The following is a 71,175-nucleotide window of genomic DNA, read 5'->3' as shown; positions in this document are numbered from 1 at the left end:
TTAGAAGTAGATTCTCATGGAGATCCCTAAAGGAAAGTGTTAGAAGTATATTTGGGGAATGGAGAAATCCTCTGTGTGTGGAAAAAGAAGGACGAAAAACAGGAGCAATGGAAAAAGCCGTGAGAAATTCAGGTCCTGGAGGACAAATAACATTTTTCATCCTAATGGAGGAGAAGGCCACTGAAAGTTTGAAGGAAAATATTCTTCTTTCGGTATAGTGGAAAGTTCAGAAGTATGAAGAGTAAAATGAGAGTTTTCGGTGCCAAATCAATATAGCCACCTTAGAGTTTAATGGTGTCGGTGAGAGGACATTTTAGAGAACAACAAAAAAAAAATCACACTTTGAATAAGATAGTGATGTGAACTTTGCAATAAAAATACCTGCATAAACAAGGCCTACACTTACTTCAGAAATCACCTCTGAAAAATAGAAAAAAACCCCAGCTTTCTTCTTTTCCTCAACAAAATTCCCTGATATACAGAAAATAATTTCAATTTCTTGTCTTGTCGAGATCACAGTGGGTATGAAAATGACTGAATTACCCTGAAATACACTGTGGGTGGATTTCTACCCAAAAACCTATGTATCATTCAGGCCTCAATAAACTTTATTGTCCCTCAGGCTATTTCCAGCACGTACCTGGGAGGATTTATCTGCTAAGAAAAGGGAACTTTCTCCTCTGCAAACAGGAATAATAAATGTTTGGTACTTTCTCGTGCGTGATTTTATTTACTCAGCGACTAATGGCTGCTCATTTATTATAGTTACCTGGAGTCTGAAAGTTTTTTGAGAGAGATGTAGTTAATTCTGGGCTTTCATTTGTGCATTTTATTAACAAGGAGCTTTTATTTTACTGAAGGGAGGTCAATAAAGCTTAGCTTGATATATTTTCTTACTGCTCTTCCCAAAACTTTTAATGTACGAGGTGAAAATGCAGAGCTTGCAGCTGAGGAAATTATATTTGCTAAGCTATTAATATTTTGGTGTGAAATCTGAAGTAAAAATTGTTTTCTGGTAAAAAAATAGGGGGTCGTTCAAGTATTTTCAGGGCATTTTAAAATGAGCCCAATATGACTCCACAGGGCAGCTTCCCACTGACACGGGGCTGGTTCATTTGTTCTACTTGCCTTTAGAATTCCTCATTAGATGAGCTGTGGATAATTATAGAGGCCGTGGAGAGCAGGCAGAGAGATGCATGTGCAGCCTTATCACAGTATCAGCACCCCGAGGACTGGCTCAGGCTGGAGTTTTGGGTTAGATTGGCCTTAAGCTGAAGGAGAGGAGATTCAGATTGGGAAGAAATTGTTCCCTGTGAGGGTGGGGAGGCCCTGGCACAGGTTGCCCAGAGAAGCTGTGGCTGCCCCATCCCTGGAAGGGTCCAAGGCCAGGTTGGATGGGGCTTGGAGCAACCTGGGATAGAGGAATGTGTCCCTGCCCACGACAGGGAGTGGGACTGGATGAGCTTTAAGGTCCCTCCCAACCCAAACCAGTCTGTGATTCTGGGGTTCAGTTGCTGAAAGAGTTAACTCAGTGTTGTTTTCTACAGATCTGGAGCTGAATGGAATGTCAAGCTCTGACATCCCCGACGTTCCTCCCCCCCTGCCCCTCAAAGGAAGCACAGCCGACTACGGGAACCTCATGGAAAGCCAGGACTTGATCAGCCCGACGACCTCCCCCCCTGCCCACCAGCGGGTGAGTCCCCCAGAGAATCATCACCTCCTGCACTTTCCTTGGCCTCTGTGCCTTGAGCAATCCCAGGTGAGATGGGATCCTGCTCCTGGATGTGTCAGCAGATCCAGAGGGCTCTGCAGTTGCAGTGTCTGGAGTGTGAGGGAGCAGCAGCGGCCCGAGGGGAGATTGAGTTCATGCTGCTCAAGTCTGAGCCAGACGCTTTCAGGTGTGTTGGTAAGGGAGCTTTAACCACCAGGTTACGTCCTCTGCAGCAAATTAGATTTCATAACCTTTTCAGTGCTGTCTCAGGAAAGGAAATAAAACCTATTCCTGCCATCTCTCCTGTCTGGAGCCCCGTTCTGTCGATGTTCAATCGCTGCTTGTTTCCCTGAGGCAAACACACACCTGCCCTTTGAGGGAAGGAGCTCAGAAACTCCTCATCATCAACAGTGTTTTGAGCTTCCTAAAGAAAATACACCTTTTCAACTTCGTTTCCTGTAGCTTGGAAGCTTTTGAAAATAATTTGGTCTTTTCCTTTAAAGCAGCACTTTTGAGAAGGGCTATTTATTTTCTTTATGAAGAAAGAAAACAGGTTTAAAGAGGTGTGGTGGGTTGACCCTGCCTGGTACCCACCAAAAAATATAATGAAAGGCTCATGGATTGATAAAAGGTCAGGGAGAGATCACTCACCAGTTACCATCATGGGCAAAACAGGCTCATCTGGGGGAAATTAGTTTAATTTTTAGCAATCAAATCAGAGCAGGGCAACGAGACCCCACAAGGTCACAAGTCCTGCCACTTACCATCGGGAAAATTCTGGCATCCTCCACTACCACAACCTTCTCACACAAACCCAAACCAAAGGGTTTCCTTTTCTTTGACTTTGAAATCTCTAACTTTTACCAAGCTGTTATTTTGTGGAAACTGATCCTTCTTTGTTTGTTTTCCATGGTTGAACTTATACCTATTTCTAATATTCCTATTGTAGCAGGAATTCAGTATTTATAGGGTAAATAGGAAAAGGCAGATGTACAAGTACCTTCAGGAATGTCAGTACTGTTATTCAAAACACCGTGTTTTACTCTTTGTGTGCATTTACCGAAAAATTCTCTTATTCCCATCCTCTCTTCCATAGCTGTTCCCCATGGCTGGGTGGTTTTAGTAAATATTTTCACTTTTCCTCTCATTTCCATCAAAGTAGACTAAACTTTTAACCCATTTCCCTGGTGTCTCTCTCAGGGACCAGCTCTCGTTTGTCCTGAATTCAGACCTCTAAGTGGAAAATTACAGCATGTACAGCAGGGCTGCCAGGAGGGTTGTCTGAGGAGTGCATCTTCAGGAAGAAAGCTGAGAAATTCAAATTAAGATTCAAATTCCTTCAGCTCCTTCCTGCATGAGCTCCAGAGTAGTAAATTCATTTTGTATTACCTACTGTAAGGTTAAGGTCGTGGCGGCAGCTCAGGATTGCTTATGTAAGTTCAAATTTTAGCTAAAAAAACCCCACATTAAACAATGGTGAGAAATAAAATCCCAGTAGTCAGGGTTTCTTTCCCTTCCCTGTGAGGCTGCGTGAAGGGGTTTCCACTGAGATGTTGGGTAGTTATTGCACGCCTTCCAAATGCCATCTTGCTGTGGTGGTTGGAGACGACTCAAGTCCCAGCCTCAGCCTCGTTGAAGATGTGACCTTGTGCAGCTCCTGGACCTGCCACGAGCAGAGTTTCCGCATCATTAAGTGGAAGTTCATAAAAACAGTGGCAATATGCTCCCTTGTTTTATTTCCAGAGTTTTAGTCAGCTCTTAATATTTTTGCTCTTTACAGCCTTGATTTTTCAGACTCCCGTCGCTTTTTTTTTTTTTAATGTATTTTGTCATTGTAGACACAGACCCTGTTTTTTAATATGCAGTGTTGAAGGGCCTTTGGATTTAAGCACAACTAAGAAATGCAATCAAATATAGGCTCCATCTCCTTGGCTAACTGTCCAAAATTTTCTTCAGCATCTATATTTTTACAAACTTTCCAAGACAAGGGAATGTAGTTTCAAAGTCTGGAAGAAGGATCGAAAGCAGATTTGTCACAAAACCACATGTATTAGTTTTAGAATTCATTTTAGAAAAGGTTTCTAATCTTATAACAATCACTCTGTGCCTTTATTTCATCAGCCTTGCAGGAAGGAAGCTGTTAAAGAACATAAAGAAAATGAGTAGTGCTGGACATGAAAGATCAGATGAGTAAATTCTTATTGCTGCTGTGATTAAATCCCACTCCATGGTTTTAATGCCTTATGTTTCATGGGTCAAATAGCTCCATAATTCATAACTTGATCATTCTCTGCCTAGTAAACTGATCATCTTTTAAATTACCCCAGCTTTGTATCAGGGAAGAAAAATCAGTAAAACACATTAGAGATAAGATTATCTGGGTAGCTTTTAAACTGGAAATATCTCCTTGTGTGAGGAATTATTAGGTTTTTCACTCCGGTTGTCTTGCAGTGGGTTATGAAAGCCAAGTGCTGTAGTGAACTGAAAGCAGGCAGCCAGAAATGCAGCAGATGCTTCAAGTCAAACTGCAGGCAATACTGTCATTTAGTGTCTGAGGCAGCAATCTTAGATTATTTGGAGTCCACTGTTACCTTGGTGTACCTTAAGTCTTCTATCCAAAGGATCATCTCCTTTTAATTTCCTGATCGTCCCTCTGCTCACTGTTAACTGTGAGACCCTTATAAATGTATTTTCTGGCACCACGTGATTTGTTCTGCTAAAAGTGTTCTTAATAATATATGGGAACATAAAAAAAAAAAAAGAAAAAAAAAGAAGTCCATGACTCCTGCAAGGATTATTATTACATCAGGGGATTCCTTTAGGCACTTATCCTTCTTTATGGGTTCATCCTCACCCTTGCGTACAAATCAACCGCTTGCTTTGTAATTCGCCGCCAGAGGGGAGCTCAAGGAAAATAGACAAAGGAGCACTTGGGTTTATGATATTGGCTGTAACACTTACTAAGGATCAGGTAATGGTTGGGATGAGAACATCTCCATGAATCCAGGCAGAGCTTGGAAAGGAGGAACGGCGAAGGCTGGAGCAGCACGTGGGATGAGGAGAGGAACGATCTCCTGCAGTGCCTGGTTTGACTCTCTGGGATGATGTTGTATGAGGGTTATTCAGGCTGGTTATTCAGATATAATGGAATACTATATCCTAATATAATACACAGATGGAAGAATCCAGGGGGATTTTCCCTGTGTTGCAGTGCATGTGCTGCAGAGCTGAAAATGATCTCCTGTATCAGCTGCAGTGAGCAAAACGTGACTTGAAGGCTCCAGCAAAGTGTTGTCCTCATGTGGACAGAGACAAAAAAGCTGGGAAGCAGCTGAAGCTATGGAGGCAGAGGGTAATTAGGGAGCACTGTGTCAGGATTTGCAATAGCAGCCTCCAGTGGAGGGGCAGCAGCATCTCTGCTCTCAGTGACCAGGGACAGGACCCAAAGGAGCAGCTGGAGCTGAGTCAGAGGAGGTTTAGGTTGGATATTGGGAATAGGTTCTTCCCCCAGAGGTTGGTTAGGCACTGTCACTCCAGGCCCTTGTCCCAAGTCCCTCTCCAGCTCTCCTGGAGCCCCTTTAGGCCCTGGAAGGGGCTCTCAGGTCTCCCTGGAGCCTTCTCTTCTCCAGGTGAACACCCCCAGCTCTCCCAGCCTGGCTCCAGAGCAGAGGGGCTGCTATGATCTGATCTGAGACGCTGACTCGAAGCAATTCTATGTTGCCCATTTTGGGGGATCATTCACACTGCCCCAGATGGCACACAGCAGGTGGAAGAACACCAAGTGCATCTCCACAGAGGGATCCTAAAAGTTCCTTTTTTTTCACCTAAGCAGACTCCAGGAAGGGCTGTGACACAGTCAAATGAGACTCTAATAGATGATGTACGACAACAGGCCTCAAACAGTCATTTTACACCAGTTACCTGCCAGCTTTTCCACATAACTTTGCTCCCTGGGTCAAACAGCCAATTAGCTTAAACTGTCTGTAATTTGGTTCACATTAGTGGAGTTGGGTTGTTCTCTCTGCTGGTGCATTATTGCCCTTTCACAATGGGAGTGTTATTCTGCCAGGACCTCACACTATAATGTTATTTTTCATTGCAGATATTATTTTTCATCGCTGCTTGTCAGGCTGCTCAGCTCTGTGCTGAAGGAGCAACTCAGGGTCTGAAAGCATTCACAGTCCTGGGTAGCTGATAGTTTGTTTACATCCCATTTCTCCTGCTCCTGACCTAATTAGATCCATTAATCCTTCCAACTTAAAGTGCTTCTCATTGGATCTCCGGAGCTTGTTATATTGATGGCCATGGAATTTCGAAGAAAAATAGTTGCATGAGAAGAAATTTCATGCAGTGCCACAAGGACCAGTTTTAGGAATCAAATGTTGTGTGTTTGTTGGTGGTTTTGTTTTTTGTTTGGGTTTTTTTGTTTGTTTTCTGAATGAAAAACAATTTTGCTTCTTCACAGGAGGAAAAAAAAAAAGCATTTTCTCATCTTCTGTAATTGATTTTTACTACATCTTGAACGTGCCCAGTGCAGTGCAGTTCATATCTGGGAGAGAACAGAGACAAATGTTTGAACCTGATTCTTTTCTGTCTGAGAGGGGAGGAAAAAAGAAAAAAAAAAAAAAAAGGCAAACAAATGGGAGCAATTTCATGTTTGAAGCAGAAGGAACAGATTGTTTCTGTGTTGCAGATGTGCCTTTTACATAAGGTTTCTGCTTCCCCTGAGGTCCCCGTGAGTCAAGGATTCTGCCCAAAATAGGTTGGGATGTGAACCAGCCTCTGTCAATTTGTCAGAAAGGAAAAAGATGCTTCGAGATTCACAATTAACCACTGAGATATAAACACGTACTTAGCAAAGCAGCTCTTAATTAAATGTAAAAATCAAGGTAAACTCTATTTTTATTTCGAAGTTTCTAGGGGGAAACACAGCAAAAATGAACTTCATAAGCCTGGTAGTGGTTTTCTGAGTGTGGTATTAAAGGGAGAGAGGAAGCATGCTGGAATTTCGTCCTGTCCTGGAATAAAAGGGAGGATGTATCAGCCCTGGGAGCCATGGCTGGATCTGGAGTTCCATAGTGGCATGTTTTGTGGTGCTAATTCCTCAATAATGTCGCTCCAACCAGCCTCACACATCCTACTTAATATATTCATTGGTAGCTTATTATATAAATGAACATGTGCTAAATTTATCCGACTTTCTAATGGAAATTGTAAATTCAATTATAATAATTATCTACCTATCTCTGTTATTTCTTTCTGCCTAATTTGCCTGCAGAATCTGAGCTCTGGTAGGTTTTGCGCTTGTTATTTATAGCATATATATTTAGCTTATTCTCATTGTATCTCTTCTTCAGAAGCAGGTTTCCAGGGCTGATTTGATTGTTCTCTGATCAATATGAAGGGCTCATTTGGTTGAGAAATGCCTTTGATCTAATTGAATTGAGAATTATTGCCAATGTAGTGTTATTTAAATTCAAAATGGATTTTCACAAATGATGCTATCAGCAGAGTTGGGGCTTTTTTTTTTCTGGTGATAAATATGAAGTTAAGGAGCTCATGTGAGAGCAGAGCAGGGGAAAGTTTTGCATTTTGGACTGTATTTCAGAGGGATGCCTGGTTTATTGAGCTCTGGAATGAATGTCATCTTCATGAAGGGCTGTTGCATGTTGTACACTGGTGGGCTGCAGACCACCAGCCATTCCCAGAGTTTGCCCAGAGCCCTTGCTTGGATACAGGACTGTAATTGAGCAGGTTCCCAAAGATTTTGAAACCCTCAGATCACAATTGACAGTCCAGCTCTTACTCAGATGCCTTAATAGGGATTCAGGAATTAACATGCCAAGTATTTGCTCAGGTAGAGGGAATATTTAATGGTTCTGACTGTAACACTTCAGAGGCAGATCAGCAGTGGCATTTTAACTAAAAGCCAAACAAGTCTTCGGTTTTGCATTTAGTAAAATTAAATTCTTACATTATCTACTTTTCACATTAATCTGTTGACTTGGTTTTCCAACTCGGAGATCATCGTGTCCCACTGGAAGTCAGGAATAAGCAGAGCCCTCTCTGGAACCTGCTCTGGAAAACCGTGGACTCATTTAGGTTGGAAAAGACCTCTGAGATCATCGAGTCCAACCATTCCCCCATCACTCCCAAGGCCACCACTATCCCATGTCCCAGGTGCCAGGTGTTGATGCCTCTTGCCCAGGCAGGCAGGGGAACACAACATTCCAGACCAGGCATCCCGGCTCCGGTGCCTTTCCTTGGTCCAGAGTTTCTCATTCAGCAGCTGATTAAACCCAGTTCTTTCCAAGGAGCCAGGTCAGGAAGCATTTTGGATCCAAGGAGGGAGGTGAGAGCAGGCACATCCATGCAGCGGTGCTGCTGGAAAGGCTGGGAAGTGGAGAGTGGATGGAGCAGAACGGAGAGACGAGCTCAGGGCATGGCTTTCCTGGGGGTGGTTTGGCATCCCCCTTCATTTGCCCTAAAGGAGAGCCAGGAGAAAACTTGTAAATGAGTTTGGAAAGTAGTTCTGTCCAGGTAGGATACAGGAAAAGTATTCCAGCAAAAACCCAGCCTTCCTGGCTCTGCCATTTTGCAGCCTTACCTTTCTCTTTAGTCTGTGCTTAGTAAAACTATCTGGATTTGTAGCTTCATGTTGTCTTAAAACCTGCTTGAAAGAGGGTGTTTACTTACCTTAAAGGTGCTTTTTCCTCCTACTCTTACACATCTCTGAGAACTCCCAGTAAAGCTCCCAGTCACAAGGTTGCAGGAGAGGTTGAGATGTCCTGGCATCCCCCTGAACTGCTCATCTCTTTAGGACAGGATCTTTGGACAGCTTTTAAAAGGAACAGTCTTGTTTCTTATGCTCTTTCACGTGGTTTATCAGCTGTTTATATACCAGTGTCTTCCTGATACTGAGAAATCACGAGTTATTTTGTCCAAGCAGTGCCTGCAGTGGGGCACTGCAGGTGTTTGGATTGTTCCTGTGGCAGTGACCGAGGAATTTTGGCAGAGTTGGTGCTTGTTGGGCTGTTGAGTGCGTGGAGCCAGCAGTTAGTGCTGGGTGGGTGAGGCAGGACGAGACACAAACAAGTGGGAATGGAAAAGCATCATTAGGTTTGGAGGAAAACAAAAGGCAGTGGCTGAGGAGAAGGAGAATCTTAGGGAAAAACAACCCCAAAGCAGCGTTTCTGAGCTGTGATGCTGCAGCACAGCCTGGGTGCAGTGAGGGGAAACCTGCACTGCCTGCACAGCCAGAATCTGTAAAAACCTGCCTGCAAAGCCTGGGAGCAAATTGCAGTGTTCTCAAGCTCCTTCTGAAACAGGTTTTATCATATGTATGATTTAACATTTAAAAAAAAATCTTAATTTCCATAATGACTTTTTTAATTTGTCCAATTAGCTAGTGATTCTAACTGGGAGCGCTCTTCTGTTGTGTGATACATGAAGTGATTTAAAATATATGTATGTGAACAGTCTGCATTTCTATTTTGAATATTTTAATTATAGCTCTGTGTGTGATGGTAAATTGTGACTTACTTATCCCTTTAAATGGTTTTAAATCGTTTCTCTTTTCTCTCTTTTTTTTCTTTTTTTTTTTTTTTTTTTTTTTTTTTTTTTTTTTTTTTTTTTTTTTTTTTTTTTTTTTTTTTTTTTTTTTTTTTTTTTTAATGATTCCTGTTCTAAATGTGCAAAATCCAAAACATAATGGAAAAGCAATGAAGCCGTTGCTTCGGCTTGGTTTTTAAGCTCTGAGTGCCTGGAGGCTGAGGCAATCAATGCCCACCAAGGAATCAATACCCTATCATGATATAAAGTGGGGAATTATAAACTTCTCCGGCGCTTTCGAAAGATTTTTCCTGAAATATTGAGCTAATTAATCCTGACCCCCTCGAGAGGTTTCTGCGCCTTGTCAAAAATAAAAGTTATATTTAAAAACCAACGGCCGAGGGCGTTGGGAACCCAACGGCGGCGAGTTCTGCCCAGAGGTTTCTGTGAGTCAGAGGCTGCAGGCTCACCTGTTTTCTGTCACAGTTATATGTGAAACAGAAAAATGTTTCCAAACTCCGTCCTTTGCTAACGTGATCCATCCAAATTGGTTTCTTCCAGCACCTGCCACCTCCTCTCCCCAGCAAGACTCCGCCGCCTCCCCCTCCAAAGACGACTCGGAAGCAAACGTCGGTGGACTCTGGGATTGTCCAGTGAAGAAGGAAGCGGGTTCTTTTTTTCCAAAGATAAAGCTGTAACAATTCATTTCCCTAAGTATTTTATGGTATATAATGTTTACCTCATTCAGGTGTGCAGTATCTAACATTTAGTGCAATGACTCTAACTCCGTAAGAAATCCATTTCTAGCCATGGAACCGACACTACATCCCCCCCTCTTCTGGGGGTTATTCCCTCCCATAACTTGAAAGAAATCTGGATTTCTACTTGAGACCTGGAGGTATCCATCAACTGACAGTACCCTCCCTCTTCCTAAACCTTCTCCCTGCTTCTGAGTAATGCCAGGCACAGAGCTGGCCGTGGAGATTCAAGTGAGAGCTGAATATTTTGTATCTAAAGTGTTCAGGTAGCTCTGGAGTTTAAACTGAGCGGAGTTTTTGTACCTGATCTCGGTGTATATAGGAATCGATGACAATATTCACATGGAATTCAGTGCACATTGGAGGAGCTTCCCAGGGAAGTGAAGGTGCTGTAGGATTTCCCCAGGTAACAGGGATTTGAGCCCAGGGCTAAAAATCAGATACAATTTCTTTGTGAATTGTGCCTTCTCTTTCATTGGTCTGTGTTACAAATAATCTCATTTGGCCGCCTTGGCCGCAGGGATCAAGTTGAAAATCTCTGGTGACAGGAGGAAAAGTGGCAGCAAAACCTCAGCCCTGGACACGAGGAGAGCAGACTTCTGGTGCTCAGGGAATGAGGGAGTAAAGTCCTCTGGAAAAATGCTTTTGCAGGTGCTGAGGGTCCATCAGTGCTGGTCACTTTTCAAACATCACCTCCTAAGGGCACAGGGGCAGCAGTTCCCAAATATTGGGAGTCAAGCAGGTGAAGCAGAAGGCTGGCTTGGCTGAGCAGGGATCTTCTCTTGGATATAAAGTGGAAAAGGAAGGTGTGTGCCCAGTGGAAGCAAGGTCAGGTGACGTGGGAAGAACACAGAGATGCTTCTCGTCACTGTAGGGAGAAAATGCGCGCGGCCAAAGCTCAGTTGGAGTTGGAGCTGCCAGAAATGGGGGGAACAGTATAAATACAATAATGGCAATAGGCAGTATAGAAATATCTTTGGCCCATTCCAGGAGGGGGATGGTCACCTCCCAAACAGGGACACAGACAAGGCAGAGGTGTTTAACACTTTCTTTGCCTCTGTCTTCAGCAGGAGGTCATGATGACGGGGAAGGGCCTTGAGGGGAAGCCGTACAAGGAGCAGCTGAGGACATTTAGTGTGTTCAGCTGGAGAAGAGGAGACTGAGGGGAGACCTCATTGTGATCTTCATTATCTTCACGATGGGCAGTGAGGGGCAGGCACTGATCTCTTGACTCTTGTGACCGCTGACAGGACCCCAGGGAATGGCTGGAGCTTTGTCAGGGAGGTTTAGGTTGGATCTCAGGAAAAGGTTCTTCCCCCCGAGGGTGGTTGGGCACTGAACAGGCTCCCCAGGGCAGTGGGCACAGCCCCAAGGCTGACAGAGCTCAAGGAGTGTTTGGACAACACTCTCTGGGACAGGGTGGGATTGTTGGGGTGTCCTGGACAGGGCCAGGGATTGGATTCCCAGCAGGTCCCTTCCAACTTAGTGTATTCCGTGATTCCACGATTAATGGGCTTTATAAAATTAGTCACTGTTGATCAGATCAGCCGTTGCCATTTTCATTCAGTTGGATCTTCTGGGTGTCCATCACAGGGTAAACCAAGGAAGCCTCGGAGCTGCCAACGGGCACGAGCGCGTGGGGAAGGAACGAGTAGGCAGGTAGGAGACTCCTGGTCATTCCGAACCCAAAGGCTGAGTGCAGGAATGGGAAGAGCTTTTTCCTTTCTTTAATGTGTAATATTTCATGTTGGATTAGGATGAACTGAATGGAATCACTTTGTCCTTGTGCCATCATTCTGTACAGTGTTTGTATATATGATGGTTTTTAGAATGTTTTCATTTTTATGGTGCCTGCTTTTCATGTAATAATGGATTAATGTGTCTGCAAAGAATGCCTTTATGTATTTTTAATTTCCTAATTACTGAAAGTGTAAAAAAAAAAAAGAAAAAAGCATTTTTTTTTTCAGATATTAAACTCTGAGAAATATTAGACAATGGTGGGATGGGGTTTTGGGAGGGAGGAAGGAAACTAACTATACTCTAGTGTTTTTTATTGTCATCACACTTTTGTTTTTTACTATCTACAATCTTTTTACTCTTACCGTAGATTGTTTTTAAATATACCACTGACTCAAAAAATAAAATATTATTTTAAAAACTCGTCTAAGAAAATGAATACATTTCCTGGGTATTTTTGATCCTTACTGCAGAATTTCAAGAGCTGTTGCACTCTGTAGAGGTCTACATATACACTTACCTCTTTACAGAGTAATTTTGGGGGGAACTCATGATAAAGCTGTGATCTTTCATTGTGCTGATGTGGTAATTCCTGCAGGAAGGAGCAAAAACACACATCAGCACCCGAAACACCCATCTCTGTATGCTGTCCATGTCCATAATGATGGCTTATGTATCTTTAAGTTATCTGTTGCTGAACATTTCAGAAAACAGATGAGTTTTAGGTAATATTTTCCACCTCAAGTACCTGCTACATGATGCAAGTTGCAAGCAGAAGTGACTTTACACAGCAGTAAAACAATACTGTTGTTACAAGGGCAGAAAAATTGCCTTTCTCATAAAAAAAGTGACTGGAATGGTCAATTAGATATTCTCATATTTTTGCCTTAAACCACCGTGTCACTTTGGATCAAACAAACACACTTTTTCTTGCTATAAAATCAGCTACCAGAGCATCTCGGTATTTACTGTTAGATACCATCCTCCAATTCCCTCTTTGTTTTGTTAATATAATCTCTGTTCAAGAGCAACACTCAGGGAAGGATTCTTGGCTGCAGTCAGTCAGATACTCATTCTGTAGACAATCAATAATGTATTACAACTTTAATTCTGTAAGTCTCTTATTTAATTGAGAATTGCTTTAGAGACTGCTCCTGGTGCTGCCTGGGAGATGTGCTGGGATGCTGGTGAGTTTTCCTCTTTTCTGTTCCATTTGCCTTCTGAAGGCTGGGAAGAGCCTTCCCATCGACCTTTAACTGGACGCCTGTAAATTGCATTTCTGATAATGTGTTTGTTCTCACTCGTCCTTTGCAAATTCCTGTGCTCATGCAAGTGGTATAATTTGGCCCTGTGAGACTCCTCAAACAAGAGCTGCGCTTTCAAATGGGTCTTAACAGTACAGACTCGAAATCTCATCTGTGTGTGTTTTACAAATGCACAACCTGAGCCTGGGAATTGAAAATCAGACTCTCAGATTCACTCAGGCCCAGATTGTCAATCTAACAACTTCTAGTCTGTAGCTCGTTGCCCTCCTCAAAGGGTGGTACAAACACACCTCAGCAAATTCAGGAACTTGCTCAGTTCCAGGCTCTAAGCAGTGAACAGTCCTGGGAAGGCTGTAATTCCTCAGGGTTTGCTCTCTTCCTTTGCATTCCACTTGGGTGTCAGAGCATCCCATTGCCATGGGAATTCCTTGTCACACTGTTTGCGTTTCAGATGAGCTAATGCAGAAGGGCTTGATGGGAAACAAGACAGAACAAGGTTGTTTGATTTTAACCAACCTGGTGGGATCTCGTGTGTCTTTTATCTGCCCTGTTCCTGTGGGAATTCACCCCTTGATGGCTTCAGTGAGTTTTTGGCTTTCCCCACCTCAGTGCCTTGAGTGGGCATGGTGGGATTGGGATGACCTGGTGTACTTATCACTGCTTTGTCCTCCTGCCAGCTCTCCTGGTACCTCCACATCCACAGGTCCCCATTCAGACTTCATTCAAATCAATATTTCTGCTTGGAAAGGTGACCCCTCCATCTCCTCCGTAGCAAAGCTTTTCCATGGCTTTGGCAGGGGGCAGGTTTTCACCATTTCAGTCAGGAATTAACTTCCCCTCAGTGGTGTCTCTTTGCTCAGGCTTGTGAGCAGCACCCCAAGGCTTTCCAACACAGATTTACCTGAACGAAGAAGCTCTGAGGTGTCAGGTTTCTGCATAATAGGAGGAAACAGATTTCAACGACCAGGAATTTTCACTTCTTGAACAGTAGCTTTCACTTACCTAGTGAAAGTTAACTCACAGTGCCAATAAGAAAAAGAGAAGCCCCTAAATATCGTTGTCCTGAGTGGTAATGTGGGAGTGAGAGGGTGATTTTTTTACAGGTGCATAGATCAGTTCCCATCAGTCCCACACAAAACCACAAAAGATTTGTTTGGTTTTTAATCAAATTTCTTTTCAGTGGGAAGCTCAGCACAAAGGTCACTTCTTAAGCAGGTTTTCCATAACTGACATTTATGATTGCTGAAATGTCTCTGGCGGTATCACAAATCCTGAAGCTAAAAATGTTTTTAAATTCAGTTTTGGCTTAACGAAGGCATTTTTCTTTACCTTAGATGTTTGTTGTATGTGCCTTTAGAGAGGAAAATGATAAGACATTTGCAGTGTATGTGGTTAATGCTTATGGTACCTGAATGAGAGATTCGTGGCAGTACACGTACATATGTGCATTCACACATCAAAATACACATTTTTAATGTAAAATATCTAATTTTATTTTATCACTGAGGTGTCCACCTTCTAGCTTCGCATTAGACATCTTCCCTATTGATTCATGTGGCCTTTTTGGGAGTCATTCCATGCCAGAAGCTTCATGTCGTGTTGTTGATGCCAGTGGGCCCGTGATGGATGTTCGTAATTACCCAATTTTGCTAAAGGTTATTTGTCCAAACAAGTCATTTCTTGTGTATGTATTGACAAAATCAGGTGAAATAAGCAGAAAAATTTCTTACAAAGGTTGCAGCTGGTTTGATGTTTAAATATATGTGGACCAGACTATGACAGTACGTGGTGTTACAGGAGCCACTCTCTTCTGATCTGGGAATTACCATCCTGGATTGGGCTTGGAATACTTTTGTATGCTTTTGGAATAAAACAGGAGTGCTGGCACAGCTGCTCAGGGCAGGGGTGGAGTCCCCATCCTGGGGATGTGTGGGTGGCACTTGGGGACATGGTTTAGTGGTGGCCTTGGCAGTGTGGGTTAATCATTGGGCTCAATGACCTTGGAGGGCTTTTCCCACCTAAACCATTCTGTGTCTCTAAACCTGAAGTGTTTTATTCCCAAGCTGAAGGCAAATGAAAGGATGGCAGAAGCATATTTAAATTCAGTGCAAGACAGGGTGCAAGCATGGACAAGACTTTCCCAAGCTGGAGCAGGTCTCCCAGGAGGATGGGTGGTGAAGCCAACCTTCCTGCCCCTCAGCGTCGAGCTGTGGCTCCTGCATCCCTCTGCACACTCCAGGTAAGGCAGTTTTCAATCTGCATCTCCACTTTGCCTTCTGACAAAGCAACAAATTACAGAAAATGCCCACGAAAAACAGACTGGGCACTTGAGTGATGGTGAGCACTGAAATTCAGGGTTTTCCTCTCATTTCCTCAGTTTTTAGTGGTAATGGGAAGCGTGAGGTCCAGCAGCGCTGACATTTCAATTTCCTCCCATTCTCCCTTTGTACTTTTCATGGGTCTAAACTGAATTTTAGGCTTGCAATTGCCATCTTCTTGGGGATGCAGAAACATGTGGATCAGTCTAAATACTTGGTTATTGTATAGGATCTATCCAGCTGTTCTCCAGTGAGGCTATTTATAGGATTTTTAATTTCCCTCGGGGGTGGGGGGGGAGTTTCTATGTGTATTCTGCAGACATGAATAATTACTGTAAATTATGTTTCTCTGTCAAATGACAGCCTTATTTTTTTTTCATTTCAAGTGTGTGTGTCATTGTATTCAAACACTTCAGTGAGAAGTTGCTGAATTGAGTAACTCATTTATTTAACTGGCTGTGGCCTGGTGTACTGGGGCCATGTACTGACCCTGATGAGTCTGGGCTGGGATGGTGACTCCATTCCTGTTGGGTGTAGCCAAGAGTGGTTTCCATACCCTAACACCACCTTTTCACAGCTACACGTGATCTGTGGTTCTCCAAATCCAATCTGACCACCCCTCATTACTACCCAAGCTCCCTGTCAGCCATCCCAAACCTGCCATGATTTTATGGGTGGTGATACATCGCTGTTTTGGGTTGAATCCACCTTGGTTTGGCCATTCTCTCAGCTTTTCATCTCAGCACACTTTGGCTCTGATGCTGTTGAACTTCTGTGTTTGCAGCACAAACTCTTGCACAGCTGGGCAGCTAAACAGAGGAACGTGGGCCATGTTAATGCTACAGATTCGTGATGGAGCTTCTTGTTTTGTCTGATGATTCCTAATAAACACCTCTGAAAAGGCTTTTTGGGGCGGTATCTGCTTGGTCCTCAAAGGTGCTGCCTTGTGTTTTGCCTGTCACTCGCTCACTGCGAGTCCAGCTGCCTTCTCCCATGTTCTTTGGGTGACTCCTCACATCCCACTAAAAAGCTTGGAGCCTCTAATTGTCCCCCTTATAACCAAGAACAAGAGTTGGCAGAGCTTTGGGAACACCAGCGCTGTGTTCAAAAAGCTCGTGGACGTGGCACTTGAGAACAGGATTCTCAGTAGTGCTGGGTGATGGTGGGACTTGAGGATCTTAAAAGGTCTTTTCCGACTTCAGCGATTCTGTGGTTCTGTGATTGTCCTTTCTCACACATTTCCAGACCAGGAGCTTTGGCTGCTCAACAGATTCTTGAAAAGATGCTGGTTCTGCTGTTCCTGGAAGCCGTGGCCTCCTGCCAGTGGCGTTAGAGGGGAATGTGTGGTGTCATCAACACTGAGGGAGTCCTTCACAAAGAGAAAGTGCAGACAAAACCAAATGTGACCCTGTTTTCCTGTCAATAAGGCTTTTTTTTGGTGTGTTGTCCTGTTGTTGGCTGCTCTTCCAAGTTTTGTTTTATTCTCCCGTGGCTGTGCTTCCATTTCCCCAGCACTGCACTCCCAATTTAAACTGAGTTTTCTTTCTCCATCGTTCCTGTGAGCAGTGACAGATCACTGCACCAACAGCTGAAAACTGAGAAAATTAGCTACAAAAACTATATCTGGACTGGAAAAAAAAAAACAAAAACAAACAAAAAAAACCAGGATATTAAGGAACCTGTGGGAATGAATTCACAGGCACCATTTTGGAGCAGCAACACATGTGCTGTGTTGAATCACAGGCGACTCATGTAGACATGTAACAGTTTGACAGGTGAAACAATCCCACCAGCTCTGGTCTAGGCAAAACATTCCTTAGATTAGCATGAATTATGCAGTTTAAACCACTTATTAACATCCAGTTTAACATTCCAAGCGTTGTGTTGGGATGTGTGTTCTTGCAGCAGGAGAAGAAGGCACTGCAGAGGGCAGGATGTTCAATGGAGCTGTAATTATTGTTTTTCCAAAGATCAGATGTGTTTTCCTGCATTTTAGTCTCATGTGCTCAAAATCTCATGGAGAAAAATCCAAATAAATCAACCACAAATTCAAAAATTTCCAAAAAAGAAAATGCCTTCTTTCGAAAGATGAAGCCATTGCTGGTATTACAGAGGCCTGTCCACAGAGATTTTTTTTAAATCATATCGATATCTGGTTGTCAATAATGTCTCAGTCTACTGGTTATAAACTTGCTTTCTTCAGTTTATTACTGTGTACAGTTGGTAAATGTATTTGTTGTCGCTTTTTTTTTTTTCCAAGCAGCACATTATTGTTAACTTTCTCCTTAGAGGGAAATAATAGGAAAAAATAGAAATAGAAGATTTTTTTAAAAAGTTTCTGGTTTTACTGGCCTCGTGGTCCCCGTGGAGGTGGGCAGAGGTCTGTGGGAGGTTACAGGTCGCTGCTGTGCAGGGCTGTGTCTGAGCAGGCACTGGGGAACATGAGTATGTGTCCAAACAAAATAATCCTTGGGAAGAGATGGGACACTTCTGAGTCTCCCATCAGGAGCACCTGGAGAGAAATCAGTGTTTGTTCTAGGCTCAGCTACTCCAGGGGGCTCTTCAAAAGTGACTTTAGGAAAATTAATTTCCTTTCTCCAGTGTGAGGTTTTCTGGGACATGGTGTTTGTGTCAGGTCAGTAGCAGAAATCATTGTCAGGCCAGGCCTCTTTAAAACCTGCAAAATGTGAAGTTGTGGTTTGTTTGATGGGAAGCACAGGGCTGGAGCAGCTCTGCTGTGAGGAAAGGCTGGGAAAGCTGGAGGTGTTCACCTGGAGAAGAGAAGGCTTCAGGGAGACCTGAGAGCCCCTTCCAGGGCCTAAAGGGGCTCCAGGAGAGCTGGAGAGGGACTTGGGATAAGGGCCTGGAGAGACAAGACACAAGGAATGGCTTCCCACTGCCAGAGGACAGGGTTAGATGGGATATGGGGAAGAAATCCTTCCCTGTGAGGGTGGGGAGGCCCTGGCACAGGTTGCCCAGAGAAGCTGTGGCTGTCCCTGGATCCCTGGAAGTGTCCAAGGCCAGGCTGGAGGGGGCTTGGAGCAACCTGGGCTAGTGGAAGGTGTCCATGGCAGGGTTTGGAACTGGATGATCTTGAAGGTCCTTTCCAACCCAAACCACTCTGTTTTCCGTGGTTTTCTCTCCCCTGTCCTCGGTGCCTCTGAGGCTCTCCCAGAGCAGCTCCAGGACGATGCCAGCTGTGTGTCAGTGGGGACAGGCTGATCCCACAGGGGGCACCTCTCCTGTCACACCACCGTGGAGAGGGGGATACTCTTTGCTGGGATCACAGCAGAGCCAGTGTCTGGCAGTGTCATCTAAGGCAGAGTTACTCAGTGCAGCAGGGACACTTTCCTTTCCTGCAGGCCATTGGAGTACCACAAGAAAACAAACCCAAAGTCTCTGTGTGGAACTTATTTTTCTCCAGAGTTCCTTGTTTCTGGCTGACAGGGAGCATTAGCTGGTGGTAGGAGCTGATTGGAAGTGACCAGTGACCGCAGAGCCCCGTGTGCGAGCGGGAGCCTGGATCCCTCTGCTCTCAACATTCTGACGTTTGCATTTAAGATGTTCCTTTCCCATCCCCTACCCCCCCTTCTCTTTCTCCTTCCTTTCCCTCCATGATTTCTTTTGTTTAATGAGGGGGAAAAAAAAATTTAAAGGGAACAACTGGAAGGTGTGTTTTAGAAAAATGAGGGTGAGCAGTTTTTGCCCACCCCTGTTATCCTGTGGGCTGGACACGGGGATGGTTTTTGATAGGAAAAAGAGGGATGGCATCACACTGACAGGGGGCTGGGTTGGATGGGATATTGGGAAGGAATTCCTTGTGAGGGTGGTGAGGCACTGACACAGATTGCCCAGAGAAGCTGCCTAATCCCTGAAAGTGTCCAAGGTCAGACAGGGCCTGGAACAACCTGGGCTAGTGAAGGTGTCCCTGCCCATGACAGGGGGTGGGAAGAGATGATCCTCAATATCCCTTCCAACCCAAACCATCCTGTGACTCTCTGTTTGGGTTTCCAAGGGATGAGCTGTCTGTGCCTGGCACTGCTGTTGCTGCCCTGCCCTACCCAGAGATGCCATCCCCCATCCCCGTGGGTCCCTCTTGCTCCAAAGGAAGGGCTGAGCTCACATGTCCCCACGCTGGAGCCTTCATCAGATTTGGAAATGGCACCTCCCAGCTCGGACATGTCCCAGAAGCCGTGAGGACTACTCCCAGTGAAGATTTGGGGCTGTAGGAAATTATTTTCCTGTCAGAAAGTTGTTACAGTTGTGGGGCAGAGGTTCAGGGGGAGCCTCAAACTGCACAGAATGGGGCTTGTCATTCAGCCAAGGATTTATGGAGGCACACACGGTGTCAAATGATACCTGTGCTACATTCTGCTGGTAATAATAAATCAGTGCAGCCATTACATTTTATTTGCACTTGAAGAAAAATGAAAGGCAGGAAAGCCAAGTGCTCACCTGCTTCACCAGATAATTTACCTGTGGCTGAGCTATAAAATGAGTGTCGCTTGCATTTCTCTTCTCTCTTAACACGAAATGATGGAGCAGGGGAAGGCACCTTCAGGCAAGAGCAGAGCTGGTGGGAAAACAAAGTAGAGCACATGCTCCTGTTGTGTTTGCTGAGGAATGATGAGAGTGTTTGGCAGCTCCCTGTGTGCATCCTGGGGAGCAGGGAAGGGTGGGCAGAGGGGGAGTGGAGGGAGGGAAAGGTTGGGCAATTAGGGTAGCAAAAAGTAGCTGAAAAATGTGTTCCCTGTTTCCTAACCTCTGGATTTGCTTTTGCATGGGGGGAAGTGAAATGTGGAGGGGCTGGAGGTCAAAATTTCATTTCTTTCACAGGATTTCTGCCAGAGTGCTGTTTCCTTCATTTATAATGAACTGAATCAGCTGTGAGTGCACCATCCAAAAACCCACAATCACCTGTGCCCGTCATGGTCTTGCAGGGATTTGGCTGTATCCTCATGGTGAGTCAGAAATCATCTATAAAATAATTAATGCATCATCCACTGCCCATAAAGAGGAGCAGCAGACTACATATGCTGTTAAACTGAATACATTCAGTACATTTTTGCCCTCTTTCTCTTATCCTTGGTGATGCCATCTCTCTGTGTGTCCCCTTCTCTCCCTCCTCGAGCTCAGCTGCTGGTGGCCAAGCTCTGGGGTAGGAGAGGGTTCCTGAGACAAGATCCAACATTCAAGAAGGGAAAATATTTGCCTGGAAAAGCATAAAATCCTAAAGGAAAAACAATAATCATAAGAAGAAGCAAGAGGGAAGGGAGTTCAGACAGAAAAATTATGGCCTTTGACATTCCTGTTTTGAAGAGGAAAGAGGATCAGGTGAGTTTATCTTCCTTAAATTCCCACTATCACAGGGTGGTCTGTGTTTCAAATCCCAGTACTTAAAACAAGGACAGTTTTAAGTAGAAATGTCCTGTCAAGGTGTTTCTTTTTACTTAACCATTAGAAAGACTGAAAAGACAGCTCCACTGTAAATAATTGTATTTTGAATACTAGGTATGTATCCAAATGCTGAACAGGGAGGCTCAAGGATTAAGGATATTTTCATTAGGAGACACCACTAATGAGGTCTGGATTTTACTTGTATTATAGAAACTACTGCCTGAGTTTTCTAAATAATGTCCCCCTAAAAACGAATTCTTTTATTTCTTCTTTCTCCTCAGTCCCAAATCTAAAGGGTAAATGGGAGCTAAACTTTTAAAGGTGTGTTGAAATTGGTGTTGGCAGCTGAATCTTGCATGATCTGCCTGTGAATTAATACTCAAGGTTACGTGTTAGTCACTTGTTTGGGGGCTTTTTTACTTTATCTAAACCAGCCCCCAAAAACCCCCGACTTAAATTGAGCTGTTTGGATTTTGATAATGACACAGCTATGCACATCTACATTGCAAAAAAAACCAAAAAATCTAAGGGTATATAAATAGTGCCATTTCAGGCCTCTGGGGAACATGTTAGTGTTCTTACAGTTCAATCCTTCTGCATCTTACATCATCCTCTTCCATGCCTTACATAACTCTGCTCCTCAAACCCCACTAAAACGAGCTGGATGCAGCAAAACACTCCCTGGATGATGTGCGTGGTAACATCTTGGCCTCCTGAGTTGGATGGGGCATTTTCATTACTTTGTTATTCCTAAAGCTGTGTTTTATTCAGGTTTGTTTAGGTATTGGTGGGGTTTTTGGTTTTGTTTTTGTTTTTTAATGCCTGTAGGGTTTTTTAAATCTTTATTGTTTTGTTCGCAAAAGGAAAGGATTTAGAGAAAGGGCCACATGTAGAGCTGTAGGACATTCAGCCCTTTGAAAACCATGTCCTTTCCTAAATTCATCCCATATAATCCCAAAATTCCCAGGTTTGGGAATCTCCCCGTTGTGAGCCACCCAGGGAGGGTGAACATCCCACCCCCCTGACCTGAGGAGCTGCTGGGGCAGTAATTAAAGATGACACTTCCATTCTCTGTAGCTTCACGTCCTGCTCCTTGCTGTCAATGTGATCTCTGATTTCTCTGTCTTTCCATGACTTTTCCTGTCTCTTTTCAACCGAACCAAGGCTTTTAATCCCCTCAGCCCTTCCATTCTCAATGCAGAGCTCTCCATCTGCCTCTCCGCAGCACAGAGAGGTTGCCAATGCAGGGAAGGTGGATTTAAATGCCTTTTCACTGCAATGGATTTGATTTTATCACTCTAGATGACCTCCACTTCCCAACACTTTGCTCTTATCAGGCACATTGTTGCTGTTCAGAGAAATGAGATTCAACCATTCTGACAAAGTTAAGGGGGAAACTCTGAGGTTTGAGCATTTTGGGGGTTTGTTTTAAGCATTAAACCATTTTTCCTTCACTCTTTTGTTTACAGGACAGTATTTCTTTGATACTATCCTGCTAAAAGTGCAACCCCAACGCAGCATTAAAATTCAGACCCTGAAGTAGATCAGCCTTCCCATTTCTCTCTTTACTTCAGCCTTGTCAAGCTCTATTATTCTCAATCCACTTCGACAGTTCTGGGTTAAAAAGACACCAATTACCCTTTGAAATTACCCTCTCACTATAGGATTAGCTCCATTTCTACTGACTTTGGAAGTTCCTTGGGCTCAGGGGATATTTTGGAGGGGGGAGGGTACCCCAAAACGCTGCATTAGGACCATTTTATTGCACTTGACTGGCTGCCTTGGGGATGGCTGTGGCACTTGGTGGCAACTTTCCCTCTTAACCACATAAACACTCATTTTAATTATTAGTAAAACTGGTTTGTGCCATTTCACTGGTGCCATTTCACTCCTCTTTCGATCTGTAAAGCCTGACAAAAATGGAGAGGGAGAGGAGAGGAGAGGAGAGGAGAGGAGAGGGAGAGAAGAGGGGATAGTTCAGCAATAAAAATGCCCTCTGGAGGAACCTCCCTGTGCGTGTCCTGTGCCCAAAATGACTTTATGAACCAGTACCCCAGTGTTTCCACGGGGTTTAAGTGGACAACAGGCACAAAACTTCAGCTTTTTAAATGAGAAATAGTGTTTTATAGCTGGAGAGGTGTAGGTTTGAGTAAAAACCAGAAGGTCTCTTGTTCCCCCATTTCACTCCTCCATTTGTCTCTGGTTCTGACCCATGTGTGACACATTCTGCTGTCACAACCCCCCCCCCCTCTCCTCCCCAGATCTGCTCAGGCTTTTGTGCCTGTTCCCAGCGACAGGGGATGACTCAATGCTGGAAACGTGGCCGTTTAATTTCCAGCTGGAAAACGGGGAATGGAGCTGCGAAGCAAACGCCGTGACCCAACAGCAGAACTGTCCTAGATTCTCACATCTTGCTTGGAAATTTTGTGACAGCCTTATTGCCCAAGGGTCCAACGTAATCACTTCTCAGTTCACTGATACGCTTCCTTTCAGCATCTGCACTAAATGTGTCTTTATCCCTCCTGCATGTAGGAACACTCCTTAATTCTTCAGATGCAAAGGAAAAAAAAAAAGAAAAAATCCCACCTCGAGTGGGGAATGGCTTGAATTGCACTTATTTTAATTTTGGCTGTAAAAACGCTTTGAAAATTGTTCTCTCCGCCCCCCTCACCACCCAAATTCTTCATTGATGATCCCGCTTTTCTGTCTTTCATAAACATTAGGTTATGAAAGCCTGTTTTCTACTGCCTTGACTGAAATAGGACCTTCACTTGCCCGTGGCCAGTGCGGTGTTTTCTCCTAAGTCAGTGATTTGCAGCAAGTTAGAGAAGTAAAGAGGAGTGAAATATTTGATTTGTATCAATAGGTTGGTTTTTTTATTTTAACCAAAATCACATGGTGGCTTTCAGTCACTGATGACTTCTGTTGTAATACTTGCCAAGGAAACTCGGAAACATCTGGAACATCATCGTTTGCAAAAGTTACTGGTGGCACCAGGAAGGGTGTGAGGGGCTGCAGGATCTTCCTGGCATTAAAGAAGGTCCTGGATGGAGGACTTTGGGTGCTGCCAAATCAGGCTGATGATGGCTGAGAATGTAGATAGAGAAGATTAATTCTATATATTCTTGTTTATGTATGTGTAAAACCCCACCTGAATGGACATTGCCTTTTGTGTTTCCCTGTGTTCTGTTGTTTCCCATCTGTTGTTTTAATGGATGGGCTCATTTTGCACCTATTAGATATCTCATAATTTATCTGAATTTACAGTTTTCCAGTTCTGGGAGGAGGGGATGGAGCTGTTATTTTTCATATTCTTTCCTTTCTGCTTTTTCTTTTCACTGTTTTCTTCTTAGGGGTTGCATTGCAATGTGCTTTCTAGGAAGCACAGATCTATTTTCAATTTTGACCTATATATCCTGTGCCTTGATTAGTTAAGAACACTAAAGCACTTTGGAATCTTCGAATTGGCTCCTAAATTGCAGACAGAAAAATTGAAAGAGCTCTTTCTGTTGTCTTCTCCTACAGGGCAGCATCAAACCTGACAATGATCTTTGCTCCTGGAACATAAGGGGCAAATTTAAAGAAAGATCTAAAGCACTTTTAAAAGCCATAAGCAATCAAAATGCCTTTCTCTGGCTACATGAAAATAAGCCTTTTTTTTTTTTTTCCAGGGTAGTTATTTATTTATTAGGAAGCATTCAGGGAGGAGTGAGTTATTTAGCTGATGTAAATAATTAGTCTAATGCTGAAAACGAGACCACTCTGGTTTAGCTCAGTTAATGTTTTAGAAAACTTCATTATATGGTCCAAAACTCAGATCATTGAGTCCAACCCTTAGCCCAGCACCACCATGTTCATCACTAAACCACGTTCCAGTGTGCATAAGAACTATCTTAATCTTGCTTTTGATATAATTTTCACTGGTGTGAGTGCCACAGCCCTGGAAGCTGCTGCTCCCGGCCGAGTTTGCCACGTGATTTTGAATCCACTCAGACACTCCTGTGCCATCTCTCATTTATTCACTGGATAAACACCACCTGAGTGTTTCAACCCTGCATGACTGAAATCAAAAGAAGGTTTCACATCAACCTCAGTGGGAAAACAAGCTGGCTCAGAGTGCTCCTGCACACACACACTCAGCTGCATTAACTGCAGGTCTCGGATCCACCTGCTCTGCTACTGCAAAAACACCACTTTGGGAAGTTATTTTTGAAAACCGGTGACTGTAAGTGCTCTGGCAGAGGCAGGGAAGGGGCATTTTAATGATTATATTTCATAACCATCACTGATGTCACCTAAAATCTGCGCTCTTTTCCATCACCTTGAAATTAATGGTACATATTAAAGTAGCTTTAGTGGTCCCGGAGTGGGCCAGGCTTGGACCAAATGTCTCACAGAATCATTGAGGTTGGATCAAGTGCAACTGTTCCCCCAGCACTGCCAAGGCCACACATGTCCCCAAGTGCCACATAGACTAGTTTTTTGAACAGAGCTTGTACAAAGGCAGGGACTGATTGCAGAGGGAAAGCAGGAGAATGGAAAAAAAAAAAAAAAAAAAGGAAGGAATTGGAGTTTTAAGTGTTCAAGGCCAGGTTGGAGCAACCTGGTGGGGTGTTAGGTGTCCCTGCCCGTGGGGAATGAGATGGTCTGTGAGATCTCTTCCAACACAAACCATTCTGTGATCCCGTGATTTTCCATCCCAGGCCCATTTCTGGTGGTTTCAGACTGAAATGCTGCCCTAGGAAACAGAGGGAGATATGGGAAAGCGTTTTCCAGTTGGGAAAAGTACTAGTGGAGAGCTGTAAAGCAACAGATGCTTCAGCAGAAAAAGGGTGAGGAGGGCTGGGCAGGAGGGGTGGTGGGTCCATCACACAAACATGGGGAGGGGAAGCTTGCCTGGCTGCAGAACCCATTATAAATCCAGCCATGAAATTTTGACTGGCTGGGCTTCTTCCTTTGTTGTGGGAAGTCTGGATGAAGAAGATTTATCTCTTCAGTGAGATTTAGTTCCTTTTCTGTCTTCATTCACGACGTCCCCTGGCATTTCACTCACTGCTGGTGAGAGATGTCCCCCAGGAAGGCAGATCCTGTCACACAGACATGAGCTACGCCGGGTTTGTTGTGACCTCTGGTGAAATCTGTCAGGAAAAGGACCATTATCCCCAGTTGTCTGATATTAAATGCATTCCTCTTCCAACTGCAAAATAATTATCATTATGATCAGTGTTCATGCAGCGCTCTGTGGCTGGAGACACCTGTTTTTTTGACAGGTGCTTTCTCAGGATTGTGTGCTGAAGATCTCCTCTGAAAAATTCGAGGACAGGTAGGGACGCTGTCTCTTGTTTGTTAGAAAGCAAAGTGCAGCCTGGCCCTCCTCCCTGGCTGGGATGAACTGCAACCCAAGACAGGTTTAGCTTTGCCTGATGATGATGCCTCCCACAATTATTTCATCCATCATTTCTGTCTTCACTGCTCTCCACGTCTCGGAATGTAATCCTGGAAGGGTTGAAATTCCACATTGCAGTCTCTGCTTTGTTGTTTCTCCTCTTTTTCCCTGTTTGCTGTGTGAATTTGCTGCAAACAGCAGTTAAGACCTTTGGACACTTCCAGACAAACTCCTGTTTCTACAACAAACAGCTGGCAGTAGTTCCATCTCATGGAAAGCTGGAAGGCTCAGTTCACTGTCCGTGAATGGCCACAGACTTCTGTGTATCAGCAGCTTTTGCGGAGCCAAGTTCTTGCAAACGAGTTGTGGAAGCAGACATTTGGCAGAGCAATCAAAATTTGTGAGAACTTTATGACTGTCAGGTGTTGGGCTGTTTGACTGTTTCATCCAGTCCTAGTGGGAAATGCCTTCATTTTCCGGTGCTTCCAAGAATAACTGGTGTTACTGTTCCTGATCAGTTTTGGAATCTGTCTTTATGGGCATTAGTTTGTAAAATTTTCCCCATCTTTTCTGTTGAAAATCTGTATTCAGCACAATCTCATGGTCAGGCTGTTGATAATTTACCTAAAGAAATGCAGACCGAGTTGCTGCAAATCACAGATTTGTATTTTAAAGGACGTCACTGCCATTGCTGTACCCAAGTTTGGGACACAGCACCCTTTGCTTCTCATCTGAGGACGTTTTTTTAATGTCAATGCCTTTTCTAACTGACTTTCTCATTGTAATGATTTCTCCTAAATTATTTGACAGGCAATGAAAAGCCACCACTGCTGAAAGCCTAGGATTTCCCATCATCATGGAACCTGCAGCCAACTAAACATCACCTCAGAAGTCATGGGCTCCCACCCCTGCTCCTGTCTCAGAAGTTTTCTACTCCCTGCCCCTGAAGAAAACTGGAGGAAGATTAAAAAGACGTATTTTCCAAGGTAATTTCTTTAATATGCGCTTTTCTAGCTGCGATTTCAGGCAGAAAACACGTCCGTCCCCATCTCTGTGGGCAGAGGAAATGCATTAGGGATGGACAGGGATGGATGGGAATGGTCAATACCTGCTTGCCGCAGACAAATGGAGCCCTTCATGGGACTCAGTCCAGGAATAAGTTGAAATTGCTTTTCTTAGGACATCTTACTATTAAGAGTGAGGAGCTGAAGTCTCTGGGAGAGGGTTTTTCCAGGTCCCTGCCACTGCAGGACAGAGCTGTGTAAAACACAGTTGTACTGGCTCAAAGGAGTTTTGTTTAAAGAGATGCAAAGGGCCACAATTTCAAACTCAGAACATTGCAGTGATCCTAATTATGGAAATAAATGTGGGCCCTGCTAAGAGAGATGTACCACTGCAAAATCAATGATGGAGTGCAGGATAAATCACACAGGCCTAGAAGCAAGTACAAAGGACTCTGTAGTAGAGACACCCTGTTTGAAATTATAATCTCAAATGATTTAGGCACCTCATTTGCACTTGCATATTGTTTTCAGGCACTTCCAAAAAATTCCTGAAGCTCTCAGCTATTTGTTTCACAACGAGATGTGCTTCGTGAAGTGTCTGTGACATACACAGCCCATATGTTTGTTGACATATGGACTCTCTGGCTATCAAATTTAAACCCCTTTTTGGGGCTAAACACAGGACTGTGATGTGCACAATAAATATTGATTCCTGGGTTTCACTAAGCACAGAATAAAATAGCTGCAGAAAGCCCTAAAGCCTTAAGCCCTGATGGATTTTTCCACAGGCAAAGGCAGACAAAAGAACACACAGAGTTTTCCAGCAGCACCCCCAAGGCAGCAACATCACCTTTTTTTTTTTTCCATGGAGGTTTCAGTCCAAGCATTTTCTGCTTTATGTGCAGAAGAACAGGAAAAGGGAACAGTTGATGTGATATGAAGAAAACCTGTGATTTTTTAGGGTTTTTAACCAGCATCCAGAATTCTCCCTAGAAAAATCCTGATGTCTCTGACCTGCTAAACCTGGAGATGTGCACAGGCTGCTTCTCCAGCACTGTGTGATTTTCCAATGCATTGCTCTCCCTAAAACCAGTGTAGGGACGTTTATTTGCAGAAAGACTATGAAAAAAAAAAGGTAATGTAAAAAAAAACCAGCAACAAAACACCTCTGACTTGTCCAGCCGTATGTGAAAGTCTTCTTTGGTTATTTGCCATTCTGTTTACTTGCTTGGCTTCAGCAATACTTAAGTATTTCCTGCTAAAACTACAGAATTTCTGTTCAGATCTAATTTTTTTAATTATTTTTTTCTCTCTGAAAACTACTTCTTCTTCTGAGCAAACACTAATTTTCTCCTCTCTGCATAGAGAAACTGTTCTCACCGAGCTCTCTGGTGAGATCCTCTCTGCTGGTGGTGTGGAGCTCTCACAGGGTATTTCAGCTTCTGCTTTTTCAGTAGGAAAAAAAAGGAGGTAAAAGTGAATTTCAGGCCTCTTTTATGGCTGTTCTGGCTCAGTGATTTTCTCTGTGTTACCTGATTTGTTGCACATTCCCCTTGCATTGCTCTGGCAGGGCTGGGGAGTTTGCTCAGAGTGCCCAAACAGATGGAAAAGGACGGATGTGAGGGTTGGTTTGGTGGCATCACTGGCACTGCTGCATCACTATAATGCCTTGAAGCTGTATTGGTTTTTTTTTGAGTGAGGCTCCAGAGCAGGTTGGATATCCAGGCACTGCTACTGGGTGTGGATTCCCTCCCTGCAGGCAGTGGATGCAGCTCCCACCCCGTGGTGATTTTGGCACTTCACTGCCCAGCCTGAAATAGATTTTCCCACCTGCAGGAAAGAAATCCACGTTACAGGACACCATCTCCCTAATTTGACAGCCCTTGCTGGGAGGCCAAGGAGCTGTGTGAGCAGGAATGTGGGAATTGCCATCCCAGCCCCTGGAAGTTTCCCTTCGGTTCACCGGGAGCACGTTGGCAGCAAGGGCTGGAGCAGCTCCATCAGCCTCTGCTGGGTGTCTGTCACAGTGGAACCAGGCTTAAAAAACCTGCTCCAAGTTAATGCTAGACCAGAAGAAAATGTGCAAAATTGAACCTTGCCTTCCCTTTCTCCTCCGTTTTTCCTTTCCTCCTTTTCTTTTTCATTTCCCTTTTCCCACACGAAGAGGCCGGTTGGTAACAGGGCACATAAAGTCCTGTGTTCTCCCCAGTGCCACCAGCTGCAAACTAAAATATATGGCACTTTCCCCTGGGATGTGGTTATTATTCTTCATTAATCATTATTATTATTATTCACTCCTGAAAATCTCAATCAAACCAAGCCAGAGCTGAAATACTAAAAAATACTAAAAAAAAATAAAATAAGATAAAATAAAATAATACTTGAAATGTATGTCAGGAATCAATTGGATGCAGATTCCTGGAAGTTTAATTTGCTTTGTGCAGTGTTGAAAGACCTGACTATGTTTTTAGCAGCGTTTTGGGTCAGCTGGATGGAACTATCTCTGCCCAGGCCCGATGGTGACCCAGCAAAAACCCCAGGGCTGCCTTGTAAAGCTGCTCTGCTCATCTAAGGCTCCAGAGGATTTTTGGGTGTTCAAAAATGTAGGCACATGCGTTTTGGCAATAAAAACAAACCCAGCCCACCATTAGGAATGGAAGAGTCAATTCTATTTTGCTGTAATATTTAACAAGAAAGGTGCCATATAAGTTAGTAAGAGCGTGTAGACACACAGTTTAATTAAGATAGAACCCCCAGAACGTGGAGTTTATAGCCTTGTGCAATGTAATTGTGTTTAGATGAGTATGAGCATCATAAACTGCAGAGTCACATGGCACTGACTGATGAGGGGGTGTGTAACTGTGTCACAGGGACCAGAGGGGAAGGTGGTTTGGTTCGTTGGTATTGTTGAAGTGAAGGACTGGGAAAAAAAAACAACACAAGGTGCTCCCAGCCTGGTGCTGCTCTGATCTGCTGTTTAATCATGGAATCCTGGAATGGTTTGGGTTGGAAGAGACCTTGAAGATCATCTCGTTCCAGTCCTTGCCAAAGGCAGGGACACCTTCCACTAGCCCAGGTTGCTCCAAGCCCTGTCCCAACCTGGCCTTGGACACTTCCAGGGATGGGGCAGCCACAGCTTCCCTGGGCAACCTGTGCCAGGGCATCACCATCCTCACAGGGGAGAACTTTTTCCTAATGTCTCATCTAAATCTATTTCTCTTTCAGTGAGAAACCATTCTCCTTTGTCCTTTCATTACCTGTCCTAGTAAAAATTCCCTCTCCAGCTCTCCTGGAGCCCCTTTAGGCCCTGGAAAGGGCTCTCAGGTCTCCCTGGAGTCTTCTCCAGGTGAACACCCGAAGCTCTCCCAGCCTTTCACTGAGACACCTTTTTCTTCCATTAAACAGTTTCCTCCTTCATTTTTTCCATCCACATGAACTGGATGATCCCAGTGATTCCTCCAACATCCCTATTTGTTTCTTTTTGTCCCTGGCAGAGGAGAGGAGCTGGAAATGGAGCCCTCCCAGTGCCACGCTGGCCTTTCTCCTGCCGCTCTTCAGGCTGCCCACAGGGTATGAGCCACTCCAAGAGCAGAACAGGCTCTTTCCTGACCTCAGCCACCAGTCAAACAACCTCAGAGGCTGAAGAGAGACCCCAGCAAAGGCCTGGTAACCCGGGTTTTGAATCCTGTAGGGACTTCAAACACTTTTTTGGCCGCAGGGCTTGGCTCTTTCCCAGCAGAGCAGCGGCTGCAGTTGCTGCCCCGGGAGCCTCGAGCACAGGATGGGGTTTTTTAGCCTCTATTGCAAAGCTTGAAATTTCTCTCTGTCTCCTGTGTTGCTTCTCTGCCCCTGACCTAAATTATGAGGAGAGGATATTAAGCCAGGATTTTAACTTAGGAGCTGAACTACACCCACAGGAGGAATTAAAGCCCAGTGTTGTTCTTTGATTGAAGGTAAGCAAGCGGTGAAATTGTACCGGGTTCCTTGTTTAAACTGCTGCCAGAAATAGGAAATTTTGAGCAATATTTTGCTCTTCTTTATTGCTCTTTCTCCTCTAAAACTGGTCTAATACTCCCCCCCCCATATTTCCATGGCAAGAGGTTGGAATGAGATGGTCCTTAAGGTCCCTTCTAACCCAAACCATTCTATGGATCTGTGATATTTAGACACAAGCCAGTCCTGATTTGACTTGTTGGTTTGTTATTTCGTAATAAAATGTCACCTAACCTTAAGTTCTTCCCCCTTCCTGCTTGCTATTAAACCTGATTTCCCCCAAACCAGCATTTGCCAGTCCTTGCTGGAATTCCTTCACCATTAAGTCTGTGGGGTTTTGTGTGCCATGTCACTGTTGTGGTGCCAGAGAAAACCTTGGGAAAGGAATGTGACAGAGTTCCAACTTCTTGGATGAGTCCAGAATTGCTCATTGCTGTGAGAAGGTGCAAACTGAGATTTTTACCCCACCCTCCATCTGGGCCTGGCTTGTGGCTACCTGGTGGCTACCAGTGCTCCTGCTGTAATTGTTGAATGCATTCTTCCTTGAAACAGGTTAAAAAAAAATCCAAATTTAAAAACATTGAATCTAAATAAATATTCTGAGTCCTTGAATAACCCCATCTCCTTTGATTATAGATCTTTTCTCCCTACTCAGACAGTTCTTCAACCTGCCAGTAATAGACTAATGGACTGTGTCCTTGTGTCCTTGGCTGAGGAATGAGGTGCTTTAATGCTCTGACTGTGGCCCACCTTTATCCTTGCAGGGCACATGTGGTTGATGTTGGACCGTGAGTCACTTTATATTGGATTTCTCTGTGTGAAAAGAGTGATTTGATTCCTGCAGGTTCCAGCCTGAGTTTATCCCGTCGCAGGATTTTCTCCCGACACTGCTCATGGACAAGGTGATAATCTTGTATCTGAAGGCAAACATATAGAATGCATTTCAGTGATCCCACGGAGTGGTTTCCCAGGCAACTGTAACATCTTCATCCCCAGCAGGGTGCAGGGCTTGCCTGGCCAGCTTCCCTCCGTGCTGGAGAGCCTGCGCTCAGCAGACGTGCCTCGCTGAGCTTCCCGGAGGCTGGAAAAGCAAATGTGCTTTGGATGAGTCTGGGATATTCCCTCTCCAAGTTAAGGTCATTCACGGGGCTGGTCTTGTCCAGAATAAACTGCTCAAGACACGTAGCCTGGGCACAACCTGCTGGAGTGGATGATGGATTCTGGGAGCACAGAGGAAAAACTCCTCTCAGGGGGCAGAGACAGGCAGGTGAACCTGGAGCTAAAGAGAAATAGCAGTGAGACAAGAGACAAAAACCCCACATGGCTGAAGTTAGGAAGGGGAGAGGAGAAGACCCCCTGAAGAAATGTCTGGGATGGTCTTATTGCAGCCTGTCAGTACCTAAAGAGACTCCGAGAGAGCTGGAGAGGGAATTCTCACTAGGGCAGGTAGTGAAAGGACAAAGGGAGTGGCTTTAAATTCAAAAACAGTGGGTTTGGATTAGATACTGAGAAGAAATTCTTCCCTGTGAGAGGGGGGAGGCACAGGTTGCCCAGAGCATCTGTGGCTGCCCCATCCCTGGAAGTGTCCAGGGCCAGGTTGGACGGGGCTTGGAGCAACCTGGGCTAGTGGAAGGTGTCCCTGCCCATGGCAGGGAGTGGAACAAGATGATCTTCAAGGTCCCCTTAAAACCCAAACCATTCTGGGAATCTATGAAAACATCACTTTGTGCAGCAGAAGAAAACCATAGTAAATACATTTTGGTTTGTTTCTGAGTCCATTCATGTGGAAAACAGGACTGAGCACAGAAGGACAGTGGAGAACATGACACTGCATGAACACAGCGTGCTCCTCTTCAAAACCCCTCCCCAGCACCTGTTTGGGCTACACTACCCCAAATGTGTCAGTGGGGTGTGGGGGGAGGTTCTAGGTTAGAAAATAGCCCTGGGAGATGCAGAGTTCTCAGTCTGTGTCTCCCATCCCTGACATGTGGAACAGGAACATCCAGTTTACAGCTTGTGAACTGCAGGGACTGCAAAGCGAATTGATGTGGCTGAAGAACACAGTTTGGCACTGAAAAAGGAGAGGATGACTCTGAGATGCACCAAGAAACCACAGGAGGGCTGAGCTGTGAATTGTTCCAGGGGAATGGGAGAACTTTGGGCTGAGCCTCTTGGCCACATGGTTGTCGGTGTCGGGCCCGTGGTGCAGACTTGCCCCGAGGCCACACACTGCAACACTTCCACAGAGCACACGTTAAGAGACTCTGCCCTCACATCAGGAGCCTGCAATGGGTTGGATCAGAGTATTTTTAGCTCCTGTCCTGATGGCTCAGGCAATGCTGATATTATGGAGTTTGGCAAGGCAGAGAACTGTGGGGTTATTTGAGTTTCAAGGGATCTCTTATGTGTAATGTGGTCGTGTCATTCCTGCTGCGGTAACTGGGACTGTGGGAGCTTCTCTCCCTTAGCTGCTCATTCATAATTTGTTGTGCTAGTTGGAGCATCTCTGATCTCTTGAGGCAATGAGGAAGGGCAGGAGCCCTGGGCAGAGATCCCTGAGCTGGTGGGGATGGTGCTCACGAAGCACGAGGGGAAGCATCACCTTGTCCCTGGGGCACATCCTCGCACCCATAAACCCTGGGGTCCCACCACACCCATTCAGTGCTGAGGCCCAGCTGAGTGGAGCACGTGGTGCTTCCACACAGTGTTAACTCAGGTGTGCTCCTGGCCTGCTGCAGAGCCGAGTCCTCCAGCTCTGGAGGTGCTTCTTGACTTTAAAACGATGCCCTCAGCCCTTTGAAAGCGATGCCCTGTCTCTCCTCACCCCTCAGAGCTGGGACACGCTCAGACTTCACTGAGAAGTGCGACATTGAAGTCCAGCGTGTCGTTTCTGCAGCGTACTTGTGAGCTGGGAATTGGGTTTAAAAGCGTGAACCTTCCGCGCTCAAATGAAAGCGGGGGCTGTCAGCAGGAAGGGCCTTTGGAAGGAAGAAAGAGGCACAGGGTTTTTTGAGCACTACACGTTTGCTCCTGGCAGTCAGTGCAGTGCCAGGCTGAACGGAGAGCTGCTCCTTTTCATGTGCTGCGCCTTCAGAGCTTCTCCTGTGAGACCAGAGCAGTGAAACTCTGTGGTGAGTAGCTGGAGAATACCCACTGTCCTGTCTCAGGAAACAATCCTGATCCTCAGCATCTGTGGCCTTCCCTGTTCCTCAGAGAGTAGGTTACACGAGCTTTTCTAATATTGGATTTTGTGTTTATTCCTACTAATCTGTACTCTTGATTAAGAAGCTGATTACCTCCAAAGCTGGCAGCTGTGGGGAGGGGTAAAAATCCTGAAGACCCTGAGGCTAAAAGGGGAATTCAGATGGTGGAGAGTGGAGGAGAGATGAGGTTTGGTATTTATTTAGGTATTCATGCAAGCAAGAGAAGAATAAGAGAGGCAGAAATCAAAGTATCACAGAGTATCATAGAATCACAGAATGGTTAGAGTTGGAAGGGACCTTAAGGACCATCTCATTCCATAACCTGCCATGGGCAGGGTCACCTTCCACTAGCCCAGGTTGCTCCAAGCCCTGTGCAACCTGGCCTTGGACACTTCCAGGGATGGGGCAGCCACAGTTTCTCTGGGCAACCTGTGCCAGGGCCTCCCCACCCTCACAGGGAAGGATTCCTTCTAATCTAATCTAAACCTACACTCCTTTAGTTTAAAGCCATTTCCCCTTGTTCTGTCCCTCCAGGCCCTCGTTAAAAGTCTCTTTCCAGATACAACTTCTCGAGGAGTTACATCACACACTGAAACATAATTGGGCACAAAGAAATCCTTGCACAGAGCCAGAAAAATCCAGTCGGCTGCAAGAGGCTTTCAGTGAGGAAACTGCAACTTCTCCTGTCTTTTGGTGTGTGATATTTTTGGATGAAGCCTTTTCTAAGGGGGAGAGAACACAAGGGGAAATCAGGCTCCTTGGTCGCTCACGTTCAGACAAAAGGCACGTCAGCCTGGGCACCGAAATGTTTGACAGCCACATTACCTGTGCTGTTTGAGGACCTTTATAAGCACTGATAGTCGCCAAGAAATCATCCAGGCCTGGCATTTTCAGAGGCTGCAGAGCAAGGCAGGCTCAGGCTTTGATTTTATCTCCCTACCAGCAAATTTTAAAGCACGTTGGCTCTAGGGCTCAGTGCCTGTTTGTTTTCTGCTTAGTGGGTCATTATGGAGAAGATCCCTCCTTTCAAAAGGCTTTTGTGGGAAAGAAGGACTCCTTTAAAGAGTCTGCAGTATCCTTGTTTATTTAAGTGGCACAGACAAGGAGAAAGAAAATAGCAATGAGCTAAAAGAGCATGAAAGACAGATGGAAAAAGCTCTGCATTGTGGAGGAAAAAAAGGTGTGTCCTCTCACCTCCTCCAAATGATGAGAGCTGTTCCAGATGTAGCCACTTAGTTCCTGAAGGTACTTCAGGTCTCGTGTCACAAATTCAAAGTGGCATCTTACCCTTCTCCAGAAATGCCAAGAGCTAATCTAGGGAACAGCTGAGATTTCTGCCTCGCAAATGTTGCCTGTTCAGAAGGAAATTGAGTCACCCCTGAGTTGTGATTTGGAGATTTTCTCATAATTCTCTGCCAAATGAGAGGTAACTTTGCTTCCAACCCAGCTGATCAGGACTGTTTGTGGAGGCAGTGAGCCTGTTGGCAGATGTTTTGCATCCAGCTGACCTGTTTTCTGTCCTGAAGGTCACTCTGGATTGCATAAAATCCTGCTCAGGTGGGAGCAATTCCTCCCTTTCTGTCCAGCCTGTAGGTGCTGAGTATCCAGATGAGCTTTCAGCATCCTCTCTGTCCCTTTCTGTCCTTGCAGTTGCTGCTGGTCTGCGGGTTTGTGTCCCACGTTTTGCCTCCCCACATAATTCCTTGGGATAGCTGTGCTGCCAGCTCTGGCTTTTGCCCCACCTTGCTCCCTTTTGTCCATTCCTGGTTGATGCAGTGCTGTTGCTGTGACATCCCAAGGACTTAGAGAGCAGGAAAAAAATGGGTTTGCCCTGAGATTCTGTCGATGAAAATACACAAGCTTACTTGAGACAGAATATTCTGCTGGCATCTTAGCATAATAGAAAACACTGGGTATGTTTTCCTTGTCTTCTTTCACCTTACCCATGAGAGAACCTTGAGATACAGAAAAAATTGTGCCCTTCAAAGCCACCCAGCTCTTCCTTCCTATTCCTTACTATTTATAATATTTATGTTAGTTTTCCTTGACTCCTTTAAAGTCTGATCCCTTTAAAGTTTGATCTCTCCTTCTAAAGTCACATCAGACTTTCCTACATCCTTTTCTCCTCACTCTCCTCAAAAAAACTTCTCTTTTTCTTGTCTATCTGGGCTCTTTTCTCTTTCTGCCTTCTACTTCAGCAACTATTCAGGCTTTCTCAGATCACTGAGATCTTTGCTGCATCTGAACAGAAATTGGGTTTTGGCTTTGACAGGTGTCTTTTTAGCTCAGCACTGACATCTTTTCTTAGGCAGCAACTTCCTGCAGGATCTATTTGAGACATTTCTGCGTGCATAAATTACTTTGGCATGTACAAATCAGCGCAGCAAAAATGTTAATTACCACCACTTTTCCCTTGCTGAGCCTCCCCTTAATGGTTTGAGCAACTTTTGTCTGCTCTGCTGTTCTATTTTTTTTGGGTTTTGTCCCTCCAGATAAATTATCAAATGGCTTTAACACTTGGTGGTGGTGCAGAGAGAACAAGGAGAGCTTGTTTTTCATGTTGGGCTTCGTGCAGATTGTTTCTCTGAAGGCGTGCAAAGGAACCTGACCAAAAAACGCAGGAGATCTGTAAATCTGTAAATTGCTGCTGTGTTTAAATATGTTCTCGCCAAAAAAAACTTATTTTTTTGCCATTCCACGTGGGATGTGGCACAAGTGGAGTGTGGTGGCATCAGCAGAAGTGGTGTGGATGTTTGTGGCCTGGCAGGGGGTCTGTGAGGTGCCACGTGCTGCGGGAGATGATGACGTTTGGCATCGCTTTCCGTCATCGGTTTTTGACATCAGCAGCAGCTCTGCCCCGTGCTGGGAGTGGGATAAGGAAAACTCAATCTGTCTCTGCCCACACCATCTCTGTGTATATTGTAACCAGGAAAAGGAATATATATAATTAGAGATGATGGTTTAGACTGTCGGATCCTGAGGATGGTGACTGTGACACAGTGACAATTCCTGGATGAGGTGGCACCAAAAACGTGACTTTAGGGCTGATTTCTCCTCCTGGCATGGGAGGATCCAACTGCAGCTCCTTCCTCTTTGCTGTGACAGTGACGTGCACAGCCCTCATGATGCTGAAGTGCTTCAAAATCGGGTGGAGAAAGGGATCCTGAAGTTCCCAGGGTCAGTATGTCCACAAATCTCAGACCTGTTCCTCACACAGCCCTTGCTGCTCCCCTCCTGCCCGCTGAGCATCCATCCAGGAAACCCAGGCACTGCTGTGGAGGGGGAGGCAGGACTGGCAGTGCCTCTGCTGCCTTGAATGCCTTTTGATTTTCTTCCTCCCGTAGATCAAACCTGTGCGTCAGAAGGTGCATTAACCCCTGCAAGCTCAGGCTTAGAGGGGAGCGATGTCTGAGTGCAGTTGCATTAAAAGTAGGTTTTAAAAAGGAGCCAAGTATCTTTTAAGCCAGGGCTGAGTGCCAGGGCTCAGTCAGGAGCTGTCCCTGCCTGCAGGAGCTCGAGCAGCGTGTCCCTGACAGGACTGTGCTCTGTGGGCAGCAGCTTTAGCAGCCAACGTGAAATCCAATAAACGTGTCCCTCCTTCTGGAGAACTTCTGAAGCTGAAACAGGAACACAGAGCTGTTTATCCACAGCAGCCAACACAGGCCTCAGTGGACTGGCAAAATATGCACCTGGCCTTTGATGAGACTGTTGTGTCCTCCACAGAGAGCACGTGGTGAGAACACCTGGATGGCACAGGAGCCAAGGAGATGGCACAGGAGCCAAGGAGGTGGCACAGGAGCCAAGGAAGGGGCACAGAGGACAGTTCCAGGCCACAGGCACGAGTGCCACGTGCTTGGGGACGAGTCAGAGATGGTCAGGCACTGCCTGTCAAATATCCAAGAGCAGGAGGGAGGCAAGAGTTGTGTCCACCAGTGCTGCACCATTTGGCATTAGAGCCCCTCGCCCCTGTCAGCCAGGGCCGGGCTCTGTCTGGATCAGAGAATGGTTGGGTTGGAAGAGACCTTAAAGATCATCTAATCCCACCCCTGCCCTGGGCAGGGACACCTTCCACTAGCCCAGGTTGCTCCAAGCCCCATCCAGCCTGTCCTTGGACACTTCAAGGAGTGGAGCAACCACATCAAAACTGATTTTAAGGGAATTAGAGACAATGCACAGAGACAGTCAAGTGTGCATCTACAGCAGCTCTTCAGCTCCTTTGTGCCTCTGCAGATGAGATCCCAGCGGTGCAAGCAGAGGTTTGGTTGTGTCCCCTCGCTGGCAGTGAGAACACAGCAATAATGACCAAAGGAATAAACCTACTTTCTGACTCCTCCTGTTTTTCTTCTGTCTTCGTGTCTTGCTGGGATTTCTATTATCACTGAGCCAGTAACAGATTTATATGCTGGGAGCATGATTAGTTTCCATCTTGCACCCTGCAACGGTCTCAGAACGAATGGTTTCTCTGTGTTCTTGAAAGCAACAAAAAAGTTGAGCTTGGAGCAAAACATCCTGGAGGCCTTCTCTGGAAAAGCCATGCTGAGGTTTCTCTGGAAGCATCCCAGAGGAAAACAAGAAGATTCCACACCTTGCCTTTATCCAGAGCATGAACCTGCTGTTCATGTTTGGGGTTATACCAGTGGACCACAAACACAGGGTTTGGTGTGTTCATCAATTTTTATCGTTTTGTTCCCTTAGCGAAGTTAATTTAAACACTTTAGATTGACTGCTGTGATGGGGGAAGGATATATCACATTTTAAAGCTTATAGGCCTGTTAAGCTCATTAAGTTGCAAGGTTTGAGAGGCTTATCAGCAATTTTTTTTATTGTTTCATAGGTTTTTGGGGGAAAACCAGAGGAAAGCAGTAACAAGGTTCAATGCACTGTTCCTTTAACAAAGAAGCAGGAGGGAAGAGGTGATGCTGTCAGCTTTGCAGGCAAGTGGAGGATATTGCTGCTAATTCATTCTCCTAAAATGCAAATTTTATGGATGCTGGGAGTTTTTTATTATGGTTCTTAATGATTGCTGTGACCTGTGATACCTGCCAGTGAACCTTGGCTGGGAGCAAAGCCTCTGTCTGGGTGCCCTGCAGACAGAGAGGAGAAGCCAGAAATGTCAATTGCCACTTGTTCTATTAAACCTGATTCCTCCAAACCTGAAGTGGGAATATCTGGAATGTATCTAAATCTCCAGATACGCTTTCTGCATGCAAATCACAGTTGTGGTGCGTTAAGTTGCATCCTGAAGAGCCAGATAAAAATAAACCGAAAGAAGGGAGAAGCAAATATGAGGGATTGAATGTTCAGGTGAAACCACTTCTGCGTGTCTGAGGGGTGGGCAAAGCCCTTGAGCCCCGTTCTGGGGTGGTGATGTCTCGATAATTCTTACTTGTCCAAGGGCCATCTGCATCACCAGGGAGGTTTAGGTTGGATATCAGGGAAAATTTCTTCCCAAAACTTATTGTCCAGCCCTGACTCAGCTGCCCAGGGCAGTGGTAGAGTCCCCATCCCTGGGGAGATTTAAAAACCATGTGGATGTGGCACTTGGGGACGTGGGTTAGTGGTTGGGACTCGATGGTCTTGGGAGCTTTTCCAATCTAAACTCTTCCATGTTTTTATGGTTCTTCCATGTGAAAGCTGTTTGTGGTTGGTCAAAGCCTTTGAAAACCTGGAATCTCCTCTTGGATTTTGTAGGGGGGAGAAAAACCCAAACATTACTTGCCTGTCTCCTACAAGAGCCAAGTCCTCTGGACCACAGGAAACATCCCTAAGGAGCATAGTGATCATCCTTTCTCCTTCCTTGGAAAGTCACACAGGAACTCTCTTCCCATGCTGTTTGAAGTTTCCATAACCTGCTGCTTGGCTCCAGGCTCTACAAAGTTTTATCCTTTCTGAGGTTTCCCTGGAACCCCCTGGGAGCTGCTTGGTGGCCTCACTTGGTTGTCCTCCCATCACCAGCTCATGCTGAAGGTGCCCATGGGGAGTCTCTGTGCACCTCTCGTGTCCAAAGCTTGTGAGCCAGAAATGTGGCCGAATCCTCTCTTTTAGAGGGATGTGATAAAGCTGAGCATGGGAGGTGCTGAGCAGGCACAGTGGAGGGGCACCAGGAGATCAAACAACTCATGATTTAAGAAAAACTAAGTTAGTAGCGCACCAAAGTTCACTGGAGAGTCTACGGCTGAACGTGGAAATCCTGAACTTTTATCACAAACCTGTTCCTGTCCCTCATCTTCACAAACAGAGTTGTGGGCAGGTTAGTTTTGTATGAAAATGGAGTAAAACTAAATGCAGATGCAGTGAAAGCTGACACCAAACTAAGCTCGAGCAGAATCTGACCCAAAGTGCTTTTCTTTGCAGCAGAAACACGGACTAATCCTCTTATCCTTGGAGCTGGAGGTCCCGTAGAGTGGGAACGAGAGGTTCGGTTCAAACCAGAGGATTTTCTCTCTGAATAAGAGGACACAGACTGAATATGCAAATAGTGAAATGTTCTCCTCTCAGGTTTTCTTAAGGGATTGCAGACTGCAGGGTTTAGTTGAGGCTAATTTATCCCTATTTCTATAGCCCTGCTGGTCCTGAAGGCTCCTGAACTGCTTTACCACCAACTACAAGCACGTCCTTATTAAAAGTCTTCAAAGAGTCATTGGATTATCTCAACCACTGACATGATCAGCACCACCCTGAACAGTGAGGAACAAATTGTCAGTCACAATCCACGATCCCATTATGAATTTTTCTATAAAAACTCTTAAAGGCCCTTACAAACCTTTCTCCCAGTCTTACCTGAAGGTCTTCCAGCAATCTGCCTCCTGGAATTAGGTGCATCTACATCAGGAGGCTGACTCTGTACAGATAAACCACACAACCCCCCAAAATGTCACACAATTAAATCTATTGCAGCAACAAATTATGCTCTCAGACAGCGACAGCAAGCATTTGCTGCACTGGAAATTAAAGCCATATATTAATCCTACAGCAGATTTGATTGAATAAACCTAATGTCAGCTGAGATATGTCTGCGTGTAACAGAAGAAATAAATGTCCACAGGACTTAATTTCAAAGAAAAACACTCAAAATTGGGGTGCATTAAAAACCAAGCATGTGAATTTTAAAAAGGGAGAAGAAAAAGACAGGTAGATAGATATTGTTCTGTATTGTGGCTGCTCTGAGTGTAATAAGATTCTTTGAGGAACTTTCCACTCAAAGTGCAGTTTTAGTGTTTCTCCCTCGCTGCCAGCCTTTCCAAGGTCTTAACCTGATCTATTGGAAGTGGTAACAAACTCCTGAAACGTATTTTTGAAATCCTTAGACCTTTGCCCAGGTTTGCTGTGATGGTCCAGACGTACCAATAAACCCTCCTGAGAGGCATTTAATGGGACACTTTAAATGAAATCGCTCGCTGGTTTCGTAATGGCAGCTGAACGCGTGTTCTTGCCATTTTCCCATTTAACAAGAAGAAAAGGCCAAACAAGGGCCAATTAGTCATAATAAAATCAGCTTTGATGACATTTTCACTCCTGAACTCTGGTATAAAATGGTCATCTAAGAAAGAACTGAAGGGATGTGCGAGGAATTCGGGAGCAGAACTGCATGTACATACACTCACTCTCCTGAGTGAAAAATGAGCAGGTAAAGACACTGCTGGTTACTTGGTTTATGGAGAAAATGTGCTGGGTTTTGGTGTTTTTCTCTGTATTCACCTAGTTTTGCTTGGGTTTGGTTCGAATTTTAATTAATCTCCTCTTTTCTTTGAAGTTTATGCAGGCTAAACTTTGTTTTCCTTCTTTGGATCTCAATGACATTCGTGTGCTCGGGTTACCCAGTTGGCCCTTCCATGGTAAGTCACACTCCTTGCTTACTCCAAGATGAGATGCTTCATGTATTTTAAATTGCTGTTTTATTTAAATTAGTTTTCTTGGTTTGAGTGCTTCTTTGTTGTTGTTTTCTTCTATGAAATGAAAGAAGTTCCTTGTTTTAAAGCTATTGGTTAATTATCACTACCTAATTTCCCTGGAGTATAACCCAATTTTTGCTTTAGTTATTAATAAAATATGCAAGCCTCTAAAATAATCATGTGAGAAATCCAGTGCATAATTAATGTGGAGTGTGGGGAGCTGAAATATTGTATGGAAGAGAAAAAAAAACCATAAATCTCTTCATTTCTTCTTAATTCCTTGCCTACATCAAATAGGTACAATTAGATACATGTATTAATTTCACTTATTGACAGCTTGTTTATAAACCAATTAATTCATCTGTCAGTGGATAGGGCAAGTTGAAATTCTTATATGAAGCTGTGGAGAATTATTTCATAGGGTCAGGAGTGGAAATTTGACTGAGCTACGAGAGAAAGTAGAACAGCCTGTAAAGCTGAAGGGAGCAGGTTACATAAATAATATTAATATCCTTTCCATTGCTGGCCAAGCCACCCAGACACTACCCAAGACTTCCCCAACGTGGAATGAGATATTTTATCTCTAATGATGACCAATTTCCCTCCTTTGGACGAAGCCTTCCTTAGATCCCCGTATTTTATGGCTGTAAATCAGCTCCAGGAGCCACAGCTCATATTTCTGCGTTTCCTCTGGTGTGTTTTGCATCATTATCTTTTCATTAAGGTGATCTGCTGTTATCAGAATTTCTGGCTAGTGGTTATTTTATGGATGTGAAATCCCTGTTATCCCTAAAGTATCCATTGCCTGGCTCCCCTCTCTGTTTTACTTCTGTAAATGCTGAATCATCTTTCATTTCTGATCGTGGAGAGTTTGGGCACAGCTTGGTCTGAGCAGCCACTTTTCCTAATGGATCTCTGTGTGGCAGTGATGTCATAGGTAAAATTGAGTTTAATTATTTGCAATTTATTGCGTTTATTTATTCCATTTCCAGGTAACAGTCATTTCCTCAGTAAGGGAAGTCTAGGGAGGCAGCAGCTAAAAATTCAAAGGGGAATTTCTCTGTGCTGGGTTTGGTTTTGTGGGGTTTTTTTGTAAAAAAAGTGTTTATTCTTGTTAGGGAGAAAATTCAGTCTGGGGAAACCCCTCATCTGTGGCAGAAGGGGCTGGGACTTGGTCTTGTTTGTTAAGAATCATTAAACAAACAAACAAAAAATATATAAAGTACTCAAGAGTATTAAATAAAAGCAATAGAACACTGAGTTAAAACTAGTAAATCTGAATTTTATTTCGGTGAAGGCAGGGGTTAATCCCATGGCTTTACATGGAACTTTTAGAGGTGGAAGAGTATTGTTTTTAGATAGATAATCAAGCAGCTGGGAAATGAGGGTACGGTGAAAGATGCACACAGCAGCTACAGGCGTGCCAGGAAATGTTTTGATTTTATAATTCAGTGATAATTCAAATGCAGTTTAATGTAAGGGCAGTTCAAATCTGTAAAAGTTTTTATGCAGTTTGCATTTTTATCCTGAAAAGTGCAGGTGGAAGGAATGTGTCCACAGACCTAAATGGATTTTCATCCAGAATTTTTAAAATTCCTATTACTCTATTTTCATTATTAAACTTTGCTACTACCATCACCACTCAGACCTACTGGAAATCTTCCTCTCCCAGATTTCTGCTTTACAGGGATTTTTGTTTTCTCTTACCTGTCATTTAAGCTACATAACTTCACACAAGTTACAACAAGATTCTATTTCATTGTTCACTGAAAAAAAAATCTCATTTTACAGCAATAAACACGGATGCTATTCCAGGGAAACTGTGTCACATGTCAGAACTGGTCACCATCACAGAAAACAGTTCATATCATACTGTGAGCGTAATTGTGTCAGTATTTTATACCAGAAATGCCGTGAAGATTTCTGGAAAACGATGAAAAAAAAAAAAAATCTGATTTTCAGTATGAGAAATCCTTAGCAAATAACAGTTCATCCTTGTCATAAACAGTAAATTGTTTTTGCGTTTCTGCTTTGCTTTTTTATAGTGAACAAGCCCTGGCAAATACACAAATCCGTAATTTTACCTTGTCTTATCTGTCTTTTTTTTTTTTTTTTTCCCCTCCTTGTTTGCTTGTTTTTTTTTAATCTCCAGAGCAACAATCCTTTTTATTTGAATTGCCAGCTGTATGGAAAACCTGATTACTGCCTGGTCCTGCTGAGTAGCTGCTTAGCCAAGGTGGGCAGGGATGAAGAACTTTTAAAGCCTCACCCGGAGACACCTCTCGACAAAAGGTCCTTCCGCAACGGCGTCGGATCGGGAATTAAAAAAACTTCCTTCCGAAGAGCAAAGTCATGAGCAAGTGCCCCAAACCACAGTACACACCCACCACCCCCCCCCCTTTTGACATCTGATGTTTAACTTTGTGCTTAAAGAGGTTTATTTTGATGCTCTTCTAGGATCAGACCAACCCGTGTCCTCAGCATGTAAGGGGGTGTTTGTTCCCGAGCGCGCGAGCCGAGCGGAGCAGGTGGGATTGCTCGGGAAGGGCTTTGTTCCCAAAGCTGCAGTGTCATAAAGTTTTGTCCTGGAATGAACGTTTTCGGTTGGTTTAATTCCCCTTCTTTGTAAAGCAGCAGATTTAATCAAGTTGGTTTTGATTAATGCAGAGGTAATCCTGTGCTGTGAGTAGATGTGCGTTCGCAGCCCGTGGGGAGGACGGAGAATATTATTCCCAAAATCCCTCCTCTCTGCCTTGGAGACAAACACAGGGCATTCCTGTGCTTTCCTGTCCCACATCACATTTGCTTGAAGGCAACTGCTCTGGCAGTTTTAATGCACATTTGAAGCACATTTCGTTTCAGATTTCCAAAGATATGAAGGGCCAGCGGTGAGAGGCAGAATCAGGCCCTACTTGCAACTTCCACTGGCTTTTTAATATAGTTATTTAAAGTTACTTTAGCAGGGAATAATCTCTGGAGATGTGTCAGCTCATTTCCAGAGGAGTCCTGGGAAATCACTGTGAGGCACTGCTTCCTGTGCCTCTGTTAATTGACTTAGGTAGGCAACACACAGCTGACAAAATGTACCAAATGGGGGATTTTTTATTTTTAAATTTCCTGTTTAGAAAAAAAAAAAAAGAAAGAAAGAAAGAAAAAGGAAAAAGGTAATTTTGTCTGAAAATAGGTAAATGCAGAGTGTAGGAAAGGTCATCTGCTGAGTTACATATGTGTGAGTTCTACCTTGTGGCTGTTTCCTCCAAGTGCTGTGACGCTGGCTTGAAATGTGGCAGAGTGTCCATGCAGTTCCTTTTGCATTCAGAGCTAATAGTAAATCAATAGTTGGATGTTTTCTAATATTTCCCTCTTAAAGATCATAACCCAGGAGATCCTTATCAACCCTACAAAAAGATGGTTTGGCATCATCACCTCCATGGTGCCCAATTCTGTGTTTTGCACCTCTGAGCCCGTGGGGAAAAGTGACCCGATCATGGAGCTCTTTTGGTGGGATATCAGGTTTCTGGGTGATTCCTGGCTGATTCAGGGAGATCAAACACACTCCTGTCTGTGTTTGTCCAAGCTGTAAAGTTCAATGCTTCATATTTTTTTTTAGAGCTGCTTAAACACTTGGGCTCCTTTGGGGTAGTGCTGGTCTCTAGGTTGCTTAGCTCTTGCGTCTCTTTGTCGAGTGTCTCCTAGAAAACATAAAACATTTATAAGGAAAATGTCAGATATTTGTTATTCTCATGAACTCTGTCTCCTGTACTGTCAGATGAGCAGGGCAAGAGCAGTGACACGAGGAGTTCCACTGCAGCAGGACATTTGTCCTGTTTCGCTCTTGGCTACCGTGATTTTGGCCACAGCAGTCTCTTGCAAATACAATTTTCCACCTCCAGCCGCACCCAGGTCTCTCCAGAACTGCCCGAGAAGCTGTGGCTGCCCCATCCCTGGAAGGGTCCAAGGCCAGGCTGGATGGGGCTTGGAACAACCTGGGCTGGTGGAAGGTGTCCCTGCCCATGGCAGGGGGTGGAACTGGGTGATCTTTGAGATCCCTTCCAACTCAAAGCATTTTGGGATCCTGTGATTCCATGATTCTGTTCTGCATCTGTGCAGATGTTTTGCCACAGTGCAGCCTCCTGGCATGGCTCTGTCCTGCTCCTTGCAGCTCATATCCCGCCCAACCTAATTTTCAGGAAATAAAAAAAAAAGGGAACAAATTCAGATGTACCTTTTTCTTGGGCTTTCACATCCATTTTTTGTTAACATTTTTCTACATAAGCAAATACGTTCCTGCCTGGGTAACCTGGGACGAGCAAGGTTGTCTGGAAGTCAACAGAGCTCTGCGTGGAGCTTGGAAAATCAGCCTCTTCCCTTTCACTTATTGTGCAGGATGAAAGTAACTCGTTTAGTGTTTGGCATTTGCCTTGGAGCAGGGAAGGGATGCAGAGCCAGGATCCTGCTTGCACAGACCTTCATCCCCTTTTATTGAAAGGATGGGCTGCAGGAAAAAAAAAAAAAAAAACAAAAAACCACAGCTTCTTGGCTGCAGGAAAAAGCTCATTATTTATGATTTAGCCATTCCCTGACAAGCCACTCCACCTTGAGGGACCTGCACAGACAAAAAGATGGCAGGAGGAGGCCACCAAGAGCCATAAGTCTTGTACTCACCTAAATCACACTGAGCGAGCCTGGAAAATGTAGATTATGCAGCTGACTTGCAGGAGTGGTTCTGTCACTGCTGGGCTGATCTTGCCATCACCACCCACTGAAAACTCAGGGCTGCCTCTGATGAAATGCTGAACTCTCCCCTGAACTTTAAAGGTGGCTTTATTTTGGAAAGAACAGAGAGTAACCTCAGTGATCTCTGTCAGAAAATGAGGATCTGAGGGTGCCATTGCTGAGCACATTAATTTTTATGCTGACAGAAACGGGAAATATGGCATAAGATGTCTTTTTTTTCAGTAAAAAGAGGACATAGGACCAGCTATAGGGATACCAACTTAAAGCATAATTAATGTGCTGCCAGGAATTACATTCCTTTCTGGAGAACAGGGATTCATGACTCTGTGAAAAGATATTTTGTTGACTTTCTTCACTGTTTTTCTTGGTTAACTTAAAAGAGAGAGAGAAGATGAAAGAGTTTAGAAGGTGGGAAGAATAATGCTTTGTCTAGGGATTAAGGAGCAAATTGGGAAGTTGGGAATGCCCTGGCCAGTCTTGGCCTTTGATAACAATTCAGTCTGTGACATCAGACAAACAATTTATACTCAATTTCTGCTACTGAAAAAAAAAAACAAAACTGTCTCCATCAAGCCATCTTGAGTAAGCAGTGGCTGTGGGAGCTGCATCCCCATCCCATCCCCACACCTGGAAAGGCTCCTTGCAAAGAGCTGGATGTATTATTGCCTGTTTCCTGCTCTCTAAAGATGATCTGTGCCTCTGAAAGAGGCAGCTGAGGTTCCCAGTAGGTGAAACTCAGAAGAACAAATCCAATAAAACGTGAACGAGCAAAATCTGCCCGAAGACAAGGAGAGGAATTAACTTTTTTTTTTTTTCTTCTTCACAGATTATTGGCGAGAAAGGCAATTAAATAGCCTGATGTAATAGCATCTAATTAACTTGCAAGACTGAAAATTCCTTGTTGTAATGACATACCAATACTTGGTTTTCTGATTACCAAGCACATATTAAAGTATATATATATCACACTGAGATTTCCTAATTTGCTATTATTTGCCTGTAAAATGGTAATTTATTACCTTAAAATACTGAGAGGGAGAAAGGAAGAAGTGTCTTGCTGCTTTTAGCTCTGGATGTAATTTTGACCTTAAGAAAGAACAAGACAGATATGAGAGAGTATATTAGATGTTATTATTACCCTAATAAAATAGAGATAAAAATCACAGTGCAGAAAGACTCTGAGACAACTATTAACCATTTGTCATAGAAAGAAAATCAAAATTTAACTTATCAGATAGTCTGGCACTTTAAAGATTCATCGTGAAAAATTACTTCTAACAGTGAAGCATTTATGCAATATGTCATTGATGAGCTGTCTGCTTAAATGTTTAAAGAGTTTGGGAAAAAAAATTGAAAAAATGTCAAAGATACGCTTTTTATTAGTCTGACAGAGAGCTTCAGTGTATTTAAATTTATTTTTAAGAGTGAAACACTATGGGCTTACATTTTTCTTTGAGAAAACAAGCTGAGCTCATTGTTCTACCCCAGTGCGAGATGGTTGGTGAGCACAACCAAAGTGAGGGTGGAGCTTTTTTCCCCTGAAAAAAATGACACAGCTGTACATCAGCCATCACTCCAGAGCCAGGGGAAATTTTGTTGCCTTTGTGGTGATAGAAGGACTTTTCCTCCTAATACCCTCCTGGATTTGAAGTCGCCGGGTCGATTATGCTGGAAATGGAGTGTGTCTTAGCAGCTTGATCAGCTGAGACCCATCTCCTGGAACCTTCCCTTTCAGGGGGACATAAAAGGGTGACAAGAAATGAGCTATGGAGTGCTGCTCTCGAGGTATCATCCACAACTCCCTGAAGGCAACCAGGAGAGGCTGAGCCCCTCAGTGGGTTTTGGCTCAGACCTTCGGCAGGGGGGAGCGTTTTGTGTTCGCTCCTCTCAGCCGGTCCAACCAGCCCAGAGAATCTCTGTGGCAAGCCCTGAGCCCCTCACTGCAGCTCTGCGCTCCAGCAGATCCTTCTGCCCACAAAACACCCCCCTTGATCCCTGTGGTTTGTGCCCACTCTCTGCTCTAACCCACCAGGTCTCAGTTCAGGCACCGGAGCTCCACTTGGCGCTTCCAAACCGCAGCCAAATGTGGAGCTGGAGCTCCACGAGGAGCCCAGGCCACTGTGGTCGGCTCTGTGTCTTCATTAGCATCTTAATTAGCAGCGTGACACTTGGATGAACCGAAGGAACTGTGGAAATTCATTGTTTAACACTGAGATGTAAATACAGGAGTCAGCGTTCCAGAGTCATTCCAGTCCCCCCACCACTGCTTTGCTGTTTCTTTTTTCTAAGAACTACACGAGCAAGAGGATGATGGTTATACATTTGCAGATGTTGCCTTTTCCCCCTTTTATTTTCAAGTAAAATCATAAATTAAATTAAAAGAGTAAATGAATTTCAACTCATAGAGGGAAAGGGGGATTATATACAAGTAAAAGTGACCCCTGGGGGAAAAAAAATCATTGCCATTGCTCTTTTTCATTGACTATTTCATTGGTAATCCTGCACAGTACTGTTTTAGAATACTTTTATAGTAAATGAAGACACAGGGTCATGATACAATTTGGTGGGAGCCACCTCCTTTGGCAGGAAGCACCTCCCTTCAGGTCATAACTTTAGTTGTCTTAATTTTGAACTGTCACACTGATTATATTAATGATTTTCTTGAAGCTACCAAATGGCAGTTGGGGTGACCTTCCCCACTCTCAGGAATTGTCAGAGATTTCACATGTTCCTGGTTTGAAGGCATAAAGGCTTCTGCTACCCTTCTGCATATTTTGGATTAAAGAACCTGGCTTTTTGGACAGGCCCACCTTCGGGTTCCCGTGTTGGGACAAAGGGATGTGTTTGACTCTGCTGGTCTTTCTACTTTGTGGTTTTAGTTAGGTCTTCTAATTATTCCTTCCTGTTGAGAATGTGGATCTCATTACGCTCCTGGCTGATGGGAGCAGCACAGTCATGAGCAGATTTTGGGCTTCTCGGTGATGCCTGGCCAAGTGCACCCCGTGAAACGCCACTTGCCTTCAGGTTTCTCGGTTTTAAAGTCATTTTCATGTGCAAAATATGGCAGAAATAACCGTTGCATGAGACACTATGGCATGCCAGGAAGGATGGTAAAGTCATCCACCCAACTAGGCAGCAACTGGTGCTGGCTGGAGTGGCCACAATGTGAGGAAGCCAGGGCAGGGACACCTTCCACCGGCCCAGGTTGCTCCAAACCCTGTCCAACCTGGCCTTGGACACTTCCAGGGATCCAGGGGCAGCCACAGCTTCTCTGGGCAACCTGTGCCAGGGCCTTGCCACCCTAATGTCAATTTAATAATCAATAAAATTTAATAATTACAGCCACTTGAGGCAATGTAAGAAAATTGGCTGGAGGAGCTCGTGGAGTGATTTAAGGCCACATTCTGATTGCTGGACTTCATAAATTATGCTAACTGATGCATGGAGATCCTGTTGATTACTTTACAGAGCCTTAAAAGAAAGAAGACAAATGACCCATGTGGGTAGAACCGGGCTAGAAAACGATGAAAAAACAAATTCCTTTTCCCACTTGCAAAAGTGGGTTGGTTTTATGCTTTATTTGCTTTTCTGCAAAGGCCTGCAGTAATGTCACTGGCTTTCTCATAGAATATCCTGAGCTGGAAGGGACTCACTGGAAGGGTCCAGCTCCTGAAAGAAGCATCCTCATGGATGTTCCTGTCCTCCAGCAGCTGGGCAAGCTCCTGCGTCTGAGCACAACCTCCCCATCACACAGATGCAACTCAAAGCCACTCAAGCTTTGAACAGCCTGACCAGGTTCTCTATTTTTGTATCAAGCTGGCCTTTTTCCAAGCTTTTGCCACCAAACTGTTGCTCCTGGTGCCCAGATGCTTTGTGATGCGCTGCTGGAACTTCCCGTTTTCCCAGCGTGAGGATGAGCTCTGCAGCAGGACCAGCTCAGCTCTGTGGTGCTTTGCATGTCAAGCGTGGTGCCAATTTGCATATTTGGGCACTTGAACTTTGCAGATCACTCCTTATGAGCAACAAATAAGGTGTCATTTACGTGCCTGTGCTGAGGAAGTGAGTTGCATTGCTCTTCACGGGGTTCTCAGGATGAAGGCAGGTGTTTTGGCACAGTGCAAGCTCTCATCCCTGCCTCGTGCTGTTTGCCTGTCACCCAGCCTCTACCTCTGAGCCTGTAGCTGCTTAATTAATGATCCTACAGATGTTATGGGCTTAAAAAAAAAAAAAAGGATGTTTGGGTCACTAGCTTAGGGTGATGTTTTGCTAAGCCATATTCAATTATTTAGCTTTTTATTTATGTGAAATACCTTGTATTTTAGATTAATATAGGCACATATAGCATTAAAAAAAGCAACAGAATTTTTAAGGGTCTCACGGCTGAAGGCAGTTCCATTTGGAAAATTAGTTGAGAAGTGCTTGTTTCAGTGTTTGCAGGGTTAGTGGTGGAAAATATGTTATGGTTGTTCCTTAATGGGGAGCAATCCATTATGAGGGTGGGGAGGCCCTGGCACAGGTTGCCCAGAGAAGCTGTGGCTGCCCCATCCCTGGAAGTGTCCAAGGCCAGGTTGGATGGGGTTTGGAGCAACCTGGGCTGGTGGAAGGTGTCCCTGCCCATGGCAGGGAGGTGGAATGAGATAATCCTTCATGTCCCTTCCAACCCAAGCCATTCTGGCATTCTGTGATATCACCACCCCATTTGCAGTATCTCCTTAAAGCTCCTCCCCTGCAGCACAGACAGGGGCAGGGAGAAGGTCGTGGCACCTGTAGGGCAGCATTTCACTTCATAAGAATTCCCAAAGGCACATCCTTTTCCACATCAACCCCCCCGATGCCCACATGTCTGTGGCAGCACCAGAACCTTCCTTTTCAGCTGTTGCCAGTACCTTTTATCTAGGGCAATGTGGTTTTTTTTAATGTGTTTCCAGCAAATGGAGCAGTTTTATTTTGTGCAAACCCTGAAAGAAATCAATTCTTCCTCGTTTTCATGGAACTGTAGAATGGCTTGGGTTGGAAGGGTTCCCATATGTGTTTCATACATACACCTGACATGGGACCTGGCAAGAAAAAAAATCAATTTAAAAAATAATGGGCCCATTTCTCCTTTTTTTTTTTTTTTTTGGGTAGGAAACTTCCCCACCCCTCCTGTATCACCTTGGGCAGGTCATTGAGTACTTCTGCACTTGGGTCTTCCAATGCAAAAATTATGAGCTTGTCCTTTTTCCCCTTCCTTTGTTCCATTGATGGGATTTTCTGCTCCCCCAGGGCTGGTAGACACATCCCACTTGGAATTTGTGTGGCATCCAGGAAGAGCAAATTAATTAAGAGCAAATAAGTGGTGTGTCAGCACTACTGTAGTGCAAACAATAACTAATTGTGGGAATGATGTGATGGCACGATGGAGGAGATTTACAGAGGAGAAAGGAGGGGCTAAAATTGGATCTCTGAGTAATTTCCATATTTTGGAGGTGTATTTTATACTGCAACTTGCCCAAGAAAAAAGTTACCAGAGAGATAAAAGTCCGTGACATCTCTATATTTTGATTTTTCTTCATTGCCATGATCATGAGCTGAGCTTTTTTTCATTTGGTAGGGCTAGGGATGGGAGATGTGGTACTTTTTTTTCCCCTGAAATCGCTGGAGGTTAGCATTCCATAATTATTTTTGTCATAAAGATGAATCCCATCCTAAAAAAGTTGGAAGCTACCAGCACCTCAGCTTTGATATATGAATATTACCACTTTGAATGTTGGAATGCTTTATGGTTTTATGACTATGAGACATTTCTTAGTCTCTGATTCAGAAACACATTTCCTACACATTTTAAAGCAACTTTTGGTCTTTGACTTTTTTTTTCCCCCCCTATCTTTTTCTTTTTTGGTTTTGTTTTTTCCTTTTCTTTTGGCTCATCTTTGATTTCAAAGTGAATTTTAAATGGTAGGATTTTAGAGATGTTCATCGCAAAACGAGTAGTCACTTTTAGCCCTCTCTAGTTTAATACCCTGCAATGTCGAGGAAGGGCTGCACTGCATTAATTCCCACAAATTCCAGCTCAGAAATCACGGAGCAGTCGCAATGTGAAATGGTTAATATATGTGTTAGGTTGCTTTTTTTTTTTAAATCTACCCTCCTGCCTGTACAAAAATCATGCAGATGTCGTGTTTGAGAGAAGACACTCACAGAACTGTGGTAGTTTCCGAAGTGAAAATAGTATTGTTTCGTTTGGAACGTGTTTCTTGCTCTCACCCCCAGCCTCCCCAAGCGCCGGTGGCTCTGCACGTTGCAGTGAGCTGGTTAAAATACGCTGGGGAAAAAAAAAAAAAAAAAGAAAAAAAGGCAGGAAAATGGAAGACTGCCCTCTAACGTCAACAAAAACAAAGAGAGGGGACTGGAAAGGCAACGAAAGGAGCGAGGGGTGGTAGGATTGGCCGTAACTGCTCTGGATAAACAGCATTTTGAGTAGAAAAGTAGAGAAACATTTGAAATTTCGAGGATTTCAAGGGCATCAAGTGCAGCTGAGATGGCAGGACCCAGAAGAAGCCAAATCAGAGCCTCAAATGCTGTTTGTTTTGCAAATCCTCCCCCAGATGAGGCTCCAGCCGTTTCCTCGCTGCCTTTCACAGGATGCAGATTTGGTGTGATTGAGCCTGTGAGGGCTCGTGGACAAGTGGGTTTATTTTAGCAGCAAAGTCAGCTGGCACTGGATGGCACAGAACAACCTGGAGCTGCTCTGCAGCGTCAGTGGGGCAGTGAGCAGAGAAGAAAAGAGGGTCCATGGTTTTCTGGTGTTGAGCACACAAGGAAAGCCACGAGATGAAGATCCTTGAGGAGTGTGGCAGTGAAAACATCTCAGCAACAGCATAACCTCATGTCTGCGGGACAGGAGTTGTCATTTAGGGGACAGGGGATGTCTTTAGGGGACAGGGGTTGTCACTCAGACTAAGCAGAAGGTTTCTTCAAGACCAGGCTGGATGGGACTCTGAGCAACCTTCTAGTGGAAGGTGTCCCTGTCCATGGCAAGGGTTTGGAACCAGGTGGTCTTTAAAGTCCCTTCCAACCCAAAGCAGTCTGTGGTTCTATGAGTCTGGTGTTTACAACAGTGAAGTTACACCATCCCATTGCTGTCAGCTCCTCCAGCTGCCTCTGTTCTTGCAGAAGATACTTCAGGAGGCAAAAAACCAAAACAAAACAAAAATATATATGTATAGTGCCATCAGCAAGAACAACTTCAAGTGTTAATTTGTCGTTGTCAGAAAAGCTGAGCAGGGAGGTTGGACCTGATGATCCACTGTGATCCCTTCCAACCTTACCCATTTCTGTTCTCTGTGGAAAGGCAGACTCTAAATATAAAATACTTCATGATATACCAGTTGTCAAAACACAGAGGTTATAAAATAAACATGTAGTGGATCTGTTCCCACTTTTTATTGCAACAAAGGTACTATAAAAATGCTAAGGATACCCCAAAGAAAGGAAAGATCAACAGTTGTATTATGAATCAAAGATTATTGAACACAGGGCATGAGCTGGGTGTGAGGTCCTGCTCTATTTACACATCTTTCCTGCCCTCCTGTGACTTCTACACCACCATATTTTTTGGAGCCGGTTTTCCATTGCTGACCAGGAGCAGATTTCTGGGTTGTTTATGGCATTTCTGATTTCACACACTGGTTTCCCACCCACTTCTCCTTATCCACGGAGAGAAGGGTTTGGGGAATAAACATGAAACGTGTTTCCACAAACCCTCCAGAGTGCAATGCTTAATTTTATGATCATTCAGCCAGCTCATAGGAATATACACAGGGGAAAGAACACCAAGGTGGATGCAAATTCAAACATGATTGAAACATCAATCATTTACTCGCCGAGAAATATTTACCGTGGGTTTTTTTTAACTTGACAAAGGAATAATGAAACATGCATCCTAGGGGGTTTCATGGGCAAATTTTAGTCCAAACATTTGCAATTTATGCAGGAATTGTTTGCTCATCAAGTGTTGAAAAAGGCCGGGAATGAAACAAAACCCCAAAGGGGCTCGAAAATGGTCTGGCCAGAAACGTTGTCCAAACAGTTTTCCATCGGAAAATGCCAGGCCATAAAAAATGAAGCGATCTGTGGAAATCAATCAATCCTGACAAGTCACAGCCAGGAAGATTTCCTGCCAGCTGTCAGACTCCCCGCTCCTCTCTCTTTTAGGTGCCAGATGAGTGATGTTCACCTACACGAGCACCTGGGCAGGTGGTTGGAGCTGCCACATCCCATGCCCTGTGTCTTCCCAACCCTGGAAGCCACCAGGACCTGCAGAGCCACTGCAATCAAGTGTCACTGCGACCTTTCTGTGAAGATGAATGACAGATTTCCTCTCTTGAAGCGACATGTGCAGGTGTGTTTGGGTTTCCCCATTTATGAATGTGTGTTTTTAATGTCAGGAATCCTTGCACTGGGGTTTCTGTGCAAGAAAGGAGAGGAAAATCCACGATGAAAACTGTTGGCACAACCTAGAGAAAAGATCCCCTGGATTCACAGAGGATTTGGACTCCAAAAGACCAGTCTGAGTCTAAAAGACCAGCACATTTCTTGAAGTTAATAGGTGTTTATTCCTTGTTTTTCAGTGGTTCTCAGATAATCCAAAGCAAGCTGAGCCCTCCTGGTGCTAAAAAGAGAGAGAAGTGCCAGCCTTGGAGAGCTGCCACGTGGCTTGGCCATTCCCAAACTGCAGTGCAGGTACTTAGGGTGGGTCAGGAGGCTTTCCTAAACCTCATTATGTCCTCCATGGAGGGATTAGCCCTGCAGCTCCTGCACCTGCACTAATTTAGGGGCGGTGGAGGGGGGGATACAACAGTTGGGATCTGCAGTTAATGGCCCTGCTGGCTCTGCACCCAAGATGCCGGAGGTGTTTCTGGAATATAATAAGCATTTTCTTCCTTTTCATTTTTTTTCTTTCATTTCAGCTATAGCATGGTGTGTTTCCCAGACATAGAGGAGGTGTTCCAACACGTCTTGGCATCAGTTTTGGGTACATATGTGTAGGCTTAAGATGCCCGTTAGCAGATGGAGCTGGTGCAGATGGCACGGCTGTCACATACGGGGAGGAGTGTTTGAGTCCTTGGAGTAGGAGTGTGATGTTATTCTCAGTCAGAGGGGTCAGAGGAGCTTTCACTTATCACTCAGGATTCTTGGTACCTGTTATTCCAGGCTGGAAAACTCCGTAAATACCACACTCCACGGCTCATTGCTGGAAGCTGGAGAGGGGTGGGATTGTGAGAGGTGTTTCCAGCCAAGGCAGATTGTGTTCTCTAAGTTATTCCTGATAAATGCTGATTAGTTGTTATCTCTTTTTAATAAATCCCATAAGGAGAGATGCAGCTCTCCTCCACACAGCTACAGGCTGGTTTAAATTAAGATTCAGGAGAGTGATGGGAACATGCCATTACTGGGGAGAGCAAGGAAATACTGCCGTGCTCTCGCCTTCCAGAAGCAATTTCTAACCTCTCTTTCCAAGCACAAAACCCACTAGTGGGCAGAAACCAATATTAAATCTGTCATGTTTTTATTTCCTTCTAACGTCTCTGTTTGAAATCTAAACTAACTTGCAGAGAAAAGCAAGGAGCCCTCTAACACAGCAGAAACAACAAAAGGCAATAAAACATCTCTGCGCTCTCCTGACATTCCATAACCTGTTAAAAGCAGCAGTGACTGAGGGGTTTTATGTCTTGTAAGGATTTTCTTCGAATTTTAATGAAGGAAACCAAATAACAAGGAAGATTCTTCCACTTTAATAGCTGAAAGAGCGGATTCTCTGGAAAACCAGTGGGATAACTTTTATCTTTTCCTAATGAAAACACTGCCACCAGCTGGTTAATAAATGGTTTTGACTAGAGCTTTACCCAGAAAGAATTATATTGAGGTTTTTAAACCAGATATGATATTTTAGGTCAATATGTTTTCAGAATAGAAAGTAATTAATTACCTATATGCTCCATTAGTCAAATAGAAGTACAGGATAATTAAGCAATTAATGCTCTTTCCCTTAATTATCTTGGTCAACAGAAGTGGCCACTGTATGAGGCACATTTAACATCTTCCACCTTCATGAACCGGCGTGACCGTCTCAGACTCCACCCCAGCTCAGACACCTCCAGGCTTCATGACAGATTATTTTTAAACTATTAGTGAAATCATTTGAATCGAGGCACTTGAAATCCCTTAAAATGAATTTGCCTTTTCAGATTCATGTTGTTTTTTGTTTTTTTTTTTTTACTGCTGCCCAGTGTTTTGTCGAGTCGCTTCTCATCGGAGCTGCCACAAAAACCCCCCTGACAGCTCCGTGCCGTGACGGCAGCTGTGGGTCTTGGTGCCGAGACTTCTGGGTGGTGCCACGAGAGCCATCAACTCCTGGCTCCTGTTCTCCCTCAAACATCAGCAGTGGCTTCGTTCGGCAGCGTTGCCATTTCAGCTGCCGCGTGTTTCCCTCCCGCGTTTGGGACGATTCTCGTGCTTGGAGCGGTCGCTTCAGGTTTTCTGCAGGGAAAATGCCCTCCAGCTTTTGCAAGTTGACACGACAACCACAGGGAAGAGAAATCTTGTAAGGGGAGGTTGAGGCTTGGAGGAGTAGTTCTGTGCTCAGGAGGGATTTCCAGTTGATCTTGTGTCGGAGAGAAAGTGGATGTGTTGGATGTATTGCAGTTCCAGACATTGCCAGACCAGCAGTAGATGTGTTTCATACTCGAAAGCATCATTTCCCTTGCAAGTGATGATCTCCTTTGGCCCCAGACTCAGGTAGTGACTTTTTGTGTTTGTGGTTTGTTTTGTTTAGGTTTTATGGGATTTTTTTTTTTTAAAAAATCTCTTTCAGCCATGAGTTGAAGCCATGAGGAATTTCAGGGCCCCAAACTTTGACCCAAGGAGAATATTTGTAACCTACCAGAGCTGAGTTATCACAGAATCATTTAGGCTAGAAAAGACCTCTGAGATCATCAGGTCCGCCCTGTGCCAGATCCCCACCTTGTCACCCAGCCCAGAGCACTGAGTGCCACATCCAGTCTTTCCAGGGACACCTCCAGTGATGGGGACTCCACCACCTCCCTGGGCAGCCCCTTCCAATGCCTGACCACCCTTTCCATGAAGAAATTCCTTCTGATGTACAACTTGAAGCTCCCCTGGCACAACTTGCAGCCCTTTCCTCCCATCCTGTCCCTTGTTCCCTGGGAGAAGAGGCTCTAAAGTTCCAAATTCCCAGCTGCTTCCAGTCAGTTTTCTTACATTACTTACACTTTTCACTTTATTAGCACTGAATCCCAATGATGTTTTTTAATTTGTAACAGAAGCAATAAATTTTCCATTTTAAAATTAAGAAGAAAAATGGCACTTGCTGTACATGGCAGCATTTGAACTGAGCTATAAAATAATAATATAACAATAATATAATAAGATAGGCACATAACCCTCTCTGATGTGCAACAGGAGCACCACTGGAGGCTGTATGGGGTGGATGGGATCTGCAGGTTACAGAATATTTCTCCTCCCAGAATCTTTAGCCAAGAAGGAGGATTCCCCATCCAGCACAGCCTCCTGCAGAGAGGCAGTTCCAGGCACAAGGCTCCTGCCAATGAGGGAAAACTCTCCACTTCAGTGGAATTTTTCCTACTTCTTTCAGGACCTCAAAAAATACAGCGGGAAAAGTAGCAGCAGGCCCATGGGATGTACGAGTGCTGGCATCACTCCTATTTAAAAGCTGATTTTTCCACCTTAAATTAAAAGCACCCTTTAATTTCCTCCTGTGTGTTTAGCACCGTCACAAAGCATCACCTTATCCACAATTAAGGCTGAATTCATATTCCCACTGAAGCCAGCCTGAAGTCCTCACACCCCACATTGGAACAGTGGGTTCTGCTTCCAGCTTTAGCACAGGGAATATTTAAAGGAACAACAGCTGGGTTTTCTTTTAAAATATCCAAAGAAATATTTACTGTTTTGCTCAAGGTGTTGTTCTGGGCTTGTTGCTTGCTGTGTTGTAGGATACCCATCAGGGCTCTGCAGAGGGTTGTTGGAGGGCACCCAGGAATTCCTGCTTGTTGAACTCCCCTTTCCCCACTCATCCCAGCATGTTCCTCTCACACTGTGGGGAGCCTCTTGAAGCTGCTCTGTTACCTTCACAAATGAAACAAAAATTCAATTACTGGAAAGATCAGTGTCCATTGCTTTGGTGCAGCCAACCAGTGGAAGAGCTTTTATTGATTTCTCCAGAATGTCAATATCACAGCAGAAACACTGCAAGAGAAACAACCCTTTCTTTTCTCTTAACATGCATACAAGCATAAGAAAATGGAAGAGAAACCCTCAGAGCTCCTGTTGTGAAATAAAACTTTCAGCAGCGTGTACTCAGAACAGAGGGGTGATGCAAATCTGCAGGTGCTCCTGGAGATGAATTAAAACTTTCCATCCATGGATGAAAGTTCACCTGTCGATGAAATCTGTCTAACATTTGAAGTCAAAGATCCAGAACACCTGGGGTAATACTTTAAAGGCTTAGATGGGACAGATGGAAGGAATCCTTCCCTGTGAGGGTGGGGAGGCCCTGGCACAGGTTGCCCAGAGAAGCTGTGGCTGCCCCATCCCTGGAAGTGTCCAAGGCCAGGTTGCACGGGCCTTGGAGCAACCTGGGACAGTGGAAGGTGTCCCTGCCTGTGGCAGGGGAGTGGAATGAGATGATTTTTAAGGTCCTTTCCAACCCAAACCATCTGATGACTCTATGATATGCTGATCTTAAAATCTCTCAGAGTCAGTTTATTAATAATAAAATTGTGATTACTTGTTACCCCACAAGGACAAAGTCTTAATGAGGAGCAGAGCAGATCTCTTGACTGTGACACCAAAAGCCAAGCTGGCAATTACAGATCTTGGTTTCTATCAGGGTTGAGGTTTGTTCTTAACATATGAGATGGGAATAATTGTCTTGAGAGCTCACTAGGCCTAAACTAATCCCCCTTGCCCTCAGCAGAAAGCTGAATTGGCTGAGGACTGGGTCAGGTCTTCATCCATGTAAGTTCCTCCATTGAACTCTTTGCAGGTATTTTCTTTACTTAAAAGTAATTCCAACTTTGCATCAAAAATATTTACTTCTTTTACTCCTAGACTGGGATCTTTATGTATTCTTTATTTTAGGTAAAATCTTCCAGTAGTAAAGAACCAAAACAATAAAGCAATTTCAAACTCAGAACTTCTAAAGCTTATTAGATTATTGTGGGGAAATCAACATGCTGCATTTTTTTCCTGCATAGACTACAGGTTTCTGCCAAGTTTTGCTGTTACATGAATACTATCAAGACCTAAATCAATTTATTTTATTACTTTTAAGGGTGATATAAAACTTTCAATGACTCCAAGTCTTCCACGAGCCCTGTGGTTTCCAACCACAGGAAACCTGGGAGCTCCTTGTGATGTATTATTCTCCCTAGAAAGAGCATGTGCTGCAGCCTTCCGTGATGTGAGACCAAATTAATTGCTCCTGTTGTTCCTTCAAAACAAACATTTCTCTAATGATCCAATATCTCATTAGGCAGCACTAAATTACTGGTTTTGCTAAAGAGTGGTTTGCCCAAGGAGGGAGGGCCTTCTTGGCATCTGATTTGTTGTGAGCTGACTTTAGGTCTGGTGCCTTAAGCCATCAGAAAATTGAAATTATTTTTCTGTGCACCTTCCACACTCTGTCCTGTTCTTCATAGCCACTGAAAAGCCTGAGTGGGATATCACTCTTGAGCAATAACAACAAACAGATTCAAGTCCATCAGCTGCAAAAAGTTTACTCTGGGATGGAATTCAAGACATAAAACATTTTACAGCACCGGTGCAGGTTATGTCGTGTTCTCCCAATAGTCCAATTAATTTCAATAGACCTCTTGAAAAATAAGACAGTGCCAGTGGGGAGAAGAGGGGGCCCATCCCCACACCTTCACAGAATCACAGAATATGCTGAGTTGGAAGGGACCCACAAGTATCATCCAGTTCAACCCTTAGCCCTGCACAGGATCATTCCCAAGAGTCACACCCTGTGCCCCAGAGCATCATCCAAACCCTCCTGGAGCTCTGGCAGCCTTGGTGCTGTGCCCACTGCCCTGGGGAGCCTGTTCAGTGCCCAACCACCCTCTGGGGGGGAACCTTTTCTCAATATCCAACCTAACCCTGCCCTGACACAACTTCACCCTTGCAGGGTGAGCACAAGAGTTAAACCCCGTTAAACTCCCGTATGGAAACTCTCCTCTGGGAGGAGAAATTTCTCTCTTGACTGTACTGTAATCCTGCCTTAGAGGGGAGGATTAGAGGAGGATTAAGCTACAGTGAACCAAGGTCACTCTATTCCCCAGTGACAGAGTTCACACAGAGATTTACTGTCATTTGGAAGGCACCCGTTGACTTCCCACAGCTGCGTGGGTTTATTCCATCCTCCCCAGCCTGCCTGCATTGACTCCTCCTGGGAGTCTCAGAAGGATGGCTTTGGGGGATGGTCCTTAAACCTTCTGGCCTCCAAGGGCATTGCTTTTGGGATAGCCACAGGAGAGGTGGGGTCTCAGCTGACTGCAGACAGCTCTTACCCTGCACTGTTGGTAACCGGAGGGAGGATGGAACTGCAGGTGCAAACACAGACACCTGGGGGAGGAGGAATGGCTTTTTACTGAAAACCTCTTTTTCTTACTGATTTCACCCTTTGATTTCTTTTATTTTCCTATTGTTGGGGTTTATTTTAAGGAGGCTCACAGGGGACCTTCTCCCTCTCTGCCACTCCCTGACAGGAGGGAGGAGCTGGGGTGGGTCAGACTTTGCTCCCTGGGAACAAGGGATGGGATGAGAGTAAACAGCCTCAAGCTGAGCTAGGAGAAGTTCAGGTTGGACATCAGAAGGAATTTCTTCCTGGGAAGGGCTGTCAGGCATTGGAAGGGGCTGCCCAGGGAGGTGGTGGAGTCCTTATCCCTGGAGGTGTCCCAGGAAGGATTGGACGTGGCACTCGGTGCTCTGGGCTGGGTGACAAGGTGGGGATCAGGCACAGGGTGGACTCCATGGTCTGAGAGGTCTTTCCCAACCGCAGCGATCCCTTGATTTTGGAATATGATTACGTAAGTGAAAATATTTTGCCTGCAGAAAATAGAGATCCAGATCTCAGTGAAATTTAAATTATTCCACAATCAACCAAAAAACTCATCTTTTCAGTGTGAAACTCATTCCAGGGAGATATTTAGAAACCTGCCTAGATCATTCTAATGTTACCACTCAATTAGAGAGTTTCTTATCAACAAAAAGTAATTGAATATTTGAAGTCATTTAAACAGATGAAGTCTAACTCAGGATATGAAATGGCCAAATCTAAACTGAAAATGTGCATGTGTATATGAGGCAGATAAGTGCATTTTGCTGGTTTGAATTACCTGGTAACTTGTGAAGTGTCTCAGGTTAATTACACTTTAGAATTGATGCTGCTGTCTCTGACAGGCTGGGTATATATATTTTCTAAGCTACAGATTCCCAGCACATTGGAGAACTCTGTGTTCTACCATAGTTTATTACACAGTAATACTAATTGCACTTATAATTGCCTTGAAGTCTGGCAGAAGGAACAGGCATGGATTGCAATTGTTCAGCAGACACAGAAATGGGTGGGGACTGGTTTTGTGTTACAGAAAAGCTGGTGTGGCCCAGGAGGAAACATCCTGGCTGGAGCTGCTCGTGTGGGCTGGGAATTGTGCTTGGGGCTGGTGCAGCCACCTCCAACCCTTCACTTCACTCTCAGTCTGCCCAGAAAGCATCCAGATACGTATATGGGGCTGAACTCCCTTCTGGGCTGAGTGTCTTGATCCTCCAATTGATCCCAGCAGACTTTGGATCAGATCCCGGGGCAGCAACACGAGTTGTGCAATGTGGACTGTTTAAAATTCATGTTTCTCTGCAGGTCTCATTAACTGTCCTCACATTAACTCCCTGATGGACAGGGTAATTGGATACTTTTCATTTTACAAAGAGAAGATGTTGACCTTCAGTCAAATTCAAACAGACACTTTAAGGGGAAGATTTAGAGTGTTCCTCTTGGAAAATGAAAATTGTGGTGTGTCAGGCATTACAAATATCTTTATTTTCTCTCAGTTGTTTCTGAGGCTTGACTTCTGATTCAGCACATTAACACCTGCAAGAAAAGCTGCTTTCCCAATGTTATTGGCAGATTTCTGCTCAGGATTATTTCAGATTGCAATGTTTTGCTTGCTGATAAAGTGTAAATAAACCCATAGGCTCCTATTCCCCTTTGATAAAGGAATTAATAGAATAAAAGATGAAACAGTCTCCCTTAAAAGATGTTTGCATACATTACACAGTTGTGAAGCTTTCTGAAGGTTGTTCATACAAAATTGAAAACAAAGCAGTGTTCACTGATGGTTTATGTTGTATTTTAGCAGATTACCAGGTTAGGAGTGGAGTTCTTTTCCCAGGTCCTCCTTATGGATACCTGGTCAATTTTAAAGGCAGAACAAGAACATATCTCCCCATTTAGAAAAAATGATGGGCTAAAAGCCCACCTGACAAGCAGCAGAAATGACAGTAGTGTTTAGCAGAGGCTTCTCCAAAGAGAGCTGTTACTCCTACAAAAAACTCCTGACAGGTCCAGAACAAATATTCTCACAGTGAATCGACTTCTGAATTGCATGAACCGAACACTTTGAAAAATGCTGTGTGTTGACTCAGTCAAAGGTTTTCTCCACTGTTCATAAACTCAGCTCTTTCAGTCTTCAAAGGAGCTGTTTCTGTGTTCTTCGGTGTGTCCTTTGTGTTCTCATTGCAGGAGTTTGTTAATACAGGAGTCATCAGCAAACTCTTACACATTTCTCTAATGAATAGACTACCATGGGCTTTGGAGCAGCACCTTAAAATGATACCCTAGGAATGAAAATGTTTTCCCTTCAGACATCACTCCAGATCTCCCAGGCTAACAACCCCCACTGGCTTCTGTCGTGTTTCCCATGGTAACATGAGCCTTTAGAAGAGGGAAAGAACTACCCTGAGGGGCAAAAATAACGAGAAGAATGGAAAACACAGGCTTGTGAAACCACTTGTTTCCCAGTGACTAAACAGAGAGGGTGTATTTCCATTGTGCCTTTCTAATCCAGGCCAGGAGAGGCTGCGGAACGTCCATGTGTCATCACACACGTCGTGCTTCATAAGAGGTTTCTGCTGCTTCTCCCGAGTGACTCCTGCCTGGCACAAAACAGCAATAAATGAACAATATGGGGGGGGGTTGATGCTATGAGTCAGAAAAATAAAATCCTCCAAAAGAAAAGCTGGAAGAGACTCCAGAGATGGTTCAGCCTCAGATCTTGTGTTGCCTCCAAGCAAAAACACATTCTTCTGAACACCAAGTTAGACAACCAGGATACTGTGGCAGCAGCCAAAGGCAGTGCTCAGGACTGGAAATGAGGAGGTCTGGTCTGTCTAGACAGATCCTGGAAGATCAATTAGGAATTCTTAACATGTCTCTTGTTACCACTGAGTTGGTCTCATTTTGCCTCATTGTCAGCAGACAAGAACTGGTTAGTGGTTTATCCCCCTGAAACAGCCTCCCTCAGTCATCTCTTATATTAAACAAAATCAAACCTTTCAACTTTTTCACAAAAGGCATGTTTTTTATGGAGGTCTGTTAGCTGTCCCTGCTGTACTCCAACCCCTGCAGCTCATCTCTGACCTTTCTTAATTATCTCTTAAATTATCTCTTAAACATCTCTTTTGTGGCACTCACAATCCTGGCTCGTATTTCATATCCTCCCTCTTCCAGTAAGTCTTGAAGTGTCACTGCATGGAATTCCACCACTGCTACTGAATTCCACCTTTCTGAATGTTTTTTTTTTTCTCATTTCCCTACAGTAAACTTCAGCTCTGGTTGTTAGAGTTCTTTTATATTTTGTGACATTAAAATTTTTACATCCAAGTCATAAATGAAAATACTGAAGAGACTTAGGGCAAGAAGAAATTCCTGTGGGTGCACATTGAATATTCCCAAGTGTAAAAGAAGAACCACAGCATAGTTAGGGTTGGAAGGGATGTCTAGAGATCCTCTAGTCCAACCCCACTGATGAGTTATTTTTTGAGGGTAGAAAATGCCATTTTTTTCCCAACAAAACCCCAAGTAATTGGAGTCCTGCCATGACTGCCAAAGATCCTGTGGAGCTGGAGTTATTCACTGTTCACTCAACGAGTTATTTACCTGAAGGTTGTAGTTCCACACCACCAATGCTCCTCTGCTTGATGAGCTCCTGTCGCCTTCATGAATGTTTGAAAACCCGTGGAAATGGTGCTGTGCTGATCTCAGCACTCAGACACAGCTGTCTGTGTAGGGAACTCCATAAATAGCACATTTTGGGTGAGCAGCTCCAGAGCAGCCCAAGACAAGAGGCTGACACAGACTTTTCCAGCTGTATTGGAACTGATTGGTGGTAGGAGCTCCAGGCTTTCCAACTCATGCACAAGCAGCACAAACATGATCACTGTGTGGATGGTCAGCCTGGGGTGAAATGAGTCCAACTTTCATTGCTCACCTTTCAATCCCAGGCACCCCAGACTTTATATAATCCAACACATTTCCTTATGGATGGACACAACACTTTGGTTGGTTTATTAACCCCCACAGGAGCTTATTACAAAGTTCAGCAAATGACGCTGGAGGATAAACAATTTCACTTCCAAATGGGAGTCCAAGGGAGGACAACAAAGGTGGTGAAGGGCCTTGATTTGAAGCCGTGTGAGGACACTGAGGGCACTTGGTGTGTTCAGCTGGAGAAGAGGAGACTGAGGGGAGACCTCCCTGCAGTTCCACCTTCCTGGGGAGGGGCAGGCACTGAGATCTGCTCTGGGGGGACCAGGGACAGGACTCAGGGAATGGCCTGAAGTTGTGTCAGGGCAGGGTTAGGTTGGATCTCAGGGAAAGGTTCTTCCCCCAGAGGGTGGTTGGCACTGAACAGGCTCCCCAGGGCAGTGGGCACAGCACCAAGGCTGCCAGAGCTCCAGGGGTGTGACTCTTGGGGATGGTCCTGTGCAGGGCTGAGGGTTGGACTGGATGATCCTTGTGGGTCCCTTCTAGTTCAGCTCATCCTGTGATTCTGGGATTCTGTGCTGCTTAAAAACAATAAGACATGAACCGTCATTAGCTTTGTTTTTGTCGTCTTCTCTCTCTGCTTTTTAAAGCTTTTGCACATAAAGCAGCCAGAATCACTCCCATATTTTGAGGCAGGTGACATTTCTCTATCAGATGTTCTAGTCATTGATGACTCCAGTAATGCTCTAATTATGTGTAGTGAGTTGTCTCTAAGTGCTGTATGAAAACACTCCCTGCATCATTACCCACCTTGTTGTTTACTAAATGTCTTTTATAATACTACAGGGGCCCAAATGAAGGTTGTGCCAGTGATTGCAATCGGAATTTCTATTTTTAGGGGTTTATAATTCAACCATTTATTTTCACTTCAGGCTGAAATCTGCCATACTGATTCTCAGCTGAGACTAAACTTAATTACTAAATTTAACAGAAAAGTTCAGTTTGGATTATAGAGCTCCAGTGTGGCGCTTTTTTTTTAACATTAAAGGAGGCAACATTTTGCAATGTCTTTTCTTTTTGACAGACAAGAAGACTTAAAGGAAAGATATTAAATCCTGAGGTGCAATTTTCAGTCTAGGTCATAGAATCATAGAATGGTTTGGGTTGGAAGGGACCATTAAAGGCCATCCAGTCCAATCCCCCTGCAATGAGCAGGGACATCTTCAGCCAGACCAGGTTGCTGGTCTTCTACATGTGTGGACAACAGAAGGGGTGTGGACACCATCTACCTGGGCTTCTGGAAGATGTTTGACATGGGCCATGGTGGGGTTTTTTTTGCCACAAATCTGGAATTCCCACTAGTATTTACAAATTATTCCAATACACTCATTTTGAGGGTAATAACACACTGTTGCTTTGGGTCCTGAGGAATTATTTCATTTGTGGTACATGTTGCTGGGCTATTTGCAACGTGATTAAAATTGAAAGCCTTTAATTGCTCAGAATGAGGTTTCCTTTCGTTGTGTCCTATGAAGGTATAAAAGAAAGAAAAGGGAATTTCTAGAATAGTGTCACTTTCACACTGTGCACAGATCATAAGCTTAACTGTGAGCCAAAATGATATTTTTTTAAACATGTGACTGTATTAAATATTCTTTATTTTTTTTAAAAAACCCCACTTTTGAAAAATCCCTAAATAGATGGAAACGTCAATTAAATTTGTGCTGTGATGAAAAGACTTATTATTGCCCTACTCCAGCTCCACAGCAAATCCAAAATAAATTTACAACAATTTAAAAATAACACAAAGAACTTGTTGGGGTTTTTTACAAACATGCACAAATGTGATTGGCTCCAAAAGGATGTGTGCTGCTGGTGGAGTAGAGTGGCAATTTGAGACATTGTTGGGCAATGTCTAATATTAGTAATATTTGGTCAAGTGTTATAAATAAACTAGAAATAGTCTGGAAGGATCATGTAGTGGCTGACTCAGCTGGTGCTTCCCAGAACATTTTTCATCAGAACATGACTACAGAGTCATTTTTTGGAAAGCTTGGTGCGATTTCTCATAATTTTGCAGAGGAATTGCGAGGTGGAGGATTTCCACTCGTAAAGCACTGCTGTGGTGACCTGGTGGGAGCCATTTCACAGGGGGAAGAACAACAACATGAGCTGAATCCCATGGAATGAGATTGCTCTGGGGAATTATCTAAGACCAGAGACCAGCAGGATCTCTCCATGACAGTTCAGTGACCTTTGGAATCCACTTTGCCATTCCAAGAAAGCCAGGGCTGGTGACTCCATGTGGGAAGAGATAGTAAATAAAAGATGAAAAGGAGGAGAGAAGAGAAAAAAGAAGAGAAGAGAAGAGAAGAGAAGAGAAGAGAAGAGAAGAGAAGAGAAGAGAAGAGAAGAGAAGAGAAGAGAAGAGAAGAGAAGAGAAGAGAAGAGAAGAGAAGAGAAGAGAAGAGAAGAGAAGAGAAGAGAAGAGAAGAGAAGAGAAGAGAAGAGAAGAGAAGAGAAGAGAAGAAGAGAAGAGAATCAGAACTTTCAGTCATAGCTCTCAAATTTAAACACTGCCCTTCTCATCTTCCCCTCCTCCCTAAATTATGCAGGTTTAGTTTTCTCCAGTGACTTGAGTAATAACATGGCAGAACATTTTACAACAAACCTTCCATTATCTGTTTGTTTGTTTGTCTGTTTCAAAATAGATTTATAAAAATGTTTTTCTGAGTGTTTCCAATTACAAGAGAAATCTGTGCATCGTGTGGGTGCCTCACATAATTCACCCAATAATCTCAGCAGTCAATTAAATTTTAAATGTTTCTCCATTAAATACTTATTTTACCACAGTAAATAATTTAATGTGTTTTCATTTAAAAGTGTCTCACATCACAAAGTTTTCCATCTTCTTTTTTTTTTTTTTTTAATTTTTTATAAACTCACACCATCCTACTTCTTGAAACTGAAATAAAAGAACTTTTGCTTAGGGATTTTTTTTTGGCTGGTGCATTTGCTGCTGTAACTCTGCACATGCATTTGCATTTGCCATCCGATTAATATGGAAAAATAGAAGGAAAATAAATTAAAAAGCAACCCCAAAAACCTGAGATCAATAGATAGGACTGAAATGCACTGACATTTTAACAAAACCCTGAATCAATTTCTCTCCTGAGTTCCTATCCAAAATGTGTATCTACTTATTGACACAATTGGTAACGACCAGTATAATTCAAATCATGGAGTTCCTCTGATGGACTTGGATAATTATCCAGAGCCATCTCCTTCAGTGATGAATCTTTCTATGCTTGTTCTTACCAAATAATGCTCTTAACTTTCTGTTGACTTTGAAAAAGGGAACTCTGTTGTAGCATAAATATAATTAAAAACTCAGTGATCTCTGGGAGTTTCCTTGTATAAACGGGCTGAAAGCTGAGGTTCCTGCAACCACAAATCTGCCAGGTGACTTTGGGTGACCAAGTGGGCATGGATGAGAAAAATATTTAGGGAAGGGTGGGAAGGGTATTTTTATCTGTCTGTTCTATAGGATTCTATGATGACTATAAAATATGAAATTTTAGAATGAAAGGACACTACTGCATATCTGGTATCATGGACAGCTTTTCTTTAGGAACTGAATAAACTGGTCTTAAATAAATGATGCGTGGTTTGGGTGTGTCTGCAACAGGATGGGGCAGTGCCAGCACAGAGGGTTGTGCCTCGTCTGGAGCAGATCAGGGAATCCCAAAAGGGTTTGGGCTGGAAGGGACCTTAAAGTTCATCCATGGGCAGGGACACCTTCCACTATCCCAGCTTGTTCCAAGTCCTGTCCAACCTGGCCTTGGACACTTCCAGGGATGGGGCAGCCACAGCTCCTCTGGGCAACCTGTGCCAGGGCCTCCCCACCCTCAGAGGAAAGAACTCCTTCCCAATACCCAACCCAAGTGTGGGAAAGGTCAACGCCAATGAGTTACTGGTGCTGAGTGTTAACAGACTTTTGCAGTTATGTAAAATGGAGTGGAAAATACTTTGCAATCAAAAATATGTGCTGGAAATTAATTTCATATATCCATCTCATTAATTTCATAGCATGAGTTATATTTTCTGAGCATCCTTCTCGGATATAAAGTGCTTATCCCTCAGTCATTGTCTTCCCATCCCCTTTTTTTTTTTTTTATCCCAGGGCTCGCTGGCCTGAGATTATCACAAACTCTTTGGAGCTGGGATTAGTGTTTGGACAGCATCCAGCGTGGTGGGACTGCTCTGGATTGGGTCATTGTCACTGTGAAAACAATACTCCACAGCAGTCATGTGCAACACATGGAAAATTATGATAAGAACGTCTTTAAAGCCCTTTAATGAGCCAGGATTAGGAATAAACTGTTGTCCTGCAGAAAACGCTATCGAAGCCCGTGAGAAACTTCATGGGTATTGGAGCAACTTAAAAGAAATTGCTTATTTCTAATTAGCTTGTATTAATTGAAAGCTTTTCATAAGCTAGTGCTACATTAAAGGAAAATCTTTATGTTGCCATTCATAGCCATTGTCCTTAGGCTTTCTCCTATGGAATAACTGCAGAGGTTTAGAAAGCATCATTTTGAGACACTTACTTTAAAAACATTTGGACTTAAAAATAAAACAATGTTCCCTGCAGATAAAGCAGAGGAATTGATTAGCAGGGATGAAAGGACGTTTCTGGACAACATCCCACTCTGTCAGCAGAAGGGTGTTTGGGGAAGGGATGGTGTCCCTGTCTAACCCAAAAACCACTGCTGGGCAGAACTTTGGAATTTCAGGCTTGATGATGTGCATCAAGCAGCAGATTATTCTCCTACTCTTTCTACACTTAGCAAACACTTTGCAGTACTCCGGGTGGGTGAACGTAAAGACATCAGCAATGTTTGTGAAAAAAACCCCTTCATTCATTTATATTTTTTTTCGGATTTTATTGGTGTTGGCCAAAGAAGCATTTGGAAATGAAGTGGTTCTGACTGAATCATATCCTCTTGTGCTTGCTCTCCCTCTGGTATCTCTTTAAAACCAGAGACCTTGGCACTGTGGATGAAGACTCCAAAGTTAATTTTCACTTGGTTGGTGGACATCAGAATTTCAGTTCATCCCAGGGGTACTCTTGGAGTGAAGGCTGTGGCTGGGATATTTTTCCAATATATTTTTCCAATTTATTTCCTGCTTTTCTCACTGCTTTGGCTGTGTGTGTGTGTGTGGGAAAAGTTCTGCAGAAACTGGAAAGCTCATTTTATTCTCCTCTCATACAACTAAAGATGACCTTGCATGGTGGAAAATGCAGCTGAGGAGTGAAAAAGGGGCAGAGTGAGGAAGCAGCTTGTGGCAGATGATGCTTCTGTAAAGACTGAAACAAATGGAGGCTTGAGGTTGTTCAGAAAGTAGAGCTGATGAGTAAACACTGCTAATAAGTAAAGTAAATAAATATTTGGCTGTATGGGAGTAAATAAGCTTTACAGGATAATCCCAGACAAGGTTTTAATAGTTTCTGTGTGCAGTTTGGTATCCAGGGGGGAAACAGGAGAGAGCTGGTCTAAACACAGCTCCTGATCCACCCCACTGTGTCCTGACAGCCCCCAGGCTTCTCCACCCTCGATGGAAGCTCTCGCACAGACCACCCCATGTATTGATGAC

The 71,175-nt window shown here is 44.1% G+C and overlaps 2 protein-coding genes across 3 annotated transcripts in view; both read left to right on the top strand.

The window, feature by feature from the left end:
* The window catches only part of DOCK1 (dedicator of cytokinesis 1), a 264,003-nt gene extending 253,877 nt beyond the window's left edge, over nucleotides 1–10,126 (top strand). For both annotated transcript variants that reach the window (XM_027899291.1, XM_027899290.1), the window contains exons 51-52: nucleotides 1,548–1,693; nucleotides 9,824–10,126. In XM_027899291.1, coding sequence (XP_027755092.1) covers nucleotides 1,548–1,693; nucleotides 9,824–9,919 — 242 coding nt within the window. In that variant the 3' untranslated portion in view covers nucleotides 9,920–10,126. The remainder of the gene's footprint in view (nucleotides 1–1,547; nucleotides 1,694–9,823) is intronic.
* A 4,986-nt stretch (nucleotides 10,127–15,112) lies between these two features.
* On the top strand, nucleotides 15,113–45,286 carry NPS (neuropeptide S). Its single transcript, XM_027899297.1, has 5 exons — nucleotides 15,113–15,261; nucleotides 26,934–27,109; nucleotides 36,816–36,951; nucleotides 42,077–42,158; nucleotides 44,368–45,286. The coding sequence occupies exons 4-5, from the start codon at nucleotides 42,117–42,119 to the stop codon at nucleotides 44,569–44,571; spliced, it is 246 nt and encodes an 81-aa protein (XP_027755098.1). The 5' UTR covers nucleotides 15,113–15,261; nucleotides 26,934–27,109; nucleotides 36,816–36,951; nucleotides 42,077–42,116; the 3' UTR covers nucleotides 44,572–45,286.
* The last annotated feature ends 25,889 nt before the right edge of the window (nucleotides 45,287–71,175 follow it).

Source organism: Empidonax traillii, unplaced genomic scaffold, assembly GCF_003031625.1.
Source record: "Empidonax traillii isolate 1590-97213 ecotype Southwest subspecies unplaced genomic scaffold, ASM303162v1 scaffold655:size661012, whole genome shotgun sequence".
Taxonomy (NCBI): domain Eukaryota; kingdom Metazoa; phylum Chordata; class Aves; order Passeriformes; family Tyrannidae; genus Empidonax; species Empidonax traillii.
The sequence above is the reverse complement of the archived record's forward strand: the minus strand, read 5'-3'. Positions and strand labels throughout refer to the sequence as shown.

What these genes read in the sequence shown, in the direction of transcription:
- NPS (XM_027899297.1), top strand. Translation starts at nt 42,117, where the DNA reads ATGACATTCGTGTGCTCGGGTTACCCAGTTGGCCCTTCCATG. An exon ending in ACCCAGTTGGCCCTTCCATG is followed by an intron (nt 42,159 to 44,367) that starts GTAAGTCACACT and finishes TTTAATCTCCAG; the next exon opens with AGCAACAATCCTTTTTATTT.